This window comes from Arvicanthis niloticus, chromosome 12, assembly GCF_011762505.2.
Source record: "Arvicanthis niloticus isolate mArvNil1 chromosome 12, mArvNil1.pat.X, whole genome shotgun sequence".
NCBI lineage: Eukaryota > Metazoa > Chordata > Mammalia > Rodentia > Muridae > Arvicanthis > Arvicanthis niloticus.
Genome location: NC_047669.1, coordinates 4388181 through 4458727, shown reverse-complemented (window position 1 = coordinate 4458727; position 70547 = coordinate 4388181). Strand labels below are relative to the sequence as shown.

The following is a 70547-nucleotide window of genomic DNA, read 5'->3' as shown; positions in this document are numbered from 1 at the left end:
CACACGTTCATACACGCGCGTGCACACATATATGTATTTCTAAGAGTGACATTACATCCCCATATGCCCTGTTTCTGGAGTGAGAAATGTCAGAGAGGTCAGAGTAAGACTCATGGCAAGAAGCCACTCCCATGTGGAAGGAGTCATCAGAAACCACAGGGGAGTTACCCTACTCCAGTAAAAGTGGGGCCTCTCCTATGGGGTATAAATGGAGACTTTGTGGGAACCTGGGCTTTACTTTGAAGTTGCAGTACCAGAAACACACACACACCCAAGTACACACCCTCACACACATATGATATATACATACACACTCACACATGCGCACACATGAACACACACATACATGCACACACATGTATTCATGTACATACATACACACATACATGAATATATACACACATACTTACATTTTTTTTTTTATTGGAGTAAGAAGTATTTGGGGCTGGAGAGATGGCTCAGTGGTTAAGAGCACTGACTGTTCTTCCAGAGGTCCTGAGTTCAATTCCCAGCAACCACATGGTGGCTCACATCCATCTGTAATAAGATCCGATGTCCTCTTCTGGTGTGTCTGATGAGAGCAACAGTGTACTCACATAAATACAATAAATAAAATTTAAAAAAAAAAAAAAAAAAAAAAAAAAAAAAAAAAAAGGCCGGGCGGTGGTGGCGCACGCCTTTAATCCCAGCACTTGGGAGGCAGAGGCAGAGGCAGGCGGATTTCTGAGTTTGAGGCCAGCCTGGTCTACAGAGTGAGTTCCAGGACAGCCAGGACTACACAGAGAAACCTTGTCTCGAAAAACAAAAACAAACAAACAAAAACAAAACAAAATAAAGAAGTATTTGAAGTAGTAAATGTGGTTTGACCTTGACTATGGTAGCGGCTCATGGGTGTACACAGTCTGTCCTTAATATCCTTGGGCGGCTGGTGTAAGAAATGGTTCTTTTTTCTATCAAAGCTGGTTAGCCGAACAGGGTCTCCTATTTCCTGAACCTATGTTTCCTTCCTTTTGTGTCAAGTATCCAATCTTATTAAATTATGGAGTCAAGCTCCCATGAATGCGATGAGATGTGTCAGGGATAAAAAGGTCATTTTGGCAGGTATGTTTGCTAACCTGGGTTGGAAAATGAGGCATCCTTTCTGCAAAAAAAAGTAATTTGCCTTGCCAAATTACTTTGTGCTTGGTTTGTGTATTCCTTTGTGTGACAAGCTTTTTCTCAACAGTTGAGTCAGGACTTCTTGAGAATACCCAACCCCACAAGTGTTGCCCTTTCTTTGAAATGACAGTGTTCACAGAGAAACCTCCACATCCACCCTCTGGTGTCTTCGGACCCTCTTCCACCTATTTAGAACAACTGATACTGTGTGTCTTCAGTGGCTGGATTGCTGATAAAACAGAAGGAAAAAGTCCACAAGGACAAGAAGCAATCCTATAAAACCCGGATGCAGACCTGTGTGCATGAAGGCCAACTATACATACACATGTTGAAACTCATGCAAGTCTGACATGTGAGTTCGATACCCAGATCTGCAATGGAAGGAGAGAACTAACTCCTGAAAATTGTCCTCTGACGTCTCTGAGTGCACATGGAAAGTGCACACCTGTCTCTGTCTCTGTTGTCTCTCTCTCTCTCTCTCTCTCTCTCTCTCTCTCTCTCAATAATAAATAAACAAAAGGAAGTTGAGATAAGAACCAGAGTTTCAGAACATTAAATTTTCTTGAGTCTTGCCCAGTGACGTGGTACATGTCTGTAAACCCAGAATTTAGGCGACAGAGCCACTGGCCAATGAACCTCTGGGAGTTCTGGGCCAATTAGGACTACATAGTAAGACTATGTCTCAAACGTAAGTAAGAAAAATTCCTGGATCTCTGAGGAAATCATCACTAGTTAGTTCTTGGTGTGCTGAAATTGAAGTTTCTGTCGAGTGAAGCTAAGAAGAACAGGCCTGACACCAAGCCGGAGGTGAGGCATCAGAGGTGGTGGAATGCTCCACCACAATACAGATGTCATTAAAATACTGCAAGAAATGAAAAGGCAACACCACAAGGCAACAGCAAAGAGACAAGATGGAAGACTTCAAGGGGGAAAACCAAGAGGCGAAACAGAAATTCACTGGGTGGACTCAAACAGAAGGAAGAGGAGAGGAGACAGGAATCAGTGAACACCAGAGCAAGAGGAATTCGCCATCCAGGCAAGGCCAGGAACAGAGAAGAAGATAGAAGAGGAAGAACAGGGAGTGGCTCAGGGATGCCCTTAGTAACTTGGAAGAAAAGACAGCAGACCTGGCTTAGAAAGTCCAAACCGAGATGCTGGTTTCAAAACACTCCAATTTGTCAACAGTCATAAACCCACAGAGGAAATCCACAGACTGAAAGAACCTCAAGCAAAATAGAGAGGAATCTACTTCAAGGCACAGCACACTTAGGAAGACAGGGCCTGGAGAGATGACTCAGTGGGTACGAGCACTGGTGCTCCTGCAAAGGGCCACAGTTCCACTCCCAGTCAACACAGAGGTCCTCAACCATCCATAACTCCAGCTCCAGGGGATCCAATGCTCTCTCTGACCTCCGTGGACACCAGGCACACACGTGATGCACAGACATGCAGGCAAAATACTAATACTCATAAAAGAAAGTAAAACAAAACAAAATAAAATAACAAAAGGAATCCTTTAAAACACCCCGAGAAGACAAGACTTGTAGCACAGCAGTTTGCTGAGGAACAAAGGTCACAGTGGCTCTCAAGGAAAGACCCATCAAAAACCATGGACTCAGGGACTCAGGGACAATGTCCTCCAGGAGTAAGGGAACCAGGGCATTCTCAAAGGAAGGAGGGAAGATACTGTTACCAGAAGACCATTTCAGAAAGGAAAGGCTGAGGGAAGGAAACAAACAAGAAGATGACATCACACCCTCCTGTGGTGGACTGGATAGGTGTGGCCCAATAGACTCAAACATTTGAATGCTTAGCCATAGGGAGTGGAACTATTAGGAGGTGTGTCTTGATGGAGTAAGTGTGTCACTGTGGGGGGCCAGCTTTGAGGTCTGCTATTCTCAAGCTACACCCAGTGCGGCACACAGTCTCCTGCTACCTTTGGATCAAGATGTAGAACTCTCAGCTCCTCCAGCACCACATCTGCCTGCTTGCTGCCATGCTCCCACCATGATGATAATGGACGGAACTTCTGCAACTGTAAGCCAGCCCCAATTAAAGGTTTTCCTTCATAAGAGTTGCCTTGGTCATGGTGTCTCTTCACAGTATGAAATCAAATTAAAACACCTCCTCTTGCTGCAGTGTCTAATGACATCATACTCTGCTTAATGCCGCAGTGTCTAGCGACATCATACCCTCCTGGTGCTGCAGTGTCTAGTGACATCACACCTCTCCTAAGGCTGAAGGAAAGTCACTCTACTGTAATTTGTGTCTTTGTCCCCCATCGGTGCATTACTAAAGGACGGCCCTGTCCTATGCACCACTGGAAGCTGGCAAAAACTTTGAGAAGTAAGACTTACTCAGAGGCATTTAGTCCACTAGTGGTGGGTCCTTGAAGGGGAAATTGAGACCCCTTTCCCTTCCTGAGTCTTTTCAATTCCCAGATACCAATTATAAGGCAAGTAGTTTTGCAATAGCATACACTTTAACCATGATTCAAAGCAGTGGTACAACCAGCTACAGACTATAAACTCTGAATCCATGAGCCAAAATAAGCCTTTGCTTCTTAGAAGCTAATTATCTCATGTGTTGTCATAGTAACAGTAACAGAAAACTGTCTAATACAATTTATACAAATATAAGTTGTGGGGTTTTTTGTTTGTTTGTTTTTTGCTTTTATGAGACAGGGTTTCTCTGTGTAGCCCTGGCTGTCCTGGAACTCACTCTGTAGACCAGGCTGGCTTTGAACTCAGAAATCTGCCTGCCTCTGCCTCCCAAGTGCTGGGCTTAAAGGCGTGCGCCACCACTGCCTGGCTCAAATATAAGTTTTATGTAACTGATTACATATGTATCAGTTGTGATGTTAGTGAAATATGTCATGTTGTCAACAACCCACAGCCCATAAATCACGTGCAATACACAAAACTGATATGACAAGAATGACTGCTACTGCTCTGTGGAGTTACTATGCTACATGTTTTGTCACTTTAGAAAACATTTCTTTCACTCATTAGAAAAGGAAAACTTGCTGTACCAGGGCAAGCTGACACAAGCCCTTAATCTCAGAACCCAGAGGCAGAGGCAAGTGGTTATCTGTAGTAAGTTCCAGGATGGGTGTGTTCTATACCTACCAGGGCTACTCAGTGATCCCCTTTCTCAAAAAGCAAAATAAAACAAAACCATACTGTAAACTGGTCTGTCCTGACACAGAAGTACCAGACAAACCTTACGTTTCCCAAGTTGGCACAAGTGAAACAGGCAAGTAATCCCACACCGGGTAACAGAGGCATGTGGTCACATTTATAAGAATTCTGACATTTTGGTTTTGTAAAAAACCACAGAAGTAGTATAAGAATGTGCCTTCATTTTAATCCCATGTGTGGGGACATGGGGCTGCTACAGACTGACTACAACAGCTGACTGTGATTTGCCTCGTGTTCTAGCAGAGGTGTGATTTTGCCAGCTACAGATAATTTCTGCAATTGTGTGACGTTTGGAATTCTGGGAACACTTCAGAGGGCATATAAGTGCTAGAGCCCTGGGAGGCAGGGTGGGTGGTTGTTGGTCATTCAGGGAGGGTTGCTTTTGGTTTGTTAGTAGCCATGGTCAAAGAAAAAACAGAAGGGAACATTTAGATACAGGAATTTCTCTCTGTCTCTGCCTCTCTCTCTCTTCTCTCTATCCTTCCTTTTCTCCTATCTCGTGTTAGGGGTGAAACCTGATAAAGGGTGAGAAAAAGAAGAGCCCACAAAATAGCAGAAACACAGAGGCAAGATACAGGTGACACATGCCTATAATCCCCACACAAGAAACATGCCTGCAATCCCCACAGGAGGAAGCAGAGGCAGAAGGAAAGCAAGTTGAAAACCACCCTGGGCTATATAGTGAGACTCTCCTTTAAGAAGAAAAAAGCCACATCAAAGTGTTACATATGGACTATATAAGTTTGTGTCAGAGTAGTCTGTAATGTTAACACAATAACCAAATCTCTCAGCAAAACATTTTTCAGACTTGATTATGTTCTTAAGTGATCCACAAATGTACAGCTATATCATAGGAAAAGCAATGGAATGTACAAAAAACAAGATTTTACACATCATTCAAATTGGTAAAATAGCAACACTAATAGCTTGTGATAAGTTACATTTTTAAAAAGTAGTATAAGTACTTTAAAAGTAGCAGCAGTAAATCAAAAGAAAAGACTTTTTTTAAAAACTGTTGCTGGGCGGTGGTGGCGCACACCTTTAATCCCAGCACTTGGGAGGCAGAGGCAGGCAGATTTCTGAGTTCAAGGCCAGCCTGGTCTACAGAGTGAGTTCCAGGACAGCCATAGCTACACAGAGAAACCCTGTCTCAAAAAAAAAACAAAAAACAAAAAACAAACAAAAAAAAACTGTTTAAGACAGGGCAAAGAATGCATAATGAAAAAAGGAGAGAACAAACAGAAAACCAAACAATAAAGTTGCAGAGTCATATCATAATATATCAATACTTACAATAAATGTAAACTGTCCACATGCATTAATTTAAAAAACAGAGATTGTCAGAATGGATTTTAAAGATGACTCAACCATACAGTGTCTATAAGAAATTTATGTAAGATGTTTCATGCAAATATTACTCAGAAGGAAGCAGGGCATCTGTAGCATAGAGTGGAGAAGTCAAAGAAGGTCAACCTACTAAGACTACATAAGCACCCTAAACAGTACACACAAAACAATCAAGCTACAAAATACAGAAAGAAAAAAACTGATGGAGCTGCCGCTTAGAGTCTCACACACCTGGAACAGAAGCACTTAAGGGTCCGAGGCACCAAGGGCTCAGCCTAAGCCTTACACCGAGGCTCTGCCTCAGACAGAGACATCTGGGCTGTATCTCATCGGTAGAGTATCTGCTTCGGATGCATGAGAACATGCATTTGATCTTTAGCACTGCAAAAAAAGGTAGGGGCTGGGCAACAGCATCTAACTGGCATTTCTGGAGCCCTTCCCCCCAGTAACAGCCAAGCACACTGTCTTTCCAAGAGCCTACAACATAGGTCTACAATACAGACACATTCTAGCCATAAAACAAACCTCAACAGCTTTTTTTTTTTTTTAATTAAAAATTGAGACATAGTTTTTCCTCTAACCACAATGGATTCAAAAGTTTGAATCAGCAAGGGAGATAGTTGCTAAAACTAATGAGCCCCCCTACCAATAGTCTGTGGGTGAGCAGCCTCCTGGAGAACCTGAATGAATGAAAACAGCAAAGCTCAAGCAGAAAAAGCAGAAAGAGCAGAAAGAGCTAGGAGAGAACTACACAGCTCTAAACAACACACCAGGAAACTACACAGCTCTAAACAACACACCAGAAAACTACACAGCTTTAAACAATACACCAGGAAACTACACAGCTTTAAACAACACACCAGAAAACTACACAGCTCTAAACAACACACCAGGAAACTACACAGCTTTAAACAATACACCAGGAAACTACACAGCTTTAAACAACACACCAGAAAACTACACAGCTCTAAACAACACACCAGGAAACTACACAGCTCTAAACAACACACCAGGAAACTACACAGCTCTAAACAACACACCAGGAAACTACACAGCTCTAAACAACACACCAGGAAACTACACAGCTCTAAACAACACACCAGGAAACTACACAGCTCTAAACAACACACCAGGAAACTACACAGCTCTAAACAACACACCAGGAAACTACACAGCTCTAAACAACACACCAGAAAACTACACAGCTTTAAACAACACACCAGAAAACTACACAGCTTTAAACAATACACCAGAAAACTACACAGCTTTAAACAATACACCAGGAAACTACACAGCTCTAAACAACACACCAGAAAACTACACAGCTTTAAACAACACACCAGAAAACTACACAGCTTTAAACAACACACCAGGAAACTACACAGCTCTAAACAACACACCAGAAAACTACACAGCTTTAAACAACACACCAGAAAACTACACAGCTCTAAACAACACACCAGGAAACTACACAGCTCTAAACAACACACCAGAAAGCTACACAGCTCTAAACAACACACCAGGAAACTACACAGCTCTAAACAACACACCAGAAAACTACACAGCTTTAAACAACACACCAGAAAACTACACAGCTTTAAACAACACACCAGAAAACTACACAGCTTTAAACAACACACCAGGAAACTACACAGCTCTAAACAACACACCAGAAAACTACACAGCTTTAAACAACACACCAGGAAACTACACAGCTTTAAACAACACACCAGAAAACTATACAGCTTTAAACAATACACCAGAAAACTACACAGCTTTAAACAATACACCAGAAAACTACACAGCTTTAAACAATACACCACACAAGAGAAAAAGCCTTTCAAAAGGTGAGTATTGTGGTGTGTGCCTGCAAACCCAGAACTCAGGAGACAGAAGTAGAGGAATCAGGAATTCAAAGCCATCTTGGACTACATGAGACCCTCCCACCAAAGAAAGGAAGAAAGAGAGATGGAGTAAGAGAGGGAGGGAGAAAGAAAGGGAGGAGGGAGAGAGAAAGAGAGGGAAGAAGGAGAAATACATCTAAAATCTGTAAACTGGAGCCTCAGAGTGCTTGAAAAATTATGACAAACTTTATGGAAGGGAGAAAATAATTTTAAAAACATGAAATATCCGTGGAATTGAGACAAAAATCAATAAAAAGTAAAAGTTGGCTCTTTTAAAGGATAAACTGTACGGACAACCTTTAACATTGGTATAGGAAGAAGAGGAGGAAAGGAGACAGTTTACTGTTATCAAGAATGGAATGGGACATCACTATGACCCATGTGTGTGCGTGCACGTGTGTGTGAGCGTGCGTGCGTGTGCATGCATGTGTGTGTGTTTGCGCGCGCGCGTGTGTGAGAGTGCGTGCATGCGTGTGTGTGTGCGCGCGTGTGTGCATGCATGTGTGTGTGCATTTGCACATGCATGTGTGTGTATGTGGGGGGGTGTATGGGTGGGTGTGTATGTGTGTGTGTGCATGTGAGTGTGGGTGTGTATGTGTGGGCGTGTGTGCATGTGTGTATGTGGGAGTGGTGTATGGGTGCGGGTGTGCATGTGCATGGGTGTGTGTGTGCATGTGGATTGCATGCTCATGCACGTGCAGGCACTGTATCAGTTGTATGCTAATACATGCAAAAGCTAGATGCTAATTTTGCATGTCTTCCTTTTCCTTTATTGCTCTGTACCTTACTTTAAGTATAATTTTCCTTTTCTTCTATGTTGCTGAGAAGGTGTTTTTTTTTTTTCTGTTGTGACAAATCTGGCTCCTTCACAGACTTTGGTGGATGTCATGGGTGTTGGAAAAGAGCATTCTAGGTGCTGCACAAAGAAACACATAGACAAAGTGAAAGTAACTTGGAAAGGCAATTTTCTTTTCAAAGGGGTATCCATGACCCAAACTCAGCTAGCAAGCGCACTCTGGGCCAGGACTCTTAGTCTTTATCCTAGTGCAGGTGACCATGTTCACCCCATTGGCTGGAACTAGACCTCATAGTCTTTAACACTATTGGCTAATTCATAATCGGAGTGAAGGCACAGGAGTGATGGAGAGTCAGGTCTCAGGAATTTCCAGTATTGGGCAAACAGGCAGATACAGAAGAGTTTCAAGTTGGGAGATGTTTATGAAATATTAGCTATTGGTGAGCTAGCCATTTTAATAGAAAAAATATTTCTCCCAATCCCTGCCTCTTTATTATTATACCTTAAGTTTCAAACCCAGGACAAGATGCAGAAGCCACCTCTCTGCCTCTCTTTTGCTCCTTTTGTACCTTCAGCCTCCTGGCTGCTGTGCTTGCTTCCCCTCTTCCCCTTTCCTTTGTTCTGGCTTCTTCCCCTCACATGATTCAGGGTCCTGGACCCTCCCAGATGTGTCTGCCTCTGGCTATGCTCTCCCATGTATCTATAATAAACTTTCTCCTCCATCATACCTAGTCATGTCCTTTCTTTTTATTTTTTCATTCAATACATTATTATTATTATTATTATTATTATTATTATTATTATTATTATATTCCTCTTATTCTTTTATTCTTCAGACTCATTCAGCGTGTGCTAACTTCTGTCTCCGGCAACAGTAAATTTTTGCTATGATAAGTGACTGCGATCGTTTAATGAGAGAAGAATGGATTTTTCTATCGCTCTCTGTAGCATGGCTCAAGGTGGCCTCACTTCCCAGGGTGGTACAATGGCCAGGAGGTTGACTCGGCCCAGCAGTATGTCTTCATTCAGTCAGATACCCTTGAAGTGGAAACTTCTAGTTCTTCGAGAAGTTAGTTATGTCAAATGATGGTTTGCTGGGGCACACAGGTGAAAGGATGTCTTGCTAAAGCAGACACGTGAGAGACTGTTTCCCTGAAGCAGCTACAGGGGAAAGGATGTTTTGACATAGCAGACACATGAAAGGAGGTGTAAATAGGACCCCACAGACCCCTAGAGGACTGGTCTCCAGCTGCTGAGTTGTATTTGGTGTTTTCTACAGAACTGAACTGCTGCCCAAGAAGATCAAGCTCACCCCCAAAGAACTATTGCTGAACAGGTTTACTTCCCCCATATCCTAGTAAGTTGTCTCTTCACTACCCCTGGTGGGCTAGAGGAGACGTTGAAACCTTATTAAAGTGGGTTGGGGAAAGTGTATACCAACATACTCCTCCTTCACAGAAGTAACCCCCCACAGGAACCAGATCGGATATGAGAGTCCCCAGAACACTTTCGGCATCTCTGGCCTCTGGCAGGATGAGGCTCTCAGAGGCCCAAGTTACATTTCTTAGCCAAGAAGTAAACTGTTTGCTTTTCTTTGGGGTCTTTTTACCCTAGACTGCCTTGGCAGTTTTACTTCCTGTTCTCATCAGCTCTTCTTTCCTTGAAGAAATATCACTAAGTGCTATTACGGAATTGGAATTGTAGAAGTCAGCTCTGGCCCTACCTCCCAGGCCCATGTTTCTGGAAATAAGACTTAGACTCAAAATATATTTACAAATACCTTGGCTATATAGCTAGGCTCTTCTCTGACTAGATCATAACTTGAATTAACCCATTTATTTTAATCACACTCTGTCACGTGGCTGGTTATCTGTGCTCAGGTACCACGCGTCTGTCTCTTCACATCTTCCAGGGTGGATCTCCTGTGCTTGGCTGTATCCCAGAACTCTTTCTGCCTCCTGGATGTCTTACCTTCTATTTCCTGACTAAGCTGTAGGCCATAGGCTTTTTAATTGACAGGCGATGCATCCATACAATACAGAAGATATTCTCTCTACAACAGTGGCTCCTTACAGATAAATGTGGCTGATGTCCCTCAAGTGGGCCTATCTAAAATACATCAGTAATTCCATTTATTCAGCATCCAGGTGCAGGTGGGAAGGAAGAGATGTGCCTAGAAGTAAAAACAAGAGTCATTAGCATTACAAGTTCTGGGCAAAGAACCAGAAGAAGCCAGAACAAAGGACAGTTTTCAAATGTTCAAATCAAAGCCCAAATCTTCTGACGACCTCACAAGAGCAGCTACCTACAGCTCCTCCTCCTTTTCCTTTGATGTCTCTTAGTCAGGGTTACCATTGCTGTGCTGAAACACTATGACCAAAGGCAACCTGGGGAGGAAAGGGTGTATTTGGCTTCCATATCCTGAATCACAGTCCACTGAGAGAAACCAAGACAGGAACTCAAACGGCAGAACCTGGAGGCAGATGCTGTTACAGAGGCCATGGAGGAGTGCCGCTTAATGGCTCGCTCTCCGTGGCTGCTCGCCCAGTCTGCTTTCTTATACAACCCAGGACCACCAGTTCAGGAATATCCCCCCACAATAGGTCTCTCTCCCCCCTCCTCTCTCTGTCTCTCTTGGGATAGGATCTCACTGTTGTAGTCCTTGCTGTCTTGGAATGGTGTGTGGCTGGTCTTGAACTCACAGAGATCTGCCTGCCTCTGCATCCCAAGTGCTGGGATTAAAAGCATGCACCAGCATGCCTGGCAAGGTATTATCTCAATTCCTTCCTCTTGGATAACTCTAGCTTTGTCGAAGTGATGAAAAATTATCCAGCCAAGTCCACAAGACTGGATTCCAGAGTGATGAACCCAGAATCTGCTGTCAGGCCCTTCCAGATAAATGGCTTCTGGAGAGGGAGAGAGAAGAAACTTAGCCATTCATCAAATGTTTAGGTTCAACGATAGCGGGGCTGTCTCTTGGCTATAGGCAGATGCTGCAGTGAGCCTAGGTCTAAAGTCTTATATCTAAGCGTTTCCTTATCTAGAAGAAAACCCATAGTAAGAAATAGGTACTTTGAGTGGAGAGGCTCCCACAGGTACCTTTCAATTTTCGTTTTCTAGTTTGTAGAGCTGTTTAGGAGGTGTGACCTGGTTTAAAAAGGTGTATCCCTAGGGGTGGCCCTGAGGTTTCAAAAGCCCACATCAGGCCCAATTTTCTCTCTCTCTCTCCCTCTCCCCCCCCTCTCTGTGTGTGTGTGTGTGTGTGTGTGTGTGTGTGTGTGTGAGTGAGTGTCTCTCTCTCTCTCTCTGTGTCTGTCTCTCTCTGTGTGTCTTTCTCTGTGTGTGTGTGTGTCTTTCTTTGTGTGTGTGGTGTGTGTGTGTGTGTCGATCTGTATGTGAGTGTGTCTCCCTCTCTCTCTTCTCTCTCTCTCTCTCTCTCTCTCTCTCTCTCTCTCTCTCTCTCTCTGTGTGTGTGTGTCTGTCTGTCTGTCTGTCTGTCTGTCTGTCTCTGTCTCTGTCTCTGTCTCTCTCTTTCTGCCTGCTGCCTGCCAATCAGGATATAAACTCTGAGCTGCTTCTAGAGCACCATGCCTGCTTGCTTCCAAGGGGCAGAACTGGGAGAGAGGAAAGAGAGGAGAATCACCATGTCTTGTGGAAGACGATCAGATTTAGAGTTGAAGAAGAAGATTCATCTAAAATGTACGTAAGCAGCTATGGGAGGAGCTTCCCAGAAGATAACAGGGCAGCAGAGATAAAACACAGATTTAGAAGGTGTTGAGCCAGGAGTACTGGAGGGAAATGTATGCTAGCCAGGCAGAGGGTTAGAACTGCTCAGCCTTTGAGCTAGTCAGGGCATGTTCGAGTGCACGCGTGGGCGCCTGTGTGTGCGTGTGTGCCTGTGTGTGTGTGTGTGTGTGTGTGTGTGTGTGTATGTGTGTGTGTTTCACTATCAAATCCAGATAGCTCTTAGATGGATGCAGAGAGCACGTTTGACCCGACAGGAGCCAAAGCTACCTAGCTAACTCCTACAGGTTTCAGATTTCAGAGGGGAATAACAGCAACTGGCCTAGGGACCATTTTTGTGATATTTTGGCAAAGACTGTGGCTGCTTCTGTTCTCGTTCTAAGTATCTTCCTAAGGATAAACTGACAAGTTTTGGACTAACATCATTGTCAGAGGAGCTTAGTACTGACTGTGTCATGTGGTTATAACTGACCACTTATGCAGATCTACAGTGAAAAGACCAAGCAAAACAAAGAGGAATACAAAATTTTGAGGAGAAAAAGAGTCCCCAGAAACGTAATGTTGGAGCCAATTCCTGTACTCAAAGAGATGAGAAGTTTTAAAGAGGGCTATCCTACCAACGGCCAATACTGTAAAAATTTTTAATCCCAATCCCGGGTTTCTACCCTGTCTTGGGTATTCATTTCCTAGATAAAAGACACACACACCACACACACACAGTCTTTATATTTACAATAAGCCTTAAAACAGCACAAGAGCTGGGTAGATACCTACCTTCTGTCTTATTAGAATCTACTTTCCATTGTAAGTCCGAGGTATTGCTTATGTCTTACCATGTTTCATATGGGCTGCTCTTAACTCCAATTGGCCAGCCCTCAGGGCCACGTTTGTATGGCTCCTCTAACCTATGGTAGCTTCTCTTCCTCCATCTTTTTCTCTTTGTTCTCCTCTGACCCCAAAGCCAGAAAACCTAAACCCCACCTGTCTCTACTGTCCAACTATTAGCTGTCAATGTCTTTATTTGCCAATCAGAAATAACTTGGGGGCAGCGTCACTTGAGTCTATGTGCAGACTCCAGGTCTTAGGGACCTGCACTTAGCGTTACAATAGACAGCAACACCAACCTTCAGCACAATATTCCATCTTCCCCACCAGATAAGACTTCTATGCAAATCTCCCAGTCTTCTTCATGATAAACCTTCTGGTTATACTAAAACTCCACTGCATTCCCGGGTAGGCCAAGGGTAGCTACCCCTCCCCTCTTTCTTTTGTTTCCTTGTGCCAGTTCTTCTTTTTATTTTTCTTTTTATTTACATGAATATGTGTCTCTATGTGTATGCCATGTACATATAGGTGCCCATGAAAGCCAGAAAGGATGTTGGATCCCCTAGAGCTAGGGTAGTTGTGAGCCACAGCTGACATAGATGCTAGGAACTGAACTCAGGTCCTCTGGAAATAAAGAAAATACTCTTTATTACTAAGCCATGTCTCCAACCCCATCAATATTTTAAAAACTAGTCATTTCTAAACAAACAAACAAACAACAAACCCTGTGATATCAGACCCCAGGCAATAGGAAAAGACACAGTCACTGCTTGCATTGGAATAAAAAGTAACTGGACTTCCCACAAACGATCTCATGGCACACCCGTTCCACAGAAAGAAATTACCCTGCCAAGTTACTTTCATGTTGTTTATGTGTATCTCTGTGCAACACCAAGAATATTTCTCTCCAGTGCTCCCTCCCCAGTCATCAGCTACTGCGAATGGTTTCTCTGTCCTGTAAACCCCTCCCCTATCCTTACAGGAATGCTGACCAGCTTGATCTTGTACAGATCTCCTTCAAACAACCACAGCTGTACAGTTTGTGCCTGTGCCAGCCATGCCATTACCAGAGAATAGCAACACTTCATGGGACTTCTCCATCCTCCAGCTCTTCCCTCTGCCTCTTCCCTCATGATGCTCTCTGAGTCCTGGGGAAGGAGAGTTGATAAAGATGTTCCACTTAGGGCAAAGCACTCAGCGGTCACTTGTTCTCAGCATTTCAACCAATAAGTCTCCGGTTGACTGTGGCCCACTACGCGCAGAAGTTTCTCTGACCAAGGTTATGAGCAAACTAATCAATGTATAGGAACATAAAAGACATCCCTATGACATCCCTAGCCACCAGCTTTTGACAAAATTTACAGAACCAGACTTGATCTCCCTTGTATGAAGCAGGACTCAGATCCAAACAACATGGGTAGTTATCTCCATGAGCCATCTCCAGGAGTGGTGAGTTGTCTTCATAGTGCACTCCAGTGTGCACACCGTACTTAGCAGGCCCACATTGTTGTAGGTAAGGTCCACCACTGGGCAAACTCATTGATATTTTTCTCCTTCAGCAGCCTACATAACACTTTCTGGCATTATAAAAGCAGGCCAGCAGAGAGCTACATGACAATTTTTTTAATTGCATTTATTTATTTATTGTGTGTTGGCAGACAAGTGGGCTGCACCCACTCCACATGACACAAGTAGAAGTCAAAGGATTGCTCTGGGAATTAGCACAAAGGTCCTCGGGCTCATACATAAGCACAAGGGGGGCCAAGAATGTCAGTCACACAGGGCTGTTTTTCAAAGGGAGGCATGCATAACCTGTATCTCCCCAGAAGGATGGGAGTGGACACTGTTAATAACCCGGTGGCCTTTACACTATCTGTGTGGCTGAGACCACACTGGATCCTCTCCAGACCCTCACTGTAAGCTTGTGAGTCTATAGAGCACACCTTTATGAAAGATGTCACATGGTCTTTACAAAGAGTTTTGAAGAGATTATGTCTTAACCTTTATTGTGCACACAGGATTGAGTTAATTATCACCAGGAAGTTTTTCAATCAAATTGTGCTGTGCTTAAATACACCTAAATCAAACTGTTCGGGGCCAGACTCCCAAAATTTGAACCAACACTAGCTGAGTTGGGTGCAGCCAGACTACCTTCTTGGCTCCCACAGATCATTACCCTGATGGCCATGGTGGTTACAGAGACCCTCACATTCTTCTACCATGTAAGATTTGGGGGATTAAACTTAAGCTTGGCAGCAAGCACTTTAAACTTCTGAACCATCTTACTAGCCCAAATAAAGAATTTCTTAGTGGCCTTGTCCCAGGACTGGAATCGGGCACAGTTCATATAGTAAATTGGCTATGTGTGGTTATAGCCCTTGGTATAACTGATGAGTGCTATTCTTTTTGTGGGTTTGATTTGGTGAGGATATGTGTGCATGTGTGACTATGTATGTATGTGTGCTTGAGAGAATCTTTGCAGGCAAGCATGTGTGTGTGTGTGTGTGTGTGTGTGTGTGTGTGTGTGTGTGTGATTTTAAAGGACAGAACCTGAAAAAGACTCCACCGTATTTGTTTATTTCTTTTGTTGAATGAGTGTAGATATATTCATACCATAGCCCACACAAGAAGGTCAGGGACAACTCTCAGGTTTCTCCTGCCACTTTATGGGATTGTGAGAAAAAAAAATTAAATCAAACCCAGCAAGGACATGAATTTCTTGAACCTTCCCTTTTCCCTTTGTGCCTATGAGCCAATCACATCAAATTGTGAGATTCAGCTCCCACCACTGAGATGAGACACAGTTGCCACCTACGTCAGTGATAAAAGACAGACGCCATCTTGGCCCTAGTGCTTACCAGCCCAGTTTGGGTCCTGGTGCACTTTTTATTACAGAAAGAATTGCCTTGCTCAGCTACTCTCACCCTGTTCACATTTATGCGATACTGAGTTTATTCTTCATTTCTAATAAATTGTTAACCCCACTGGGATTTGTGCCCAGGGGGGCATGGGCTCATTTTATCATGGAGCTGAGTTCACCATAAGCAAAATATGAACACATTGTTTTGTTACCATCTTGGCTAGTGACCTCATCAAGATGGCAACAATAATGTGTCTTCACCCCCATCTTGGTTAATGCAACCTGTGGCATGAGAAGAAGGCTATAAGCCACACTGAGTGTAGACCTCAAAGCCTGCCCCCATAGTGAGACTTCCTCCAACAAGGCCACACCTCCTAATAGTGCCACTGCTTATGAACCAAGCATTCAAACACAGGAGCTATTCATACCACCACAGAGGCTATACTGATATGGTCAGAGAGATCAAAGGGAGAATTTTTCCTTTGCCCTCCAAGGTCATCTAGGGGACAGTTGGGCATCTCTCTATGTGTCCTATAATTGTGGGGAGTCACCTGATCTCTTGTTCAGGGAGGATATGGATACCTCATTTGGTGAACTCTAGCTACTGCCTGGCTACATGCCGTGTGGCTTGAGTCCTGGAAACCTGACTGGGTGTGAAAGGATGCAGAAAGGACAGACAGATGCGTGTACAGAAGAGCTGGCATCGGGTGAGTTGCATGAGCTTTGATGGAGCTGCATCAACTCCCCAACAACCGGGAGCTCTGCTCACTTATTAAGTGCAGCACAGAATGAGACATTGGCTAGTCTTGGAAGGAGTCTCCATAGGTGAGCAGTTTCAGGCTGTAAACTTTGCAGGAGAAAGGAGCTGAGGTTGTTAATTTTTGCACATACCAGTCAACCATTCATAAATACTCATATTTTATACTGTCAGCATTTGAAGCCAGACCAAAGAACGTCTTTGCTACCCTTCTGAGCCTCTTTTCTGAGTCTTGCCCACGTGAAGAACCAGTTTGCCTCCATCTTAGGCTTAAAAGCCATCTTGTGGTAAAAACAAACTAGGTTCATTCCTGTTTATGATTAAACAGATTGGGCTATGCCCCACCTGTAACCTTAACTACAAGGGGTTCTGTACTGCCTGTTCCAGTAATGGCAACCATGTTTTTGTTTCAGAAAGTTATTTATAACCACCTTGCAACCCCACCTTTGTTTCAGAAGGTTGTATGACCACCTATGATGACCTTGTTATGACTATGAACTACCTTTTTATGCCCACCTTGCAACCATATCTTTGTTTCAAAATGTCATTAGGAATAACTTTTTTTGTTTTGTTCCTATAACTCTGCTGATTTTGCCTGCCATGTCTCCCACTTGGAATCCCTACCCCCGAGCTAGAAATGCCTGGTCTTCCTCATATCCAATGCTAACCTTTCAAACCCTGCATTAAGGGGAGGCAGTCTGCATACACGAATAAAAAAATCTTGCTTTATAAATTTGGCCATAGTGATGTGGGCTGGTGGCCTTTCTCCTCCCATCTTTGGGGTTAACACATGCCCATATCAACAATACACACTCACTCAGAACTTCTTTGGCTCTCCACAGTTCAATCTACCCAGAGGATTGACACAGAGGGAAATTTTCCTCAGTGTTTCCAAGCAAAGCCATGGTCAAGCAAGACCTATGACTAATCCTCACACAGAACAATTGGTGAAAGAAATACCAGAGGACATAGGGAGAAGAACCAGGTCTATAATAAAGATAGCGAACCTGCAAGATGGCCAGCCTTTTCCTCATCCTGACCTGAGACAAACGCCAGCAGCTAAAAAAAAAAAAAAAAAAAAAAAAAAAAAAAAAAAAAAAAAAAAAAAAAGAAAAAGCTTTGTAGACTTTTTCCCCCTGCTGACAGACTGAGCCAGATCAGGACATGTCACCCAACAGTCCTAGGTCAATCATCCTAGCTTTCTTCAAACTGACCAACTCTAAATTAGAGGAGGAAAACTCTAACATTCAGAGATGTTAAAACCCCCAGCCCTGGATCTTCAGCTTCCTGAGTCCCCCTCTCCCGTCTGCTTTTCCGAGGGTCTTTTTCTCTGTGGGACTGATGCACGCTTGTGTTTTCTCACCTCCAATAAACACCTTTCTTCAACGGCTGGTTCTGTCTGATGTACTGGAGATTTCCCCAATGCTACCTGTCAGGCTTGAGATACTTTCCTTCCTTTTAATTCTTTAACTGGCAGAGAAAATTAACCCAACTAAGAACCCTGAACAGTCGCACAACCACATCAGATTGTAAACCTGAGCTCCTACAAATGGGATCAGAGTCACACCTATGTCACAGATAAAAACCACATCCCTGTGCACTTGAACGGCCTTACTGAGTTTCTCTTGCTTTGTGTGTTTGTAGAGTACCTACTGAGTCACCTCCCCAGACCTCCATCTTGTATTTTGAGACAGGATCTCTCACTGAATCTGGAATTTGCTGACTGACAAGACTGCTTGGCTAGTGAGTTGCAGGGATCTGCCTGTTTGTACCTCCCAAGCCCGAGAGCACAGACACAAGCCTTTGTGCCTATCTTCTTCCTGGTGCTGGGGATCTGATTGCTGCTTGGGCAATCCCTTTATCAACCAAATCATCACCCCAGCCCCATACCCTTAATCTCAACAACTCAGAAATGAAACAATTTCTTAGAAAATATAAAATTCCACAGAGTAACTGATAGCAGAAATATAATCTAACAAGATACAATGTTCCCCCTCTTTGGCTATGAAACTGTTGGAAGAATAGGCCCCAAGAAGTTATTAGTTTTTCCCTAGGAATCTCTTCTTGGGAGAGAAAAGGGCTAAAGCCCTTGGGGCATCAACCCAGGAGCTTATCTACTGGAGAGAGATTTACAACTAGTAAGAGGACCTTGCAGGAGAGACACTTGACTGGAAAGACTTGGTGCTGAGACAGCAGGAGGCAGAGACCATACCATGTACCTTGCTTTGTACTTGAACCCTACCCTCAAATCAGAACCAAAGATCCAAAGACAGGCTTGTAGGAGTCAGTAGATGAGTCTGTTTCTCTTTCCAATGCAGCCGCATTGGATGACTCCGTCTCTTCTGCTTTTCACTAACAATTCGGTTCCTGTACTTCACACATTGAAGACAAGTGTCCAAACCTGGCTTGTTGGGGGCACGGGTTGTGACCGCTGACTCTGGTAGCAGCTTATCCAACATCAAACATCTAAAGAGCTTCACTGGGTAAATTCTTCACTTTAAAACTCCCAGAAATCTCCAAGTTCCTAAGGTTTAAATGAAAAACTCTATCAGTTTTAAAATAATTCATCATTTCTCTCCTAGAAATAGAGGAGATATGTTGGTTGAGGTAGCTAAAATGACCCTGGTATAAAACCCAGAAATAGACAGTAAAAATAAAATAAAATATCCAATCTCTTTCATTAATATACATAGAAAAATCTTTAATAAGCAGTATTCAATACATAAAAACAATTCTTCCTCTGGTCAGGTAGTGTTCATTTCCAGAATGAAAGGCCGGTGAGACATTCTGAAAACCACCCGTGTGACCACCACATTGTTACAAATAAGCTCCAGGTCAGAAAGTTAGAGACTAGCACACTAACTGAAGTGTCTAGGCAAGACAAACCCTTATCCTTCCAAAGGGTGTGCTTGGAGAACTGACCACACGGGGACAGGAAGTGTCCTTGGCTTTTATTCTAACTAAAGCAGTGACCTGTGTCTTTTTGGCATTTGCTGCTTTCCAACCTCACAGTCTGATTTGATTGGGTAGTCTTAAAAGAATTGGTACACAGGGAGGGGCCCATCACATGCCAAAGTCTCACAAATGGAGGAGATAAAAAGGTGAATTCAGCAAGGTAGTGGTGGCATAGGCCTTTAATCCCAGCACTGGAAAGGCAGAGGCAGGAGGATCTCTGTGAGTTCCAGACCAACCTGGTTTACAGAGTGAATTCCAGGACAACTAGAGCTACATAGTGAGATCCTACCCCACCACCCAAAACAAACCAAACAAAACTATTTAAATTTCTTATTGTAAATGCAAGTTTTAGTATTTGGTGGGAAAGACTCACATTTAATGTTCCTTACAACTTAAAGAGGTGGAATAACATGAAAAAGAAAATTTGCATCACCAACTGAGGTGAAAATTTTTCCTATAAAATTCAACACTCATGATAAAAAAAGATTTGCCAACTTAATAAAAAGCATTTACAAAGCACCCTTATCCAAAACAACACTTCAAAAAAGCAATGAGATACTTTCTATCTCCGAGGCAAGGTGAAGAACTTGTGTTTACCATTCTTACTCACCATAGTCTAAATATCCTCGCCTAAGCAATAAGATAAGAAAAGGAAATAAAAGGCACATAGACAGAAAAGGGAAGGAAGTGAGTCTTGTAAGTAAAACATAATAGGGACCATTTAGACTCAGTCTCTCCACTGTACACACACGACACAGGCACTCTGAACTCCTAAGGCTTTCTTCCCAGGAGCACACACACCATCAGCTCAGCACCACACACTGGCTGAGTGTCCTCTAATCCAGTTCAAGTCTGATGCTATCTGCCTGAAGATAGCATCAGAACCCAACATTGCCTTCCCACACACATACTTCAGATGCCAGTCACAAGCCAGTTGACTTATCTCTGCCTGTGCTGATTGGCTGTGAGTAGGCTTCTGACAATCTGCACTTTGGGGTCAGTTTGTTTGCTTAAGCAACTATAGAACGGAGGGAAGTGTGTGATTTCACTTACTGTTTTTGTTGTCCTTTTTTGCAGTTGTTACTTTGGTTTGGTTTGGAGGGGTTTAACACAGGATCTCAAGTAACCCAAACCAGCCTCAAACTCCGTAGGTAACCGAGGAGGCCTCCTACACCCACCCCTTGTGTGCTGGGGTCACAGGCCTGTGCCTCCACATCTGGCTCACTTGTTGGCTCATTATGAAGAATATTACAAACAGCACAAAGGAAGATGTGTTGGGGGAGAGAGGACGAGTTTCCACACTCTTTCTACACACCACCTTCCAGATCCCACCAGAGTTAGCTATCTGGAAGCTTTCTCTGAACCTTGCCCTTTCAGATTTTTCTAGAACTGTAGTGTTAATAGACTGGGTGGGGAAACCCAGCAAGGCCTGTCTGTCCAGATTCTTCTTGCCTTCTTTGTGCAACATTTCCTCCTCCCAAGCAAGGGCTAGAGCTCCTGAGGTGGAGGTCTTACATACATCAGTTCTCTGTGTCTATGGAGGAAGCAGCTCAGAGGTGTAGGTTTCCAGGTCCTGATTTGATCTTTAAATCACCTCAACACCATTCTGTCACTTAAGAAATAAGAAGAGCTGTGTGAACCTTGAGCCTGATGGGAGGATGAAACCAAATTACCCATCACAGTACCACACCCTATTTGTCATTGACAGGATTGTCTGCATACAAATACCAATGCATCTACCAAAAACCAAACCAAACCAAACCAAAAAACCTCCAAAGACTAATTAAATTTGGCAAGGTTATAGGTCAACACTTATTAGACAGTTGTAAGTCAGACCTAGTGACCCAGTCTGGTAACCCCAGTCACTAAGGGGGAGTGGAGACAAAAGAATTTTGAGGTCAAGTTTGGTCTACACAATCTAATGAAACCCTAGAATTTTGTTTTCAAATGTAATACAAAAAAAAAAGCTGAGAATAAAGTCATGGATAGAGGGCTTGTCTAGCTTGAATGAAACCCTGAATTTAACCTCCAGCACTGAAAAAAAAAATTGGATTTCTGCCAGGCACAATGAGTCACACCTTAAATCCCAGCAGATGGATCTCTGTGAGTTCCAGGCTAGCCAAGGCTACACAGAGATACACCTATAAGAAAATAAAATGTATTTTTATATGCTACCAATATACATAAGAACAATGTACATTTTTCTAAAGGTTATTTATTTTTACTTTATGTGTATGAGTGTTTTACTGTTTTGCCTGCATATATCATATATATGCATACACACACACACATACACACACACACACACACACACACACATCCATCCCTTGGAGGCTTGCAGAGACCATTGGGTTCTCTGGAACTGCAGTTACAGGTAGTCGTGACCCATCAGTGGGTGCTGGGAATAGAACCCAGGTCCTCTGCAAGAGCAGCAAATCCAACAATTACCCTTAACACTGAGCCAGCTCTTCAGCCCCAGCACACTGACATTTAAAATATAATACCATTGAAAATTACTTGAAAATGAAATACTTAGGTATAAATCATTTCAAAGGATGTGTGTGCATGTGCATGTATGTGTGCACAGGTGAGTGCACCTGTGACAGAAAAGGGTACCAGGTGTGAGGACACATCTGTCACTATCCACTTGGTCCTTTCAGACAGGGTCTTTCCCTAAACCCAGGGCTTGTGGTTTCTTGGTCAGGATGGAAGCCAAGAAGTCTCAGTGAGTCTCTTGTCTCTCCTTGGAGCCAGCATTACAGACATGGGCAGGATCTGAACTCAGGTCCTCACAATTGTGCAACAAGCCAGCAATTGCTAGACTCATCTCCCCAGGTTCTCAGGCATAATAAAGCATGCAGACTCGGTATGTGTGTGTGTGTGTGTGTGTGTGTGTGTGTGTGTGTGTGTTTGATTGTTTCTTTTTAAGACAAGGTTCCCATGTTCACCAGGTCAGCTTTGAATTCTATTTTTTCCTAACCATATGTGTATATGTGTGCTTGTGTGTGTGGATGAGTGTGTGTGCTTGTCTGTGTGAATATGTATGCTTGTGTGTATATGAGTATATGAGTGTGTGTCTGCATGTGTGTGTGTCTGTGTGTGTGTGCGAGTAAGTGTATGTGTTTGTGTGTGTTTGAGGTGGGTACATCAGTGAAGCTCAGAGGGAAACTTCCAGGAGTCAGTTGTCTCCTTCCATCTGTGTGTCCAGAGGCTGGAACCCAAGTCATTAGGCTTGGGGGCAATCACCACTGAGCCATCTCGCCAGCCCTACATCTCTCTATGTAGCCAAGGACAAACATGAACTCCTGATTCTTCTGTTTCCATTTCCTGTGTGCTGGAATAACGAGTGCGTGCTGCACTTTATATGCATACAAATTTTAAGTCTTGAAAAGTATGACGAGCTGTAGAAGCCTGTCCGCGTGGTTTCCAAGTCTATTCATAGAACTGTTGAAATGACAAAATTACAGACATGGACATTAGCTGCTGGAGGCAACGGGCAGGAGGGTGTGGATATGACCATCAAAGTGGAACAGAAGGGGCTTGTGGTGATGAAGCCGTCCGGGGCCTTCATGGCACGGAGGTCAGTGTGAGGAAGGGCAGTTTTTCAGGACTTCAGCATTGGGAGGAACTGGGTACAGGATACAAGGAGCCTCTCTGTTACTGCCCACAACTGCATGTGAATCTACCATTATCCCAAAGTAAAAAGTTCAATTAAAAATCTCTCAAGTGCACAACAGGCAGTGATGTGTAATTTGGTCCTGCAGAACAAATCTGAATCATGCCTCCTGTGCCTTTGCTGGGAGTCTGTCTAGCAATAAATCAGCATCTGTTGTGTGTGTGTGTGTGTGTTTTTTTTTTTTTAATTACAAAGTGCAGGGCCACCCTCAGAAAGGCATTCAGGAGCGGAGCGCTCTGCTGTGTTTTTCAGAGCTTTCAAGCTTGGAAACCAATCTGAGGAACAAGTCTTGGTTGTAGTCCTTGGTGCTCAGTCCTGCTCGCCCTGCTCACCTCAGCTCATAGACACCACAGCTTCCTCTGGGCTCTTCACAAGGTCCTGCAGCCCCAACCCACTATCTAGCTAGGTGCAGTTCCTTTCCCACCCACTTTCTGGGACCAGCCTTAACCTCTGTGTGTGCCTGACAAACTCCCCCACAGAGGCTCCTTGTCCTCTACAAGGGGATACTGAGCAGGGCCACCTGCTATCATGGCCCCTCCCCGTGACAACTGTTTCCTACAGGAGGAAGTCATTCATCCTTTGCCCTCTGTCCTATCCACACTCTGTCTGGTTGTCGTTGTCAAAGAAATTACATGCAATATGCTTCTGAGTGTTGCCACACCTGGGGTGGCGGTTGGCCCTCAGCCAACCTCAGGAACCTGTTGGGAAAGCTTGGTGTCCTGCATATGAGGCTGAATGCACAGAGGAGAGCCATCACCTGTCTCCTGCATAGAGTCAGCATGGGCAGCTCCACCTGGAGCTGGGTGGATGGGATGGGGTGTGCATGGAAGAGGCCCCACAGCAGGGCAGGGGCAGTTTGCAATTGGAGCCTACGATTTGCTCTTCCATTTGTGGTCACAAGCAGTGAGTGTAGAAACAGCAGTTTAAATAAAGCCAGAGGCTAGAGTTGCTTCATGGCTGACTCTTCAGTTCTGCACTTGAGTGTTCTTGCCCTTCCTGCTTGCTGCTCTTCCTCTCTCAGTTCCTTCCTTCTTTTTGGGTTCACCGGCACCTCAAATATATCTTTGACCAGTCCCTAAGATCTAGACAATACATTTTCAGCCTCTTGGGTGACAGACGTGGTCCCCCTGTCTCCCTGGGGATCTGCTGTACCATAATCTTCTCCCTAAATTACAGAGTCTGTCACAGCCCTTCAAAACTGCCTGGGGCCTTTCTCCGCAAATGTGCATACATGGACCAGAATGGTGGCAAAAGCCTGTAATCTCAGAACTCAGGGTGATAAGAACATTATCAGAGGATAGAAGCTAGTCGGGGTTACATAGTGAGATCCTATCTCAAAGCCAACAAAGGAGCTGGAGAGATGGCTCAGCGGTTAATAGCAAGCACTGCTCTTGCAAAGGACCTGAATTCCATTCCTTAGCCCCAGCTACTTATAACTCTAGTTTCAGGGGTTCTGACATCTTCTGGCCTTCAAGAGCATCCATCCAGACCTGGTGCACATACAGACAAGTAGGCAGACTCATATACACACAAATGAAAATAAAATTTAAACTTACAGGATCTGTTAACCCATTCATCAAGACAAAACCAACGGAAGACATTGCTTACAGCATGGTATAGGGAAAGTGCTCTGGGAGGCTGAGCTAAGTCCTGGGGAATCCTGCATGATCTGTTTTCAGGTGCGGAGGTGAGGTCCAGGACCTCACACAGGCTAGGCACATGCCCTACCACTGAACGGTAACCCAACCCTCCTTCGGTGTCTTTTTCTGACCACGTCTGTATACAGAGGGCTGGGTGTCTGAAGGTGTTAGGTGTGTCTTGTCTGCTCCACACAGAGTCCACAGACTCCCTTCCTGGAAGCCATGGACCCACTGGGAAGACATCTTTGCACGGTGCTCTACTGTGATCCGTGACAGGCAGGAGCATGCATCAGCAGCCTTGACCCAATTAGGGCTCCTAAAACAGCTCTAGCTACTCAAGTATGAAATTTAGGATGCTTGCTGCTGACACAATATTGTTTTGATTTGTTTTGTTGATTTACTTATGTGTATGTGCGGGTGGGTGGGACAGAGGTCAGAAGAGGGAGTTGATCTCCTGAAGCTAGAGTGCCAAGTGGTTGTGAGCCACCTGGTGTGGATGCTGGAAACTGAACTGGGTCCTCTGGGAGAGCAGCAAGAACTCTGAACTGTTGAGCCATAGCTCCAGCCCCTTATCAAACTCATAGTGCAGATAACACTGCCTACTCCCCTCTAGGGAGCTCCAAGACACACCCCATTGGATGCTGAAATTTCCATCTCCCCATCTGTGTTTTTTCTATATAGACATTCCTGCAAGAATTTAATTTATAAGTTAAGCACAACCCGAGAGTAACAATAATGACCAAAATTTAGAAGTTATAAAAATATTTATTAAAATATACGAATGATTTATCTCTGAAATTTTCTATTTAGTATTTTCAGACCACAGTTGACTACCAGTATCAAGAAACCTTAGGAAACCAGAGGACTGGGGCTGGAGAGATGGCTCAGTGGTTAGAAGCATGGGCTGTCCTTCTAGAGGATCTGGGTTCAAGTCCCTGCACCCACATGGCAGCTTACAGCTGTCTATAACTCCAGTTCTAGGGAATCTGACACCCTTACTCAGATACACAAGGACTGTGCTACTCCCCTGTGCAAATGTCACCAACTGTGCCAGAATTTGTACTTCCACAGCCGAGGACCACAGCCGCATGCTGTCCCCATGTGTCTGGACACTGCCTGGAGCTCTTCCTGTCTCCTCTGATTCTGGCACCTGGACACAGAGGCCATCTGTTCTTCACATCTGCCTCACAGGCACACCTGGACATTTATCCCATGTGACACAACATGGCTGCATGTTAGGACGGACACTAAGTCCCTCTCAAGGCTCACAGCATTCCTGGGTTCACACAGTACCTGCCAGGTGTCTCCACCTAAGACTGAGTCAGCATCATGGCCACACCTGTCACCCAGAGACTTTCTGGCACTTGGTTCTTGTTGGATGGGTTACGACTATGGAGTTGCAGGCAAACGTTTCCCAGCTCCCTCCTCCCATGGTCCAACGCCGGCAGTCTCCTTGTCCTGCCTCTTTACTAAAGCATGGGCTTCTAGGTTTAGCTTGGAGCCACGGTCTGTCAGTATCATGGCTTCTCATGCAGCAGGCAGCTCTTGTGTCCTTTGCATGAGCCCTTGCTAGCATTGATCGTTTCCTTACTTCCTGGTGCTATCGGAATGCTCTAGGCTCAGCCTGTGTTTTTCAGTCCTGTGATTCTGAACTAGAGAAAAATGCTTTTATATTCTCTCTATATATTATTTTATAATGCTACATACAAATAAAATACATTTATTAATACATAATTATATATTAAATATCTAGTAGTATTAGCATGTTAATATAATATATAAATTATATATAACTATATAATTATTAATTATCTTTGCAATCCTATGGAACTGCTATATCATTAATGACATCACTGGTACAGCTTCTGCTCCCTCCTTAACGAGCCTGTCCATACTCATGCCTGCTTCCTCTACAGTGTCTGTATTTTTTTTTTTTTTTTTTGCCAGAGTATCCCAGGCTGGCTTCAAATTCACTATCCTTCTATCTCAGCTTCCCAAGTGAAGGAATTGGGGACATGTGCCACCTCACTGCCCACATAGGGTTATCTGTTCCAGATGTTTTCCTTGAGTCATTTACTTTTACATGGCCTTCTTTCTTCCCAGTGATCTGACCTAACAACTTTGCTGTATATCAAGTCTCCAGATAAGCTTGGACCCATTTCCAAATTATCTATGCTTCTGTGCGAGTGTGCCCTCAGATGACCATCAGTGGCTCTGTAAGAACACAGAAGGTCTGGAGAGATGGCTCTGCAGCTAAGAACACCGACTGCTCTTGCAAGGACTTGGGTTGCATTCCCAGCACCCACATGGCAGCTCACAGCTCAGACAAACTAATGCTCTCTCCTGGTCTGTGAACACTACGTGAGTCTGGTGCACATACATACAGGCAAAATGTCCTCACACATTAAAAAATAATCTTTAAAAAAGACGAAATGGTGGGAAGGGGTGGCACATGCTCTCAGGAAGCAGAGGCAGGCAGGTCTCTTTGAGTTCAAGGCCAGCCTGATCTACATACCCAGGGTATATAGTGAAGGAGGAGGAAGAAGAGGAGGGGGAGGAAGGGAGGAAGGAAGGAGGGAAGGAAGGAAGGGAAGGAGGAAGGAAGGAAGGAAGGAAGGAAGGAAGGAAGGAAGGAAGGAAGGTGAAGCAAGACTTACAATACCATGATGCTCTGCTTCACCACCAAATATGCTCTACCATGTTGGCATGCAGAAGAGACCCTTGTCTGGGCCAGCAATGCATTCTTGGAATCGTATAGTATGAGTTTTCCTGAGGAAACATTTAGTCACAGATGACACAGAAGACAGAACAAGAAATGATTCCACACAAGTCTAACTTTGTGGACTAGTGAGTTTCTTGGGGTTATTTGCAGGGGCATGGATAGGGGTGACTTACAGGAGCATGCGTGACTCAGGGGCAGCCAAGGCAAAGAAAACCCACCAGGCATGGGGACAACACAATACCTCATGCCTGTAGCTCCCTGTGGCTTCATTCAGGCAGCTCAGGGAAGAGTCTCCTCTACCCCCACCCCACACACAATATACTTGCTCATTGGACCATGGAGAGGGGCTGTGTGGATCTTGAAACTAATTTGAGCCCTCTAGGTCTCCTGAGGTTCCTGCATCTTGTATTCCTTATTTTCTTAAGTCTCGAGAGTCTCCATCTTTTCCTCTGGGAGAGAATACTTCAGTTCAGAGCAAATAGCCACATGTCTTCCCAGACACTAGAGCCACGAGGTAAATAAACCTTTCTTTAGTCATTTTGTTATAGCAGCAAAAGATAGACTAAAACACCCATGTCACTCCATAGAAGCAGAATGTGAAGTAAATGAATTTTTTTTTTTTAATATTTGAGAGACTATAAACCATCATCCTGTGAAATCCCTTTGTATCTTGAGCCTTCAAGGATAGAGATCTGAGACAGAGAAGTCTTTCCTCCTTGGGGCTGGCCTTGAATTTATCTGTGTGTGTGCTTTGTGTGTGTGTGTGTGTGTGTGTGTGTATGAGAGAGAGAGAGAGAGAGAGAGAGAGAGAGAGAGAGAGAGAGAGAGAGAGAGAGAGAATAATTATTTTGGTTCATAGTTTTAAGGATTCTCCAGGCCCTGGATATGAGCCTGAAACAAGGCCACACCACGAAGCAGAGTGAAGTAAAAAGTGCCCTTTTCATGACAAAGGAAGGGGAAGTAGGCTGTGGCTCCATTAGTAAGTAAAGTGTTTGCTGAGTATGCATGAAAGCCAGGTCCATCCCCAGCACCTCAGAACCACTCATGGTGGCACACGCCTGTAGCCCTAACACTTGGAAGGCAGAAGCAGGAAGATGGGAAATCCAAGGTTTCCTCGGCTAACAGTGAGTCCAATCTTGTCTTAGAGTTTTGTGGGGTAAAGTGGAGAGGAGGAAGGGCCAGCCCCCATCATTCCTTTGAAAGACACCACTCTTAACTTAAGATCTTTTCACAAGACCCCACAACTTAAAGATTTTCCTGTCTCTCACCTCACTGGGAGGGACCAAGCCTTTACCATATCAGCCTTTGAGGGTATTCAAGATCCAAATCATAGTACACATTAAAGAAGGTGTAAATAACTCTTATACTTAATAATCAAATTTAATGTATCAACAATATGATCATCTAAGCACACAGTCACTGTGTGCAGAGAGATGAGCAGCAAAGCAGGACACACACTCATCCCAAGATGAACATGTGTCATACACATGGGACAGTGACGTCCCAGGTACTTGGCAGCTTTATGTGATCTGCAGCCACCATGTCGGATCTAGGCTGAGCCTTCCATCATTTTGGCCCAGTGTTTGGGCTCCCTCACCTTGATGCCTGTAAAGAAAGAGCTTCCTGTGGAAGCCAGCACCTCCCTCCCCAGAGAAGTCTGTTCCGCAGAAGAAAGCCGCCATGGTGAGGCACTAGCAGAAGTTGGCACCCTAGCAAGAAAGCGGAGGACGTTTCCATGGCTTTGGCAATTTGATCTAGGAAAAATCGGTCTCTCCCATTTGGCTGACAGAGATCTGTTTATTCTTCAGACAGTAAAATGCCTTTTTCTTTTCAGTAGAGAACTTTCCTCTGCTTCTCAAACTTCCAACTTAGAAACGTTCCAAGGGGACACACATTGCATTTAATAAGGGCAACGGAAGCTTGTGGGACCTGCGTGTCAATCAAAGGCCCTGTTGTCTTGGATTCTCCCATAGGTTAGCATTCCAGGCTAAAGCAGACTTTAACTGCATCGACATGTGGACCACGCCTCTCTGTCCTCATCTCCCTTCCCTTTTTGTACAGAGGGGAGTCCTTAGCTTCCTGGCTGGGTGCAGTGTGTCCTGAGAAGCCCACCATCTGGCACAGAAGTCCTGAGTATAGCACGATGTCCCAGGCAGGGAGTGACACACTCATGGCTGCCTGCTGACCCAGTGCAGTGGTGCTCACAGAACAGGAGCTTCGAGTTTTCAGGGTGAGGCTCCTGAATCTACTGGCTGCTTGGGTTGCAGGGCTGGCTTCTCCTGCTGAGCCCCTGCCCCAGGGCAAGGTGGCCTCTTCCCCTGAGCTTCGGCTCCTTTTCCTGGCTTGGCCTACTGTGGTGTTTTTGGGTTTTTGGTTTTTTAACTTTCCCCTCTATGTAACAGAACTTCTGTTTTCAAAGTTCCAGAAGCATAGCTGGTACATGGAGACTCATCCTCACCCCACAAGCCCACCTGTGTCCACAGGGTCACCCTGCTCAAGTGCCCTTAGGGGCTTTATACGGTGTAAGTATATTTGTATTCGTGCACAGGAACGAAATACATTTGTTACCTTCTTAACACATATACCAGCATTCATCAGCTTGCAACCTTCTTAGGGGCTTTTAATGCCTTTAACATTATATTCAGACTTACATTTACAGTTCTAACCATATTTAACATCCTGGTCTATGGCTTTGAGTACATTCTGACTGTGGTGAAATTGTCACCACCATCCATCTTTGAGCCTCTTTCTGACTTTCCCCAAATAGAAAATCCAGCCCTATTCTGTCCCCAGCCATGGGCACTTGTCCCCAGCCATGGGCACTTTCTGTCCCCAGCCATGGGCACTTGCCCACCATTCATTCCCCTTTCTGTTCCCTAGGGTCTGACGACGCTCCGCAGTTCTGTTAAATAGAGTGTGGGGCTCAAGTCTCTGTGAACAAGTTCTGCGGGTAGGTAACCTGTGGAGTTTCAGACACAGAGACAATTATGAATGCTAAGGAAGCACTCTCCCTGAATCTAACCTCACACTTCTTGAGACAGTGTGTCATGAAGCCCAGGTTGGCCTTGAAATTTCTATGCCTCTGCTTCTGGAATACTGTCACACTCAGTGTACCACCACACCCAGCTGTAACTGGCTGATTTCACCTACGGTAATGATTCCAAGGCTTAATCCACATTACTGCATATGTCATAAACCTATGGCATATGAGTTACATTTCAATTTTATATATTCTGGAGTTAGTGCTGTGAATGTACTGAAACCTTCTGAGTGCCCTGTGAATATTCTCACTCAATGTCGCCTATGGGGGGAAAAAAAGGCTAGCTGGGAGTGTTGATGCATGCCTGCAATCTCAGCACTTGGAAAGTGGAGGCAGAAGGATTAGGAGTTTGATGTCATCCTCAGCTACATAGGCAGTTCCAGGCCAAGCTGAGTTATATAAGATCCTATCTCAAAAAAACAAGAACAAAAACAAAGAAAGAAACAAACAAAAACACTGGTCTTGGTTATGCGTGCCTGTAACCCCAGCCAGAGCCAGGGTGCTCTGAAGAAGTTGAAAGCTACCTTGGTTTGAGGGGACCTGGGCCTGGCATCGTACTTGCCTAACACATACAAAACTGTGGGCTTCATCCCTAGCATGAAAAACAAAACCAACAGCCAACCAGTAAATATCTGAGCTGTAAGAGGCTGGCGTACTGAAGGTGTGTGCATTTGAAGGAAGACAAAGTGGCCTGATGAACAGAGAAGCTTAGGCGGTGGCAGAGACTGGACCTCCTCACTTGAGCCTTGCACATAATTCTTGCTTAACACACCACAGGCAGACAGCTCAGCCCCAACAAGACGGGTCATCAAACAGGTAAGCTAAAATGAGGTTGCCTGCCCAAAGTGACCTGGGTCCTCCTGAGAAGAGAATGTCTGGGGCAGGCCCAGAGGGACAGGCCTGTGGAGACAGAGGACACTAGCTCCCAGCCAGGGAGAGAGCCTCTGGACATTGCCTGTAGCTTTTCATCATGGCAGTCCCAGGACACTAGTGCAGATGGTGATTCCCAGAACGGATGTGAGAAAATGCTGGTGATATTTGAAGGCTGCAATCAACAGACCCTACCATTGTATCAACATAGAGGGTGAAGCAAGTGACCAGCCAGCAGACCCCAGGTCATTCTATAAGCTGTTGGTGAGTAAGCTTCCCCTGAGGGACAGAAAAGCCTGAGGCAGACCCGTCCCAGAGGGCGCTGGGCTTTCTGGATGTTCACAAGTGGCTGTCAGACAGGCAGTTTACGATTTATGGAGTTGTCCACTGTTCAAGGACCTGCAGCTGCCTTTGCAGTCTTTTCTGGGAGTGTGAATGCCTGTGTGATCCTGCTGTACTGGGGATGGAACCCAGGGCCAGAGCCACTAAGCAAGTGTTCTCCACAGAGCCATGCCCCAGGCCTGGCTGCAGACTCCTCAGACCACAGCACTTCAAGATCAGTTGTGACATACCCCCTATACTCAAGCAAATGAAAAACAAAGATCAGGAGATGATCTTGCATCCATTCCTGTGTGGGAGAGGCTGCATCACTGTACCATGCCTGGTACACACACAGGATGCAGAGTGAAACAGACATCCGAGGGCCCTGCTCTCCAGGATGTGAGTCACTCCAGGGCAAGATGGCCACATAGGTGGGAATATGAGATGTGTAGAAGGGCCACAGTCATGAGGTGGGAGAGCACTGGCCAGGCTGAGCCAGCTGCAGGAAGATGCAGCATCTACAAGTCAAGGATGGGCTTAAACAAATACTATGGGGACAGAGCTTGGTCCTTCCAGACCAGACTATGTAAAGACTTGTAACTAAGAGGAAGGGAGTGGTCTCAGTAAGAGACCCAAGGCTGAGAGCTCGGGCTGTTCTTTCAGGATGGTCTTCCCTCCTCTAGTAGGACCCAGGCTACTGTGACATTAGTAGAAGTCAAAGCAGCACTGAGGCTGGGCCTTCAGCAGTTGGCCACCCATGCCCAGTGATGTCTTAGAGACTTTGTTAGATCTGTGTTGAGGAGAGGAGAGCCAGTCTGCACAGGAAAAGTGCTAAAGTCACTAAAAACTCTGGGAGGCTTCTGCAGTATTGATGCCTTGGAGACAACTGGTCAAACACAACACAGGAGTCCCATTTCCTGGCTGGGCAGAGAGACAGGACCAGACTCCACTGCCACCATGGGAGGTACCCTCTTATTCAGTGCCATTTCTGAAGCCTGAGAAGGCTCCATCCAGCTTGGAGTCTTGGAGTCTTGGAGCCCCAGCCAACTCAAACACCCTTGTTTGTGTGGGTGGGCCTTTCTCAGCAGAGCAGATCTGCAGCAAAGCAGTGGGGATTCAGAAGCCTCCTCTGTCGTACAGCTGTCCTGTGAGAACCTGTGCCATGGGCCCCAGACACCTAAATAGTGTCTCCCAGCCCTCTTTACCCACCAGGTGTCCTGCCACCTTCCCCAGAACAAACACCACACACCTCTGATGGTTACCACCCTGACCCTGGCCTGGATGAATACTCACCACAGTCTATAACATACTGCCGCAAGAAAGAGACTGACCAAGGTCAGCTTCTGGGCTGCAAAATAGAGGTTAAAGGTTAGCCCTCCTTCTCCCATGAAAGGGTGAGAATTTATAGTTTGTATTTTTTAAAGACAGCCATGACACTCTCTTCCAAAACACAGTTCTTCCTCTGGAAGAACTTCTGGGTTGTAGTAATAGACTCCCCGATAAATAACACACTGGAGAATCAATACTACAGCTGAGCTCCTGAGCCCAGGCTGGACTGAATCAGTCTAGAAGCCATTAGACTTTCAGGAGACCAGGCTAGCCCACCTCCAGATAGGAGGTGAGGAAGCCCTGAGACCCTGGAGAGATGGCCAGCAGTGGGGCTTGCACAGAGTCCCCTGAGTCAAGCCCAGTTTGATTTCTGACCCACACAATGATATTTTGACAAGTAGGGACCTGGAGAGATAGTTTATCATTTCAAAGCATGTGCTGCCCTTCCCTCAGAGGGCCAAATCTTGTTCCCAGTACTCATGTGCGGTGATTCATAGCCACCCCTAACTCCAGCTCAGAGGACTCCTCTGACCTCCAAGGGGACTCGAACACACATACACATATACACACAAAAAGAAACACATACATGTGCATAAACTAACAACTAAGAATGGGTATTTTAAAATACATAATGTATAATTCAATATGATTTTTTGTTTGTGTATTCTTTGTTTTAGATGAAAGATTACTATGTGGCCCAAGTTAGCATGGAATTCAAAATTTCCTGCCTCCTCTTTCAAGAGTTAGGATTATGGCAACACACCTCTATTCTCAGATTAACAAATAATATTTAAATAAGCACATCTGAATAAATAAATTGATAATTGAAGTCACTCCATCTGGGTCAGTGGGCAGCCAAAGGTAACTTTCACAACAGAACACATTGTCTGGAACACACAGCCACTGAAGATGTTACAGGACAGTAGAGAAGGCCAAACTTTCCCCATAGCACCAAAAGTGCTCTATAAACTGAAGTAGGAAGCTGACCCTGGCTCTCTACTGAGCGTCACACACAGTTGTTGATAGCTGGGCACAGTGGTACACGTGTCAACCCAACACTGCAGTCAGAGACAGGAGGCTAGCCTGGGCTGCATGGCCAGGTCACATAAATCATGGGAGCTGTGGCAGAGTGCCTATGTAGAGTTTGTAGGACCACAGTTCTGTGCTCAGCTTCATGCAGAGAAACATTACTAGTACTAAAAACAACACCAAAACTATAAAGCTTCCCAAAGAAACCGAGGATATATTTATGATCTTGGTACAAGCAGTCAAAGGACACAAAGAACATAAAAGATGAAAGTTAGGAACTGAAAATTTAGAGCTTATTTAAGCCAGGCAGTGGTGGCACATACCTTTAATCTCAGCACTCAGGGGACAGAGGCGGGCAGATATCTGAGTTTAAGGCTAGCCTGATCTACAGAGTAAGAGCCAGAACATGCAGGTATGCACAGATAGACTTTGCCTAAAGTCAAAAACAAAAAAAACAACAAAACAAAACAAAATTTTAAAATCGTTGGTCAAAATTATAAATATCTTTCTCAAAAGACATCATTTTAAATTGAAAACCAACATATTAGAAATAAATCTGACACTGAACTTTTTATTTTTGTTTTTTTTTTTTTTTAAGCTACTTCTTTTTATTTACGTGCATGTGTTGCCTGCATGTATGTCTGTATACCATGTGATCCTCGGGAACTCGAGCTACAGATGGTTGAGTCACAAAGCGCGTGCTGGGAATGGAACTCAAGTACTCGGCAAGAGCAGCCAGTGCTCTTAAACACGGAATCATCTCTCTTTAATCTTTAAATTACATTTACTTCTTCATTGCGCATGTGGACATCAACAACTTTCAAGAACGGGTTTCCTCTTTCCATTGTGTGACTCTCAGGGGTCAAACTCGGGTCATCTAGCTTCGTAGCTAGCAGCTTCACCCAATGAGCCATCCCATTATCCCTGAATGGGCAGAAGATTTGAACAGGCATTTCACAAAAGAAGATTCACAAATGAGAAAGTGTCCTTCGCAAGGAATGAAGAGATTAAGACTTGAGGGATTCAGCATCTTGGTAGTCAGCATCTACATACCATTAGAGTGGCTAAAATAAAAAGGCTGATGCTAACAAGTGTTGGTGAAAACACAGGAGGTGGGACTCTCATAGCTGTGGGTGTGAATGCCACACAGTAAAACCACTTTGGAAGCAATTTCACTGTTTCTTATAAAGTTATGTGTCTATACCAGAGATGGAGACCATTTCGCTCCCAAGTGTATGCCAGGGAAAAAGAACTATAGGTCCAAATAGAGATTCATTTATGCCCACATAGTCACGGCAGTTGTATTTGTCATAGTTAAACTGGGAAATGATTTACCAGTTAGGCCCTAGCTGCTAGGGCAATTGGATATCCATATCATGATCTTTGTTGAAAGAGTTCAGGTGAGACACAGAAAGAAGCATAAGAGATAGATAGAGTTTACTGCAGAGCAGACCAACATACACTTGAAAGGGCTACGAGTTGATTTAGCCAAAACTGCCTATGCGTACTCTACATTTTAAACAGAATTTAAACTTTCTAAGGGCTCTGGAACAAGCAGGTTTCCTGAGGGCTTTTTTTTTCCTCTCAAGGTGACTGATAGCCTGTTGGATATGACCCTTAGAGGAAGAAACAATGGCGTGGCTTTGTTCTTTATCAGAAAGCTTCCTCTAGACAGTAATATTTTATGAGGCGTAGGGATCCTGGAACCAGGTGTAGATAGTCATCCATTAATAACCTTCTAAGCAGTTCAGGATGTCACATCTCCTCCCAGAGCCAGAGATATGACTCAGATCCTTCCCTCTGAGAAGTAATTAGAGTCCTGCAGTCTTGGTTTCACAAGCTGTTGATTATAAGAGAGGGGTCCAGCCCCAGTGTCCTAATATCTCACTAATATCTAGCTAGCCACCTCACACACAGGCAAACCAAACCTCAGCTTTAATCTTGTTCCTTCTACAAAAGTTAAATCAAAGTAGAATTGTGGATAGTGTGTGTGTGTGTGTGTGTGTGTGTGTGTGTGTGTGTGTGTGTGTTTCATAGTGTGTCTATGAGTGTTCACACAGATGCTTTTTGGAAGGGACTCTTTTTGCTTGATTGTATTGTATTTTGTTTGTTTTGTTTTTGAGACAGGGTACTTGTATGCAGCCTTGACTATTCTGGAACTCTATGTGGAATGGAGAATTGACTGGCTTCACAAAGAATCATACAACCACGCAAGGAGACAAATGAGACCAGAAGTTCGAGCACAGAAGGCAGGATGTCTGAGTACTATGGGATGTTAAGATAATATGGGACACTAAAATGATTTGCCACCAAATGGCTTGCCCCTGGGAGTGCCCCAGTTCTTCCTGCCATCATCAGTCTGCAGCACAGCCTTGCACAGATGACTGACAGACAACACTGTAGACAGACAATAGGAAAGTCAATAGGCTAAAACCCCAACGAAGGCTGTGTTCTTCCTGTGTGGCACCAGGCTAGCAGCTATTATCTCTTTCTGACCTCACTGCTTCCAAAGAGGCAGATCAGCTGCTGTCTGGCATCACAACTGGAGAGCCTTCAGGGTATGTGATGCAAGAAGCCTGGACCCTTTCCTCACACCTCCATGAGCCTGGGCAGATGGGGTGATCTAGACACCATCAGACCTCGAGGTTATGGCCGGGGGTGGGGGGAGGACGGTGGAAGGGTTGTGAAGGGAGTTATTCAAGAGGTCCTGTGTCTGGTACACAGTCTGCATCCCTCCTCTTCTCTGAGGGAACATAACCACCTGAAGCACAGACTGGCGCTTTCCTTTGCTGCTAAGCACTTCTGGGAGCTTCTGAGGGGTGGGTTAAGGAACTGCATAGTTTTTTGGTTTTTTGTTTTTTTAATGTATATGAATACTTTACCTACACAGATGCCTGTGCATCACCTTCATGTCTAGAGCCCGAGAAGGGCAGAAGAAAAGAGGGTGCCAGAGCTCCTGGAACCAGCAGTGAGCTGCCATGGAGGCACTGGGAACGGAACCCAGATCCTCTGGAAGAGCAAGCAGCTAGTTCTCTTAACCACCGAGCATGCTCTGATCCTTTGCACTCTAGTCTGAATGTCTCCCAAAATGCTCCTGTTGGCAGGCAAACATAGTCCTTTAATCCTTTAATGCCAGTATGTGACAGGCACAGTCAAGCAGAGCTCAGTGAGTTCAAGGTCAAGCATGGTCTACAAAGGGAAAGGAAGGAAGGAAAAGAGAGAGAGAGAGAGAGAGAGAGAGAGAGAGAGAGAGAGAGAGAGAGAGAGCAGGCATATTTGGGGATTTTCCTCTTAAGGTGACACTGTTGTAGGGTGGGTCAGTGTTTCAGTCACTGTGTGTGACTTGCTGTCTGTGTCTTGGTTTTCCTCCAGGATTCTTTCTCCTCTTTCCCTCCCCATGGCTGGCCATAGGACCTGTCGTTTCCTCCAGGAAGTTCTTACCAACTCCCCTCACCTGGGAAGGTCCTGTCCCACACCTTGAGGAAGGAGTTACTACAGAATGCCCAGCAGACAGGCCCTGCTGAGTTTCTCCTCCCCACCCAGACAATTTTAGCATTAGACATTCAATGAACTCCGAACAAAACAACAAAAGGACAGGGTTTGGGGAGTGTCCAAATCACTGCACACTGGGGTGCCTGAGGGTGGTGCTGAGGGTGGTGCTGGGGGTGGTGCTGAGGGTGGTGCTGGGGGTGGTGCTGAGCAGAGCCCCTCCCCCACACCTCCTCACAGCCTGCGTCTGCAATCTTTGTCACCTACTTTAAAATAAATGGTAAATACAAGTGTTTCCTGGGTTCTGTGTTCCCCGCACACAAATTCAGTCCTCCCTCAGACAAATTACCAATCCTAAGGAGTGGGCTGTAGAATTCTCAGTTCTGGCCAGTAAGTCAGAAGTCTGCCGAGCACTCGGATCCTGTAGAATCTGAGACTCTTTCCCAAGTTGAAACGGACCGTGAGGACACTCAGCCATGGGTCACTGCAGAGCTGACTGCCTGCTTGTGGATAAAGAAAACACTTATTAGGGCCACAGGTATGGACTGTGGTGTGGGGCAAAGGGAAGGCAGGCACTTGTCTGTCAGTGAGCTTGCATTCCTATAACAAAGTACCTGGGGCAGGATGAAATAAAGTGGCTGGGCTGTGGAGATGGTATCAGGGAAGTGCATCTGTCACACAAGCCTGAAGGCCTAAGTTCAATTCCCAGACCCACCCAAGTGTGGAAGGAGAGAAATGACTCCACAAAGCTATGCTCTGACCACTACACAGTCCCCTCCACACACATGTCCCCTCCACTAATAATAATAGATTTTAAAAATAAATTTTAAAAGAGGTTTGTTTAGTTTAGGGTGTCCAAGGCTTAGGGCATGTTGCCCACAACCTTGTAGACTTGTTGAGAGCTCTGTTATGACATGTCACATGACAAAAATGCATCTGTGCGCGCGCACGTGTGTGTGTGTGTGTGTGTGTGTGTGTGTGTGCAGAACTGAGTGACCACATCTTGAATAGGAAGGACAGAAAAAGACCTCAGTGTAATCAGACGCTGGTTCCATAAAAGTCCTCAGCTGAGAAATACCCACTCAATGGTACATGGCTCTGTCAGACACACAGCACATACTCAACAAAAATAAATAGGCACTGAGCAGAGACCATATTATACCCTTAAAGTATGAGCAGGAGGTCTCCACTCGGGCCAGCCCCACTGCTGGTGGCATCTGCACAATGTCCCCTTGTCTGCCTATGACTGACTTCCACAGGCCAAGGTGTCCCTGAGCAGTGTCAGCCAAAAGCAAGACAGAGGCAATGGTTGACTGACAGTGCCAGACACTCAGCCAGTGCCTGTGCCTACTCCGGGACCCATGGTGTGGAGGCCACAGCCCTGTTTTTTGTCCTGTTTATTCCAGAAAGATTTTCAGGTCTGCTAGTGGCCTAACACTTGCAAGTCAAGTCTAGAAGGCAGGATGCAGGGAGGAGCTGGAGAGCCCCAGGAGCCCCAGGAGCCCCCGGAGCCCCAGTGCCAGGAGGAGGGCAGTGACAGAGATAGACTCTTACTGAGCATGTTGGCTGGCTCAGGGCCAGGGTCTCTGCTGCTCTGGCCTCTGTACCATCTCACCTTTCCAAAACACATATTAGTGTGAAGTCTGCTTAGAACGACTTAGGTTTACTTTGGTTTATGTGTATATTGTGTGCCTAGATGTATGGATGTATACCATATTCCTGAAGGTGTCTGCAGTGGTCAGAAGAGGGCATTGATGCACTGAAACTGGAGTTATAGGCAATTGTAAGCTGCCCAGTGTGGGTGCTGGGAACTTGGATTCTCTGAACAGCTGAGCTATCTTTACAGATAATAAGAGACTCTTTTAAAAATGCCTCTGTGCTTCTGGGAAAACCTTGATGCTGGCACCATCTTCTAAGTCACTCTTCTTTTTCTTCTATCTTGAGGTGCGATGAGGTCAGACAACCTCAGAAGTGTGGGGTACCCTAGCAGGGAGGTGCCCAGCCCTGTACATGCACCTGGTATAGGCTCCGTCTCCTAGAGAGCAGTGACAAGCAGCCGTGCCTGATACAATCCTCACTTCCAAGGATCCCAGCCTGGGCTGCACCCTATCTCTCTCCCAAGATACTGCCCCAGAGTACCACAGGGGACTCTCCAGCTTGTCAAATGTCTTGGAGACTCCCTCCACCTCCTCAAAGCCCCAGGCTGCTCTGGGTCTTCAGGCTGGCTCCCTCTCTCAAAGCATAGACACCCTTTGTAGCACTACTCCAGCTGCCCAGTGTGGACCAGGGTTCAACCTCCCTGGAGCCTTGTGATACACACAAGCAGCTTTAAGCAGAGTCAGCCAGCACCCTCTTGGCAGGGGCAGCTGCTGAAATTCTATGCCCTTCTAACATCTGTCTTTGGTAATGAGGACTGGTGTGTGGTCCCCTCATTCTTCTAGCAAGAAAATCAAGGAAAGCGTTGTCTAGTACACTTTAATGTTCTCACATTTGCCCTGTGTTTTGAGACAACCACTGCCTTTGGGAGCAGGGAGGACAGCCCTGAGCCTCAAATCCCCATAGATCCCCCTTGCAAGCTGACACACCCACTGCAGAGGTGGGAAGTGGACTTCAGAGCCTGCAGTCTGCAGCCTCCTTTGTGCTGACCCTCTTGGCTGGCTTTTCCCACCCCCACTCCACTTGCCATGATGTTGGGTTTAGCGTGAGACAAAGCTTTCCTGGGTGCTGGGCCAGGCTGATCCCTGTGAGCCTATTGTGTGATTCTGCAGAAGTGGGTATCACAGCTTCTGACTGGACAGAAGGGGCTGGGAACAGACTTGTGGCCCTGTGGGGACGGCACCACACTCCGGGGCAGTGCAGACCCCAGGGCACACTGGCAGGAAGCTGAAGGGAGCACTTCCTGGTACAAAGCCCTCAAGTGCAAGAGGATGAGTGAGGACAGCAACGGCAGCAAGGACAGTGTGAGGACATACCCACAGAAAGACAAGGAAGGGTCAGGAAAGAAACTGATCCCCACTGGGAGATGAAGGGAGAAGGGACAGAAGGAGCATGAGTTCAGGTTGTAGTGGGCTGTGTGAGTAGGCCAAGCCCCTGGCTGGGCTGGAGCCAGGCCGTATCCCTCTCAGAACTGGGGCTGGACTTAACAGGCAGATCCCCAGCACATTCTGAGCTCCATTTGCTGTCCTGTGCTTAGGTCACAAACCAGGGATTGCAGCTTGAACTAGGTCTGTTCTGAGGTAGTTATGGGGTGGGGCTGTAGAAGGTTTTCTGAGGGAAGTCTCACCTGCTGCACACAGTTTGATCTTAGCCCTTAGCCCTCAACCTCAGAAATGAACAGCAGTAACAGTAAACATTCTAGAATTTTCTTACCATTGGTCCCAGTTCCTCCCATCTCTGTGTCACCCAGAACAAACTTCCCCACCTGTAAACTCCAGCGTCTCCATTACCTGCCTCACTGGGTCTGGTCTCTATGGTTTGTACCAATGCTTCTTGGTTTCCCCAAGAGTGCTTTGCTTACCCCAACTGGCCTTATGGTGCCGGGAGAAAGCCAGCTCCCTCTGCAGTCTGTGCTGAGGGGGAGACGCAGCATGATTTAACAAAAAGAGAAGGCTTTTTTTTTTTTTTCTTTTCTGAAAAGTGAGCTATTTGTAGCCCAAGTTGCTTGAACAGATTTTTTTTTTGACGTAGCTTTTTTCACTCATTAACTTCTTTTCCTTATGAATTAAAAAAAAAAAAGTAGCATTTCCCCACGCAGAAGTCTTTTGTTTACTTCTCTTTGTACTACAGCTAGCACTATGACAGCAAGGCAAAGCAAGTGCCCACTGGGAAGCCACACTGTCTTCAACAGGTAAATGCAGGTGTGCAGGTCCTCCCGCTGCCACTGCTACTGCCTCTCTGACACTTGACAGAGTCCCCCCCACCCCCCCAGGCTGCTGCCTATGCTTTCCAGCGAGCAAGAGCCATACAGGAGTTTGTTTATACCTCAGCCCCTGGCTATTCCGGCCAGAGTCTGTGACCTTTGTAACACTGTCCACATGGCAGACTGGGGATAGGTTCTACAAATCTCATGGTTGATAATGTCTTCATGGCCTATTTTCCTGACCTCAGAAATGTCCCCTGTGCATACAGTGTCTGTTGAGTCACAAATATTATTCCTTCTCGGCACAACATGGCAACCTCCTTCCTCTGTGAATGACTTGAAGCTGCCCCAGGGCTTACAGTCATAGGTGACCAGAGTCCCAGGACAAGGAAGCAGAGCCCAGCTCAGGACTGAGCATCTCACTGCCCACAGATGTATTTACATGTGGTACCAAGCTAGGTTGCCCCTAACTACATCCTTCAAAGTACGGCTTTTAGGCCTCAGTGACACCAGCCCATTCACTTCCCATTGAGCGCTGGTCTCTAGGCCAACTGTATGTCTTTTTTGAACCTTAATATTTATAGAAATACACTTACCCTTTAAAAACCGTGCTTACATGGTATAGCTCACTTTCCACCTCCCATCTCCACAATGGTTTTACTATTTTTTTGTCAAACCCCTGTGTCAAGGGCTCGTCAGAATTGTTTCATAATGTATTCCCCTTCTACACACAAGCTTCTTTTCCTTCTCCTGTGCTTCTCTTGGGGACAAGTGCAACCCCCTAGCTAGAGGACATCAGAGTGGCCCTCCCATCAGAGTCCCAAGGAAGATTCTTCCTTTCTCCCACTTTGTTTCTCCCATCAGAGTGACAGTAACAGTCAGCACATGCTAAATGACCTAACTCTCCTTCGTGGGTTTCTCCAGAGTCAGAACTGGTGAGCTCAGGAGTCCTGGCAAAGTGTTTCTGACCCTGCCTCAGACTGCGCATGTTCCTTTAGTAGAGTCCCAAACTCCAGAACTCCATGAAAAAGTCACTGGTGAAGCCAAACCTAAAAGATGTGTAGACACTTTTGCTAGAGTCATAAACCAGTGTTTCATGATCGCATGTCTGTGCCCTCTCTAGATTGCAAAGAGGCACCACAGCGTGTCACATGCCCCACCTGATCCTTAGGCTGTAGATGAAAGATTGGGACAATGGGACATCCCTACCCTGGTCGCAGACTCTCTGGTGAGGTTTAGGCCAAAGACACCTGGGATGTGACAACAATACAGAAGGTATTCACACTGTGGGTCAACTTATTGAAGATACAGAACCACTCCATCTTCATGTATAAATGTGGCTCTGAGCATGAATCTGTCTTTATGGTGCCCCTCAGCCCCCTTCAACCCCTCTCCAGGGAGGTAGCTGGGGAGAGCACATATCAAGGAAAACTGGGACCAGAGCTGGAGCAAGGAGGGCTAAGGTGGCCTTCAGATTGTGCCATTCTGGTCATACACCTCAATGCTGCATATCCAGGAAAAGAAGCTACCCAACCACACCCTGCCATGTGCTTTACATCTTGCCCAGGTGTGTGTGTGCCCAGTGTAGAGTGCCCAGCACCCAGCAGACTGCAGGAGAGCTCTGGTTCTGGACTTCTGCCCAACAAGCACCAAGAGCAGGGCTCCAGGCCTGCCCCTTCCAAATGCATCTTGATGGGGTGAAGAGGGGTCTTTCTATCCCCTGAACTCATGCTTTGGATGCATGAAGCACAGTCCTGGGACATGCTTTCTAGAATGGCCACAGTGATGGAAGGTCAGAGGCCCAGGAACCAACCGGCTTCCAGCGACAGCTAAGGAAGAATGGAGTCTAGGCCTGGGCTAGATGACAGGAAGGGGAGGGGGCGTTCCAGACAAGGCCGTGGGAATAGCCCTGCTGCACTCGCGCTGCCAGGAGAACCAAAGGCCTGGGGGGGACCACAGCGGGATGCCTCAGTCCCCGCCCCCACCGGCCTCTCCGGGTCGCGCGTGGGCGCGGCGGGCGCCTATTGGCTGGCGGGCGCGCGGGCGGGGCGGGTGGTGGCGGCGCGGAGGGGCGGGTCACCCCGCAGCCAGCCTCGGCCTCCACCGCTGGTCGCCGAGCCCCGCCCGCGCGCCCGCCGCCACACGTCCCCCGCTGGCGGCCACCATGAGCACAGGACTGCGGTACAAGAGCAAGCTGGCGACCCCAGGTGAGCCCAGCGCCTGTCCGCGTGCCCGCGCGCGCCTTTGTCCCCGCCGCCCGCCCGCCTCTCACCGTCTGTCTCCGTCTCTCCCCTGCCCGCCGGCCCGGACCCTCCCGGACCCGCCCGGACCCGGACCACGACCTGGACCATGCAGAGGACAAACAGGTACGGGCGCTGCGCCGCTCGGCCGGTGGTGAGACCCGACCGGCTGTCACCCATTGTGGCACCGATGCTGGTGGCGCCCAGGCGTGACCCCGCCCCCGCCGGCCGTCACCCAGCCCTTTGGTGTTAATCGATTGTCTGTAGGGGCAGCGCCGCCGCTCCTGGGATTACGGAGGGGAAGAGTAGGCACGGCGCTTGGTTCACTGACCTGTGTAGCAGGGGCCTAGGCATCTCCCCAGAAAGAGAGGCGAGGATGGAGGCCTCTCTCCTCTAGTCCAGGGCCAGCATCCCCTTCTTAACCTGATCGGAAGGCCTCGTGTTTGGGAGTCCTGGGTGAGGCTGTACTTATGACAGGCCAGGGATGGGGTGGGGGGAGGGGTCCGCCAGTCTCCTGAGCAATACCATGGGGGCCTCTGCTTACTCTGCTTCACGCCCATGCACCTTTGTGTCTCCGGCAGCTAAATGTATGCTCACTAGTCTTTGGCAGAGCCTCTTCCAAGACCTGCAACTTTCAAGGCCCCCCATCTGAGTCATCCTAGTGCCCAGCACCATCCCTCCAAGCCTTGGGTACAGCCAGGCTGTGGCCTTTCAGAGGGCTAGCCTGATCCTCACCCCAGTGAGAGTGCCAGATGACTGTGAAGCTGGTGTGGGTAATCTGTGAAGATCCAAAGGAGCTGAGGGTTGTGAAACCAGAGTGCTGTGGAAGCGGGCATCCTCTGTGGCTCGAGCTAGGCCCTGTTAGAAGATGGGGGAAAGGCCCAATTCTGACACCGGAAGGCTTTGGCAAGCCTCCCTGGGGATGGATGTTCACACCTAGCATCCTAGCATTGGACCCCAGAGTACTAGACCAGAGTACATCAGGCAGAGCAAAAGCAGCTGGCAGATGGGGTGAGCTGGAGAGTCACTCTCCTGGCAGGGACATGCCCCGCCCAAGACTGATGAGGCTCCTTGGGAGGGGCTCCCCCAGGAGCCTTCCTAGAGAACTGCCTCCCCGGTAAGCCAGACAAAGCCTGATGGGACACATGCCGCCTGGCTATTGTGTAAGGGAGAGGGGGGCCAGAGGCTAGGAAGGCGGGGACCTAGGCTTCTCCTAGGCCTCTGGAAGGTCTCCCAAGTCACCTGACTTGGGTACTTGCTGCTGTTCTCCTGTCTGTTGCTGCTAGGATGGAGACCCCTTCCCTTCCTGATGAAGTATGAGCCCTTCAGGCTTGCATCTGCCCACCCTCGGGTCAGTTAGGAGCCAGCCTTACACCACCCTTATCGCCAGGCCTGAAGGAAGAGAACACTGGGTCAAGGCAGATAGAGGGAGCCCCAGAACAGTACCAGAGTTCTGGTGCCTGGGGTCCCATGGGCCTAGGGGAGCAGCACATAATACCTTGGTCCCCATGTGGCTGCACAGAGCCAGGCTTAACCAGGCCTCTTTCTGACTCTAAATGGGGGGGGGGGGGGGGAGTAGAGCAGTCTGTGAAGCCGGAGCTGTCTGCCTGCCCTTTGCACCCACACCTCTTCTTGGACAGTGATGAGGACTTTGTTGTTTGCGCCTGCTGCTTCGGAGCCTGGCCATAATTCTAAGGATGGAAAGCCTTAGCAGTCTCACTCCTGTGAAGAGGTGGGTGTCACTGTGTATGGCTTCACATCCCTCAGGAATATTTGTTGAGGCTCCAGGACTAGAAAAGGGGGAGTGCAAGGCCCCTCCCTTGGGGTTTCTTCAGGGAATACACAGGCAATGGTGGCCTGCTTGGGTGAGTCTCAGACAGGCTGTTTGACTAGGACTTCCCCTAAGCATGTACATGCCCGATGAACAAGTTGAAAGGCAGCCTAAGACCAACTAGGTCTGTTCAGCATCAGGGTATGGCCCAGCCAAGGCCATCTGTGTGGCCTTCCAGAGATGCTGGAGATACCAACCTGTCCAGGTGGATGCTGGGCTGACAGCTGTGTTTGCAGCGGTTGGAGCAGGGGGGTTGGGGGGGCTCAGTCTAAAGGCTTCCTGTAGGTCAGGCAGGAACCAGTAGCCACTTTCTGGGAGCCAGAACTGGGAGGCTTCTTCTCAGCCTTGGGATGAATGCTCTCCTGTTTCAACTGTGGGCTCAGGCTCTTCCCCAGGTGCTAGTCGCCTTGAGGGGGCCCCATAGCAAGGCCCAGGGTAGAGGACCCTACAAGAAGCCAAGAAGATGAGGCTTCATGTAAGAGGGGTGGTACCTGCATGGGGGAGGGAGGTCTCCTGGTTCTTTGCCTACTCTGGACAGTGGCTTGTCTAGTTTCTTGCACCCTGGGGCTGGAGCGCTGATTCTGTTGGGGTTGGAAATGAGGAGTAAGGAAAAGTTTGGTGGCTCACAGCCAATGGCTTCCCAATTCATCAGAACCCTGTGGTTCCTGGAACATCTGGTACCTAAAGTGATGGCATGTTGTGGGCAGAAGTTTTGCCTAACTGTGGGCTGGCCAGAGCTTCCAAGCTCAGAAGAAAGCCGGCCATCCGAACTCTGGCCACTGCATCCCTCGCACCCTTTAGATTGTTTGTTTTTTAAGATAGAGTCTCACTATGTAGCCTAGCTGTCCTGGACCTTCCTACATAGACCAGGCTGGCGTAAAACTCACAGACATCTGCCTGCCTCTGCCTCTCAAGTGCTGGGACTAAAGGCCTGCGCCGCTCTGCCAGTTCCCCTCGCCCACGGCAGGGCTTAGTAAGGTAGATGCACTCTGCCCTCGGAGCATATGAAGATGCCACGCGGGGAAAGAATTCCCCCAATCACTGGCTCGTGCACAAGCGCGGGGGTGGGGGTGGGGTTAGGAAAGAGTGAAGTCCAAGGAGCGGGGAGGGGTCTGTCTGGGGGCAGTTTGGTCACCGAGGCAGGTTCGGGGTTTTCGGGTGAAGTGTGAGGAGAGCAAGGTCTTGGCTGGGGCCGCTTCCCTCCCGGTTGCGCGTGAATCCGGAGCGTTCCGCAGCGCCCTCTGGTGGGCGGCGGCGGCGCGGCGCCCCGGAGACAGTTCCGCGACCGCAGACACCTCGCCGCCCGCCTACGGACGGTCGGGACCCGGCCTCGGGTGCCACGGCTGCGCTCCGGCTCCACGCGGCGTCTCCGCCCGTGCGCCTCGGCCCGGCCCTGCCCATCGCAGCCGTTTGCTCGAGGCTCCGCCTGCGGCCCAATTTCCAGGCGACCGTTTCCCGGCGACGGCGGGCGGGGCGGTCCCCTCCGCCGCTGCCGTGGGCCCGCGAAGCCCCGCCTCGGGCTCGCACTGGAGCCGCTGCTGAGCCTCGACGCAGCCACAGCTCGCGGCCCCGCAGAGGCAAGGGAATGGCCCGCACGACTTCTGAGGTCAGCGGCCTACCAGGTGGGCGACGCTCCCTCTCCCGGCCTCAGTTCTCGCGACTTCAAAACCCGAGGCAGAAGAGGGCTTAAGAGCAAATTTACCCAGCGCGGGTCGCTCGAGATCGCTGGCCCCGCCTGGCCTGACCCTGGTGTAGGGTCGGAACGAGGCCGTCGGGGCCCGCGGGGTGGCCGCGATGGACTCACTGGCAGCACCCCAGGACCGCCTGGTGGAGCAGCTGCTGTCGCCGCGCACCCAGGCCCAGAGGCGGCTCAAGGTGTGTGTGTGTCTGTGTGTCTGTAGAAAGAGGGTGGAATCTGGGTCATGTGTGCAGTCTTGCTTTTCTAAGACCCTCCGGCTACCACAGAAGGTGGCAAGGGCTCCCAGGACAGATGTCCAGTAGAGATAGGTGCAGGCAACAACGCAGACCCTTTGGCGGGGGAGGCTCGGTACCGCAGTCTATAAATAGCCCTCGCTCCTCGCTCGGATGCTGCTACAGGAACCACCACCCCCAAGCCTGGATCTGGGCCAGACAAGCCACCCACCCCTAGATACTCCGGGGATGAGTTTGTGCTGAGGTCTGGCTATTTCCACCTATAGAGGTCCTTGAATGTGTCTGAGGGGTCTCGGTGGGTCTCACATCCACCTCTGGGGATGCCCCTGTGGCCTGACATTCCTCGTTCCCCACCCCAGTCTTGGGTTTCTGCTGAGGTTGGGGTGGGGTGCCTTTTCCTGCCACCCCCTCACCTACCTTCCTCCTTCCAGCCTCTGCCCTCCAGCCTTCACCCCCTTGCTAGGGACTATGCTTTCTGCTCCTCTGAGCAGCGTAAGAGACAGGGCCTTGGGCTTCCGATGGAGATCTAGGATATCCCACTGACGTGCCCCAACCACCCCTGCCCTCAGGACATCGACAAGCAGTACGTTGGCTTTGCCACACTGCCCAACCAGGTGCACCGCAAGTCAGTCAAGAAGGGTTTCGACTTCACGCTCATGGTGGCTGGTGAGTGGCCAAACTTCTAGGTGGAGCCCATGAGGCTGTGGGTCAGACCATCTCAGTCCCAATCTAATTCAGCTCTTCCTATGGCCAGGTGAGTCCGGTCTGGGGAAGTCCACCCTTGTCCATAGCCTCTTTCTGACCGACCTGTATAAGGACCGGAAACTGCTGAGTGCTGAGGGTGAGTAGCCTTCATGAAGTCCTCACTAGTTCACTCACGCCTGCCCTGAGAAACTCCAGAGGGCACCCTTACACTCTGCGTGAGGTAAGGGTCCCTGATTGGGGATGAGGAGGAGTGGCCCAGAATATATAGTCAGAGACTGAGGCCAAGGCACCAGGGTGGGTAAGGACAGGGCTCCTTGCTGCCCAGAGAAAAGGTGGAGATCGCCTGCAAATTCTGCCTCTTCTTCCTCTGCAGAACGCATCAACCAGACAGTAGAGATCCTGAAACACACCGTTGACATTGAGGAGAAGGGGGTCAAGTTGAAGCTCACCATTGTGGACACGCCTGGCTTTGGCGACGCAGTGAACAACTCTGAATGGTGAGGAACGGGTCTCCTGCCCCCCAGCTACCACGACCTAGCAGGCAGCTCTTAGAGCTAGCTTCCTTCTCCCTCCGCTTCTAGTTGGAAGCCCATCACTGACTACGTGGACCAGCAGTTTGAGCAGTATTTCCGTGATGAAAGTGGCCTCAACCGCAAGAATATCCAGGACAACCGGGTGCACTGCTGCCTGTACTTCATCTCCCCCTTCGGACATGGGTGCGTGGCCCGTCCTGGTGCCTGGGCTCAGGGTGGGTGTTCCGATCCCTGCATCACTGCCCCTCTCTCTGCAGACTGAGGCCAGTGGACGTAGGCTTCATGAAGGCGCTGCATGAGAAGGTGAACATCGTTCCCCTCATCGCCAAAGCTGACTGCCTGGTCCCCAGTGAGATCCGGAAGCTGAAGGACAGGGTGAGTGTTTATAGCCAGGGGGCCTGGCCAAAATCTCCATGGGAGTCTATGGTGCCAAGTCAAGCTCTCACCTGCCGCAGATACGGGAGGAGATCGACAAGTTTGGGATCCACGTGTACCAGTTTCCAGAATGTGACTCAGATGAAGATGAAGACTTCAAGCAACAGGACCGGGAACTGAAGGTAAGCATGTAACCAGGAGGGGTGGGGGCAAGGAGGTAGCTGGGGCAGAGCATAGGTAGGCCATACAACCCCTGGGGGAGGGCTGAGCACCTAGGTGCAAGATGATGAGGGCAGGAATCATTTGTTTAGGAGAGGGACTGTGCCCCAATCTCAAGGGCTACCAGATAAGGAAGTCACATGTATCCCTGTCTAGTCTGTGGCAGGTCATTTGAACCCCCCACCCCCAGAATTTATTGGCACCATTCTGACCTGCTTTTCAAGAATCAGCCCAGTGGCCCAGAGATGTGTCATGCCTTAGTACCTGGGATTTGGGGCTCCAGAGGGTAGTGGCTCTGAATACCCCAGAGGCCAGAGAGGTTACAACAGAGAGCTAAGCCAGGAACTAGGGCTATTGGCCAGAAGCAGATGGGCAGGGCCATCTACCAGTAAGCATGGCCTTGGCTCTGACTTAAACCGTGGAGGAAGCTCCGGGAAGCATCCAGTGCCAGAGAAGTGCTCGACCTGGCAGAAGCCCCAAGGCTTTGAGCTATGCAGGTTTTGTGGCTTTAGTGGGTAGCAAAGGCACCAGAAGAGGGGCCATGCCATGGGAGGAGGATGATGACAGTGCTGGAACGGCCTCAGCCTCTGAGCCAGCTGCTCTTACAGACTAGGCTGGGCTGGGTCCTTGCTCCCCTTCCCCAGGAAAGTGCACCCTTCGCTGTTATCGGCAGCAACACTGTGGTGGAAGCCAAGGGGCAGCGGGTCCGGGGGCGACTGTACCCCTGGGGGATCGTCGAAGGTGAGATGAGGCAGGAGGCACTGGGTGAGGGGTGGGAGGCTCCCCTAGGCTGACCCCACTCACTGCGGCTCCTGCCCACAGTGGAGAACCAGGCGCACTGCGATTTTGTGAAGCTGCGCAACATGCTCATCCGCACTCACATGCACGACCTCAAAGACGTGACGTGCGACGTGCACTATGAGAACTACCGCGCCCACTGCATCCAGCAGATGACCAGGTAGGCCGCCTCCACCGGGCCCACTCTCTCACCCTGGCCCTGGCGCCACGGAAGGCCTCCCGGTCCTGAACTTTATCCCAGTTCCTAAATCAGCCCAGGGGTCTTGACATCGGCTGGAGTAGGCCAGGCATCTGCCACCCTCCTAACCCGAACCTCCCAACAAACACCCAACAAACACCACCCTCTCACTCCACAGCAAACTCACACAGGACAGCCGCATGGAGAGCCCCATCCCTATACTCCCACTCCCCACACCGGATGCGGAGACGGAGAAGCTCATCAGAATGAAGGATGAAGAGGTGGGTGGATATCAGAAGTCGGGCCAAGATTGTGAAAGGGCAGGGAGGAGAAGCAGAGGGCAGGGCCAGGCCTCTCCTGTCTTTTCTCACGTTGACTTGGGTCGCCCCCCCCCCCCGCCCCCAGCTGAGGCGCATGCAGGAGATGTTGCAGAAGATGAAGCAGCAAATGCAAGACCAGTGACGCTGGCCCCAGCCTACAGCGCCAAGGAGAGACGGCCAACGGGTTCCGGGCTGGCCCTTCCTATCCCTGGATCCCAGACTGTCCTGGATTCCACCCTGGGTTCATCTGGATCTCAGAAGGCCTGGACCTGACCCTAATCCAAAGTGGCTTTGACCAGACTGTTCAGACCTGGAGCCACAGAGCCACAGCCCCGAGATGACCCTAATTTATTCTCAGCATCCACCCTTCCCGGTCATTTGTATCTGCTTCCCGAGTGGTCTGAACCACAGCCCCTCCCCAACCTCCTGCCTCCACCCCACCCCGCACTTCCACGCCTATCTTAAGGGAACAAGTTGTGCACAGCCTCCAAGATCTCCCTTCCTAGAAGATCACTGCCCCCAGCGGGCCAATAAACCAGGGTAGAGGAGGGACGTGGATACAGGATCTCGGGCCTATTACCCAAGCTAATGCCGCCGAGTGGAGTTGGGAGGCCCCTCTCTGCGGTTCCAGTGGGCTACGAAGCATAGGCTAACGTCCTACTGAGCGCAGAAGTAGGCCGGTTCCTCCCTCCCTCACTAATCATGCTCTGTTCAGGATCAGAGCCGGTGGGGTTTTGGAGGCTGAGGCCTTTAGGAAGACTCCAGACCTAGAGGCTTCTGGGAGGAAGGCGAGGCTGCGATGCGCTAGACCGCTCGCGCCCCTTCCTGGGTCTTCCTGAAGGACTACAGTGACGTCAGGAACGGGGTGTCCCCTACACCTAGACTACTTTCGTCCACCCATAGGTCAAGGTCTTTTCTTCCCAGCAGCTCTGTTCCGCAGGGATTCCAGCCCTTGACATCCTCCATCTCTCCGCCCGCATGATTCCTCCCCACACACCCCATACTCCGTTTTGTTCAGTTGTGAATGCCACGTCCTGTCCTGGTGACAGGAGAACAAAGTTGGTGAACGTCGCACCGAGTGTCTGAGTGTTCCATGAGCCCCTGGGAACGGGCGGGGGGCGGAAGCCCGGGCTGCCTGCGGTCCCAGGCGATAGTACCCTATCTGCCTCCGCAACGCCCTTGCGCGTCGGCTCGGAGTTATTTCTGGCCAGGCGGCAGAACTGTGGTCTGTTGCTGTAGACTCAGGCAGGCTCTCGGGCCAGCGCCACTCCAGAACGAAGTAGGCCGCCATCCTCTCGCCATGGGCTCCCGTGAGTTCTGGGGTCGGGTTTGCAGCTTTCTAGGAAGAGCCACGTCAGGAGGCGTTCTAGTTTGGGCGGCAATAGGCAAAAGCTTGGATCAGAGGTGGAGGGAAACTCCAGCCAGCATACGGGGTGGCCGGGGTGGAGGGACCTGCGGACTCGTGGGACACTGGCCCTAGGAGCTGGAGGGAGCAGCGCTGCCATTCCCAAGGATGCTCCCGGCTCATCCCAGCGCTTCTCTTCCAGGGCCGCGCGGGGCGTTGAGCCTGCTGCTGCTGCTGCTAGCGCCGCCCAGCCGCCCAGCCTCTGGCTGTCCCGCGCCATGCAGCTGCGCAGGGACGCGCGTGGACTGCGGGCGCCGCGGGTTGACCTGGGCCTCGCTGCCGGCTGCCTTCCCTCCCGACACCACCGAATTGGTGCTGACCGGTAACAACCTGACGGCGCTGCCGCCCGGGCTTCTGGACGCGCTGCCTGCGCTGCGCACAGCGCACCTGGGCGCCAACCCCTGGCGCTGCGACTGCCACTTATTGCCGCTGCGCGCCTGGCTGGCCGGCCGCCCGGAGCGCGCGCTCTACCGCGACCTGCGCTGTGTCGCGCCCCCGGCGCTGCGCGGCCGCTTGGTGCCCTACGTGGCGGAGGATGAGCTGCGGGCCGCGTGCGCGCCAGGCCCACTCTGCTGGGGAGCTCTGGTGGCGCAGCTAGCGCTGCTGGTCCTCGGGCTACTACACGCGCTGCTGCTGGCACTCCTACTGGGTCGCCTGCGGAAGCTGCGCGCTCGCGCGCGTGCACACTTCATCCGGGAGCTCTCTCTCACAGCTCCTCTGGTGGCCGAGTCAGCCGGAGGTGGTGCGTCCTAAGAAAGAACAGGCGCTGAGCAACAACGACCTGCAAACTTTACGGTCCCTGCTGGAGGACCCTCGCCTTCACCTGGATCGGTCTTGGTCTCTACCCTTGCCCAACCTCCCAGACCCAAGCTCTGCAAGCCTGAATCCACATGGGGCCAAACTGCTGCCAGTACTACCAGAGTGAAGCAACCTTGAGTCTCCAGAGCCTAGAGTGGTGGAGCGGCCCAGTCCCTGCCAGACTCCGCACTGAATAAACCTTTCTCCTCCTCATCTGGCGGTTTCTGTACCACCCGACTTTGCCAAAATCTAGAAAGGGCCTGAGGGGATGTTGTTAAAAGGGACATAATCACTTCTTCACACACTGCCAAACTGGTCTAGGGCAAACAAGAGTCAATGGATAAAACTCCCTGTACGCAGCTGTCTCCGAGGTCATGCGCAGTACGGATGCTGTGAATAGAGAGGTCCCTCTGCCACTGAGGAAGCTTGAAACAGCACAGGCAGGCAGCTTGGTCCTCAGAGGGGTGGCTTGTATGGACAACCAGGGCCATGAGAACCTTTCAAGGACAGCTCAGGAGTTGAGGCGACCCTGCTGTGTAGACAGCTATTAGAGCACCCAGAGACAGATAGAGGTTGGGGTGACTCAAAAACAAGTGACCGCTGTCTGTGGTCCAGTGGGACTCCATGGGCCAGTTCAGTGAGGAGGTGAACTGGGAAGAGTAGGCAAGGCCAAGTGACAGAAACATGATCTAAAGGCCTGCAGGTATGAGTTAGCCAGAGTCTCTGAAATGTGCTGTGGACTGAGTCAGGCCTTCTCCCACAACCCTGGACCCTCCGAGAGTTCTCAGATCTTCCTGTCCCACCTCACCAACTGACAGCCCAGCAGTCTCAGCCCCCCTGACAGTTCTCCCTGACAGAACACTATACATTATCACCTCAGACTCTGCCCAGACCTTTACATATGCTATTCTAACCTGGTCCATGGCGCTCCAGCAAGTGCCTCCCTCACAGCTCAGGACGCGGAGCTCCTCCCTGCTCCTTATTATCTGACCCCTACTCTGGAACTGAAAAACTAGGTACTGTTTCCTCCCTGGGTACCCAAAGGAGCAGAATGGCACCTTCCCCAGTATTGGAGCCAGCCTGGGTACCAGGCTCAGAGGTCCCCCTCCTGTTTGCCTCTATAAATACTGGAAGCTTTTTTGTTCCTGGCAATCTGATGATCCTGATGAAGAACCTTGGGTCTGAGCACAGGAAAGCACTAGGCCTCCTCTGACCACCACTGACCAGGTCGAGGAAGCTGTAGCTGACACGGCCTTTGTCTTGGCCTTTGTGGGACAAGACAGATGACTCTCCAGTAGGTTGATGCTATCTAGACGCTGCCAGTCAGACCTGAGGCATAAGCCACCCCCTCTTTTGTGGGCAGGTGCAGGGCATCCGGCCCATTGTGGACTGTGTACTTGTTCATCCGGCTTTATCAATGCATCAGGGACAGTGGTCCTCTTTGTTCACCCTCCCCAGGGGTGGCTTGTTACCCCCAGAGCCCCTGGTTGAGGTACACAGATAACACCTTAAAGACAGTTGAACACGGTGAGGGGAGGGCCATCCCTTCTGCTTTTCATAGGAGCAAACCAGGTGTCAAGAAGCACGCCATGCTCCTACCCTTTTCCCTGGCTAGAATGGAGCAGAGCTGAGACACCCCTCCAACTCTCCAGTTCTAACTCCTGACCCTAAGCTGACCCTCCACGTGCTTAGCCTGGGGTCTCAGCCTCCAACAAATGTGGGGAAGTGGATGGTCCCAGCTCAGTGCTCCTGAATGCACACTCCTCCTCAGCCCAGCCTCCACCATTGTCATCCACTTCAGAGACAACACACCTGTCCTGGAGTCTCCTCCCCAGCCACCAACTGGTCCCCTCTGTGGTCTGGAACTCCTCCCAGATGAGCATAAGTCACAGGGACCCTCTCAAAGACCTATTTAATATAGCTACACAGACACATTCCCAGGCTGGCTGATTCTGAGTCCCTTCCTCTGGAGCTCAGAAGTCAGAGGTGACTACACCACACTGCCCACCCAACCCTTGGCTTTGTGTACCTGTTCCACTCTCTGCACCCACCACACCTGTGCCCACCACAGTGGGTCTGCCCTCACTCCTGTGACCTCAGTCAAACTAAGAGATTTCCTGCCTCCGCTAGTCTAACACGGGGCATAGTGGTAGATTTAGAGAAGTCAAGCCATGCGTGCAACCTGTATTGCCATCCAGCCAAAGACTGCCAAGGAGCTGAATAGATGGAGTTCCAGTAAGGTTACACGAGGCTACCGCCAGCCTCGGCATAGATAGAGTGGTGACCTCCCACACAGAGCCTCTACCTCATTGTGAAATAGATACGTGCTGCAGGAGGGCTCTGTCCCTCTTGTTTTTTTTTCAACTGCCTGTTGATGAGCCCAGCCTTTTCCCTCAAGCACCATGACCCCCGACTGGCACCAGAGAGCGCTAGCGATCCGTAAAAGACGCAGAGCTCTGCGCGCATAGGAAGTTAGGGATGCCCCAGCAGTCCACCAAGGGAGCGGGACGGTCCAGACTGTCCAGACTGCACTGAGAGGGATTGGCAGGTCATTCCCTCCGGGGATGGAGAGGAGGGCACTGCGAGGTCGCTGACAGACGGGAAGAAGATGAGTGCAGTCCCCCTTCCTCCTATCCTTTGGCACACTGACAACCAGTCAACCGCAAAGATAAGGGACCTCTTCCGCCTGGTGGGAAGGACTTGGGCCAATTCAGGTTTAGCCCCTACCCGATATTTGCTCCGTAAACATTCATTCACCCCCGCTGTGTGCATTGTGAGGGGGTGGGGCTGACGATAATTGGCGCTGGACTCCCTCCATTTCTATGAGGGGAAAACCCAAAGACACAAAAAGAGAGGCTCCGACAGCTCCAGGCCACCCTGGTGACCAGGGTAGCATTGGAGTTCTCCATGTGTCTTCTATAGCCTGGAGAAGCTTCAAAACTGGGATGACCTGCTTGAAGCCACCACGAAGAGGATGCCCTGGGAAAGGTGTGGGGGCCCACCAGACTAGCCACATAGGAGGGGGAGGCCTGTACCCGCTGCCCAGACAGAGCAACAACATTGGGGTGGGTGGCCCATAGCTCACGGCAGCGTCTGCGCCCACCCCCAGCGTTTCCGATGGAAGACAGGCGGCAAGTGATAAATCACCAGCTCCCACTCCCACCCACCCAGGGCTAAACTGGTGGGCAAGGGCCGTGTGTCACAGAGACAAGGCCTGTGACAGAGACAGGAGACAGGCTAAAGCCAGAGGCCTTCTGACACCAGCCAGTTCCTTGCTGGGGTGTCTGAGTTCCCCAGGTACCCTTTCCATAAAGCCCATCTGGAAACCAGCTGAGAACCATCCCCACCACACTGACCCCAACTTGAGGTGTGTGCATTGACTCCGCAGCAAACTTCAGTTCCCCCGGGAAGACCATAAATCAGCAGGGAGCACTTGGAGTAGTGCCCCCAGTAGAGTGAGGGTCTTCGGGGGTCACTGATCCTAGTGACTAGGCCTGGCCTTGGCTGTGTCTCTCCCTTCTTAAACAGCTCTTGTGGGACCTCCCAGCCCCCAACCCTTCCTGGATTCTCGCCTGGAGCTCTCTATACTGTGTACTCTCTATAATGGCTGCACACGCTTTCTTACTTCTTTCTTGACTTTTCTTGTGACAAGAAAAGTCACAAAGCGTAATGTGTCCTCCTTAGGAGAACCCCTAGGGGCTGGCCTGTCCCTGGTCCCACAGAAGCTGTGAGGATCAGCAGGTCCTCCCGGTGAAGCTGTCTCTAGGGGTCTGCCATAGAAAACGCTGCCCGTGCCTCCTTCCATTCTGTCTTCCTGTCACCTCCTCTACCCAGAGTGCTGGCTGGACAAAGAGTGCTGAGAGATGAGCCAAGTAGGGCCCCCAGGTGTCACACACACACACACACACACACACACACACACACACTAAGGCAGGTGTGAAGTCAGTTGCAGTAGGAGAAGCTGATGAGAGCCCAAGGCCAGGCTCTGAGCTCTGCAGGACACAGGCCACTGCCCATTTCCCCAGGCTCCACAGAGCTCCCCTCAGGGTCCATGAGTGGAGTCAAGGTCACTTGTGCACTAAAAGCAAAACAGATTTCTCTTATAACTTGTCTCTGAATTGGGGTTGGGGGTATCCAAGGGGCTCCTTCCTGGAAAGACCTTGGGAACCCTTAAGATTGTACCTGAGAGACACACACTGTATGGCTGTGGCTGTCCTGGGTGTTGACCCTTAGAACAAACTCTCAAGTCAATCACTAGAGACATCTCAGAAGAGAGACAGTGGGGGTTGAGGCTGGAAGTTAGGGCTGGGGCTCAGGTCTTTTGGCCTCAGACTCAGTGAAGGTCCGTGCTCCATCCCCCATGGCCAGCTCCTCCTCCTGCGGGGATAACTCTCACAGCAGTGATCCTGGGTGGCTCAGCTAGCTGTTTGTCTAAGTATACCAAATGCATCAAGAGCTCTGGACCCGGCTGATCCATGTATGGCAGAAGGGTGCAAGGGCATCTTCCACAGAAGCCAGCCTGTCCCCTCTCCACTCAGGGTGTGGCTTTGTCTCCTGTATCACACAAGACCCTGGGGCTAGTTCCATGAGGTCACTGAGTCCCCAAGTGGGTAACAGAACACTTAAGGGATAAAAGGGATGGCTCTCAGGCTCTGTGAGCATAGCCCCAGAGGAATAACTCAGCACAACCACTGATTTGTGTAGGTAAACCTCAGGAACCCAATCCTAAGGAAAACTACTCGGGAGCTGAGGAGATTTGGTGAGATAAAGGCAGGACCCCGGGCAGCACTGGCCAGTGGAGCTGTCCAAGGCCTCTGCTGTCTGGAGGGACATTGGTGAGGGGTTTGGAACTTCTACTTTGAGAAGGTGCCTGCAGGCAGGCCAAAGGCAAACTCTGCGTTGGAATCTATTGTGATGCACTGGAGTTTGCTTTGCTCTGTGCTTTGTTTGTTTAAAGATGCTCTAGAAGAATTCCTGCCGGTCTTCACAGACACAGGGAAGAGGCTTCTGTCTGAGCAGGACTGGGGGAGGAGCGCTGACAGCACCTGTCTCAGCTCGCCTGCCTGCTGTTGACTGTGTTAAGAGTTACACTCGCTGGGGTACTTGCACAAGTAGACTGTCACCTTCCTTCAAGAGTGCAGTTCCCTGTGGCGGGCTGGGAGAACACAGAAAACATGGATTTCACCTGTGGGAGAAGTGAGGCAAGATCTTTGAGGTAGCTTTGAGTTCTCTGTTTAAGGGTCACTATTTTGTGGGTCTTTGCTCTGAAGATCCCCTGTTAGGGACCCCTAGTCTGTGTCTGTGTCTGTGTCTGTGTCTGTGTCTGTGTCTGTGTCTGTGTCTGTCTCTGTGTCTGTCTCTGTCTCTGTCTGTGTCTGTCTGTGTCTGTGTCTGTGTCTGTGTCTGTGTCTGTGTCTGTGTCTGTGTCTGTGTCTGTGTCTGTGTCTGTGTCTGTGTCTGTGTCTGGTCTCAGAAATTCCTACTGAGAAAATCTATCTTTGGCAGGTACCTGTTTCAGAGTCTCCAGTCTGGTGGTCAAAAACCCTTGTCTCCTTATTTGGGGGGTGCCATGATTATTCTGTACCTATCCCTGGACATTAGCCAACCCTTCCACCAGAATGTCTCCAAAAGATCCCACTCCCAAGCCTCTTGGGGGCAAAATCAGGAGACTGGCCAAAGTATATGAGAAACATGAGCCCCCAGTTCCTAGAGAATGCAGACTAACACTTGAAGAGAAAGCCTTGACCTACACTCAGCCACTTCCCAGGTTCACTCCAGGACCCTTCCCCAGTCCTCCTGGGGTCCTCCTACAGGATCCATGAAGTTCTCCTCAAATCCTCAGGACTGGGCATCCTCAGTAGCAGCAGATAACAAGGAACAGTGGCATCCACTGGTGGCAGCAGAACTACAAGCTAGGAGCTATTCCATGTCCTGGTGTGCAGCAGTCCTGGAGACTACCTACAAAGGGACCGGGCTGAATGACAGCCCTGGCCTCTTGTTGTTATTGTCTATTCAGTGGCCAGCTGATAGGGCTGGCTTGCCTGCCTGCCTCCATCACCTCCAGTGCTAGTCAGTGCCCAAGGATGAAGATCCCCAAACGGGACTGAGGCATCACCTGCCCTTGTCTTGCCTGTCATAGTCTTGACACAACCATGTTCTTTTTACCTCTGCCTTTGTCTCTATGCACTATGTCCTCTCACCTCCTACCACCTTCCTTGGGGCCTGTCTTGGTAGGGAGGGATCCTAAGCACACATACGTGCACACACAGCCTCTAGCGAGTCCCTTGTTCTGTTTTTTCTTCTCTGGGAAAGAACACATCTCCAAGGGTGGGTCAAGGCCATGCAGTTAGCAGAACATGTTCTGAATGGCAAGCTTCTGTGTCCCCAAACATGCTTGTCTAGGATACTATTTTAAAATGTGTAGGCACAGCGTTCACTATGTGTCAGGATATGGGTGAATGCATCCGGACTATACCACACTATGGTATGTGTCCCTGCACACACACACCCCAAGCCTCATCCCATGATCTGTATTTATCTCCACTACACCCAGAGGCCCTACCTTGCCACAGTGCACTCCTCGGGCAGCAGCTTGTCTCCACCCAACACACCATGTGTATGTATACTCTTGTTTTCTCTGCCTTGTGGGCCAGGGATGTGATCGTAAATCCTGCAGTTGATGACACGTTTATCCCTTGAGCGGCTGGTGGTGGGAATTTATGGCTGTACCTCCAGGTCATACTATTGGGCTTTCTTGGGTGTTATTAAGAGTGGGCCTGGAGGCCCTGGAACTCACACAAGGTCAGGTCTGGCTCAGAAGCAGAAATCTTGGGGTGTTCAGAGTCAGTGAGAGGCCTGGGTACAGCTAAAGGCTGAAGCTCCCTACCACCCAGGAGCCTTGTCTGCCGGGGACGTCCTATCCACCCCTCCCATGTCTCCTCAGTCTTTCATGAAGGAGATGGAAAGCAGTGTCAGAGCCCCAGGTATGGCACATGTGGTAGACTGTCCACCCACTGCACACTGCAGGGCCTGTTGGAAACAGGGGCACTTAGATGAGAACTGGGGACGAGGTTGGGGGCATTGACGGAGACTGAGATTGCACAGCGAGAAGAAGTCCTGGTGTGGACAGCACAGAGAGAGCTTTTTGCATGTCTGTCTCTGCCTTGGAAATATGGGTAGAAGAAGGCCTAGCAGCAGCAAGTTCAAGGCTGTGCTGGCATGGGTTACAGGGCCTAGAGACGGGGACTCCTGCTCTGCAGAATGTAATGTGAGGTTCATGAGTTTGAACACCCTCTTTGTCTTGCCAGATCTGGGGTAGGGTGGCTGCTGGGTTTAAGGAGGAGACAGGGAGATGATGGAGCTAGCCAGGTCCTGAGGGGCCACAGCTGGGGGGCAGGAGCCTGGCTGCTTCCCCTCTGACTGTCTGTCTGCCTGTGTGTCCATCCATCTGTGAGTAGGGTCGGGTCTCTAAGGGATCTTTTGTCAGCTCTCAGGCTCCCCATCTCTGGTCCTAGCTCAACCCTCCCACCCCCCCTGCACCTCCTGCTGTCAGGATGAGCGATGGCCAGGGCCCCTCCCCGGGCCCTCAGCCCCAGGCCTGGTTCCCGCTCATTAGCTGCTGACACTGTTTGCTTTCCTGGGGACGCCCACCCCGTCACAGGCCATTTCTCCTGGTACCCCTTGCCCCAGGGGCCTGCCCAGGGATTTAGGGTGCTGAGCTGCACAGAATGTCAGCACAGGGCAGGACTGGCCCTCTGAGGTGACAGACAGATGGAAAGAGAACATTATCGTTACCTACTTACTTGCGAGCATGAGAAGAGTCCTATGGCCCTGCACATGCTACATAACCAGGTCCAGCAGAGACCAGACTAACTGAGGCAGCTTAGGGTCCTGTTGGCGTGGTAGGACACACAGCATGTCTGTGGGAGGGCCACAGTCGGGGCGGGGTTGTCTAGAGACACGTGATAGTCTCCATCTCCACTGCCTCTAATTCTGTCTTTGTCGCTGGGTCTCTCCCCCATGAGATGATCACTGGGCCACCAGCCTCCTGAGGAGGTACCCCACTTCCTACCTAGGGTCCCTCTGTCCTTCCTTCTAAGTACAGAGCACAGTTTGGGGATGCAGGTCCCAGGACTGGGCACTCCTCCCTTGGGCTCCCGGCCCAGAGTGGCCACAGCTGGGCGGCATCAGGGCCAGCAGGCCAGTGGCAGCCGGTCCTTCACTAAAAAATGTGTTTGTGATTTTGGCGGCGGGGCAGATAACGGTGACGAATGGCCGGCCTGCCCCACGGGGCCCCTGGCCCATCTGGTTTGACTTTGGTCTGTCGGTGAGTATCCTTGGGCCCCGCTCATCCCCTCAAGCAGTACCCATGAGCAAGGCCAGGGACTGGTGTGGGCATACGCAGACAGCCTCAATATCCTTCTGATCATTGCCCTCTCTGTCCCTCAGTCATGTCTGTCCCCTCATTATGGGTCTCCCTCAGAGGTGCCCACCTACTGACACTGGGCACTGGCTCACACATGATGATCACAGGATGATGAGATGGCAAAGGCCTAGCAGAGGCCAACGGTTTGTCTGCTGTGGTAAGTGCTCACCCAGACCAAGGGAAGCTGGGTAAGACAGAGGATCAAATAGATCCGAACAGAGGGAGGCAAGCAGCTGGACTGGCCCCGGCCCACACAACACTCATGTGCTCGTTGTCATCGGGAATTTCTGACAGGGCTCCAGACCCGCCCTTAGTCCATGGCCTCCAGATCATTTATTTCCATGTTTCAGGAGAAGCTTCCTGGTCAGGCCTGTGCTCAGCCAAGGTCAGTGAGGTTGAGTGAGAGGCACACTCCCTTCATACATAACTTCTCCCTTCCTCTGCTCTTTGGGGTCTCCAGGGTGGCTAGACAGGTCTGGAGAGGCCATTTCTGCACAAGAGGTGTCACCATGCCACACACACCCTGAATCCTGACCACAATGCTTCAGCAAATTCCTCCCAGGCTGGCCACTGCATCCCATGAAGTAGGAAGACACAAGGGTAGCCCATGTGTGTGTGGCCAGGGGTCTTCCAGGGCTGAACATGTGCATTCAGTGCTCAGAAGGCCCTCTTGAGCTCAGCCTGCCCAGGACACAGAGGGGAGCTTGGCCAGCCTTTGTCATGGCTCCGTGGGCCCTCTAGAGCACTGGTGAGTCCCCTCAACTGCTCCAGCTCTGGCTGGAGACAGCTGTGGGGGAAGGAGCAGGAGAGGCAGTGCCCCGTTGGATCCCTGTCTCCCTCAGCAGGTTAATCCTCCTGCCTCTGTGTCACATTGTTGAGAATTAACTTTGTTGAAATAAAAATTGGTCTTGGTATTAACTTGGCCTCCAGGATTTTCTCTGGGATCCAGAAGGCCATAGAGAGTCAGAAGCCCATTCCCAGAACTGGCGGCAGCTCAGGTTGCAGGAGCAGCAATGACCTCCTAATCCCCTGCAAGGCTCTGACCAGCCCCTCCCACCCCCCAAGATACTGAGCCTGGTTCCTTGGGACTGAGAACGCTGCTTCAGCCTCTGCTTCCTCAGGCCTTAACCAGGAAAGCCCAGTATGGTTGTGGCATGGATCTCCAGGGCCAATCTCTGGTCCCTATCCTATCCTCATCACTTCGCCATGTCTCTGGGTCACTGGGCTGCCACAAGGGGCAAGCACAGGATACCTATCACTCCCACCCCTCCAGGTTTGGCCACAACCTCATCTCTACAACTTCTCTGGCCTCAGTTTCCCTTCATGTGAAATAGGAGGCTTGTCTGAACTGGGGAGGTGTTGAAAGAGATTGAGAAGACAGAGCAGTTAAAGATGTCCAGCCAATGTCAGAGAGATGGCAACTGAGAGAAAACCCCTAGGCCTGAGGAAGGCAGACTACCAAGCATGCCGCTGTGGGTTGGATCTTCCAAGGGATGGACCATCAGGAACATACAGCCCCTTGGTGTCTCTGTGCAATCTGCTGGCTATGCAGGTTAAGATCCCCAACTGCCAGACAGTCAGGTTAGGACAGGATCATGCCATCTAAAGCTCCCAGAGTAGTTCCTAGTGAGACCTGTCGGTGCTCCTGAGATAACAGCAGCTATCAAATTTAGTCGCAGATGTCCCTCAGAATCCAGCATTCAAGTCATTTTGGATCCCAACTACCCAAGGATGCCAAGCCCCGAAGGTACTCACCCCTTACTTATCATCTCTGCACACCTGAAACCAGGCCCTGGTCACTTGCAGCAGCTGACACCATGTCATTTCTGTATAGATAGTTGTTTGTAGATTAATGAGTGCAAACCCCTGTGTTCAGCACAGATGCTGGCTTACTATTTCCTTTTGGGGTACTGGGGCTCAAACCTGGGGCTCCATGTTTATCCCCTATCACAAATTATGCCTCCAGCATTTGTTTTTGTTACACAGGGCCTCAGTACATGTCCAGGCTGGCTTGGAATGTGTGATCCTCCTGTCTCAGCCAATGCTGATGCTGGGATTACAGTGCTGTAGCATCATGCTTTACCTTTTAAAATATTTTTATTCTGTGGTTGGTGGAACCCATCAGTTGAAACCAGGACTGGCTGTTTCAGTACATGTATGAATCTGTGGGCAGCTGCTTCCAGAATGAACTGCTGAAGGTGTTGTATACCTTGAATGATACGTTCTCTCTTTTTTTCCCTCTCCCTCCCTCTCCTTTCCCCTCAGTCTCCCTCCTGCCATCTCTGGGGGAGCTGTTGAGCCCCCTAGGGGACCTCTGTTCTTTATAGCCCACAATACAGAACACAAGCCTGAGAACTTGGGGGTGAAGCCCTGCCAACCTAAGACCCTGCATCCTGGTAGCCAATGGAAAACAACACCCCCAACTGGTGGTCTTCTGGAAGCCTGGTCGGACCACATCCCAAGCAGTGTGTTTGGGGGCAGATACAGCCTGGGAATGGCTTGGGCTGGGGGCCTGGGAATGGAAGTGGTAGCCCGGGGGGTGCAGGAGTGGACCCAGCTGTTGCAGCCTGGCTCCAATTCCCGCTCTGCATGGAAGAGAGTCCCTAGGGCCAAGGCTGGTGGTCTGTCTGAGAGGGAGGGGAGATTGTGGGGGCTGTGCCTTCCTCCTGGCAGTGGTCCCTGGGGCATCAGGAGTAGGAGGAAGTTGCTTTCATGCTGAGGGACAGAACAAGCTGTTGGGGAGACTCTCTTACCCCCAGATTGTGTGCAATGGGTCTCCCTGCTTTTAGTACCTGAATCTCTAATACCTCTCAATCACATTCTCAGCTGACACCTGTGCCAAGTTCCTACATGTTCTAAGAAGTGAAGCAATCATCCCTCTGTCCCTTGTTTGCACCCCCAGAGCCTCCCTTCTGTATTATGAACCAGGCACTAGCTAGTACCACCCAGATCTCTGAGCCAATGAGCCTCTCCACCCGAACCATCTGAACACTCCTACTCACCCTTCAAGACCCTGCACAATTGTACTTGTTGCTTGAAAGCCACTCAGAATACTAAGCCCCGTATTAGCCCAGTGTCATTTCTTCCTAGTGCCTCTTTCTTGTGTGATAGAAGGCTACACACAGGCTTAGGTTACACGGTGTTTCATCTAAATTATCTTCAGTTGAAGATGTTATTGGGTCCTGTAGACTCAAGCTTGAACTATGAGGCTTGGTATCAAGGCTGTCAGGGCCTGCCCACCACCAGGGCAAACACTGTGAGGAGGATGGAGGGCATCAGAGAAGCTGAGATGAGCTGGTGAGTGGGAGGTTCCCTCCAGCAGGGGAATGGAGCCCAGTCGGCTTACCCACAACACTTGCCTGGCTTCAGTGGAGGCCAATGGGGCGGGCCAGAGGGGAATCTTACTCTCAAAATCCCTCCTGCCTGCTGCCAGCCTCCAGGGAAGTCCCGCCATGTGGGAACCTGATATTTTAAGACTTAAAGCAAATGTTTCTGGGGCCCTGAGCTGCACCAAGGCTCCCATTCAGCCTCATGGGGGCAGGGCCAACACAGAAGAGCAGACCCCCACCTGCACACTGTTCCCTGGGTGGCAGTTTCTGATAGCAGGGAGCATGGCATGCAAGAAACCCCTTAAGCACAGGGGAGGAAGACCTGAGGGGCTTGCAGCCTGATGGTCCCTCTCCCAGGCCATCAGAAGTCTTGAATTCACTCTGGGCCAGGACCAAGTACACAATTAGCTGCCCAACCTAGGCACCATCAGGGTGAGCACTTCCATGTCCAGGGTGTGGTTTTGAGCTGAGAAATGTGAGCTGAACCTTTCCATCCGGTAAGGGACGAGATTTGAGATCCACTGGTGATGTCTATCCGGGTTACAGACATGAAAGTGATGATCTGTGTGCTGCTTCCTGATCTATCGTGACAAAAACACAGGACAGGATTCTTCCCCTCATGAGCAGACAGATGAGCAGACCTCATGGCCTGGGTAAGAGAGGGGCATGAAGCTTTGTCTTGACTCCGGGCTTCTATCCCAATCTCCCCCCATCCCACCCCCCTGCCCCAAGTTCACCTTCCTTCTAGTCAGCCTTGAAGATTAGAACACAACACTGGGAGGAGAACAATGCTGGCACAGCAGCTGGAGTTGTTCTGGGGCAGTCAAAACCTAAGAGTCTAACCTTTGTCTGTCTGTCTGTCTGTTTGTTTGTTTGTCTGTCTGTTTGTTTGTCTGTTTGTTTGAGAAAGGGTCTCACTACATAGACCAGGCTGGCCTGGAACTCACAGAGCTCCACCTGCCTTTGCCTCTGGAGCCCTGGGATTAAAAGGCTCGAACCACCAAGGCCAGCAAGGATATAATCTTAAAGTATGTTCCAGGACTGGTCCGGCGGGGAACACAGGGGCACACCAAGAGAGGAAGGCTACTCTGGATGCTCTTTTAGGGTAGACTATATAAGCAGGCTCAGCTATCCCAGACCACAGTCCTCAGAGCTGGGTTTCTTGATTGACAGAGCTTGCTCACCTTTACTCTTACGTCATGTGCCTGTCACAACTCTTCTTGAGCAATTTTCACCATTTTACAGATGGAGAAACTGAGGTCCAGAAAGAGAGGACAGTCTTTCTAGGATCCTAAGCCAACCTAGCTGTGTTCTCACCTTAACTCTCTGCTCTGGCCCACGGCCTGCAGACAGGGCAGAGCTCTGCATGGCTGGGGTAGAGTAGAGCACTTCCTGAAGAGAATCCTAGTATTCGAACCTGCCTGTGGGGCTCCTGGCCGGTCTGAGCTCAGCTTCCCCACAAGCCTGGTGGGCATCACCACTGACCTGGGGCTATCACTTCCTGGCCCTACTGCCCTCCTTTTTCCGTTTTTACAACCTGCCAAGCTTGACCATCGCCACAAGTTCTTCTGTGCTGAGGGGATAGCTCACCTCTGTGTTCCCAAGAGCGTCCCCACCTTAGACAGGACAGGCCTGCCACCATCATTGCCTTGCTGTGAGGATGCATACTGTGTGGTCCCCTGGGCCTCGGGGCTCCCAGTTCTGAAATTGGTGGAAGGGTCACTGGCAGGAAGGTAGGGGAAGCACCCCCCATTGGCCTCTGCTGCCCTGCTCCCTACCCTGGGCACACATGCTGTTCACTCTGGTCCAGCCAATTGCACTTGGCCTTGAACTGTCCACAGGCCAGAGCTGTGTGATGTCTGTGATCACACCTCTGATGATCTGGAGCCAGGAAGGTGCCCACAGAAACTTATGCTTACAGAGCCCCAACTGGAGGCCAGGAGTCCCCAGCCAGAGTGCCTCCAGCAGCCACCACTGCCCCCACACCTCCTTCCTCCCCATCCTCTATTCTTTGGGCCTTTGTTTCTTCACATATACTTAGGAAAAGGCAGGATGCTGTTGGAAGGGAGAGAGGTGTTTAGGAAGTTGTAGTGGAGGTGGGAAGAAAACATAGAAAGTAGGACTTCGGGGTCCAGGAGGAGGAAGTGAGACGCTCTTGGTCCCACAGACATCAAGAGCAGAGACTGAATTAATTAGAACTCCTAAGGCCACTGGGTCAGAGAGGTCCCAGACCTGGGGCCTCCCAGAGACCCTACATCCAGGGCACCACTGGGAGAGAGATAGCTCAGAGTGGTAGGTCAGGGTAGCAGGCAGTGGCAGCACCCGGCTCCGCCCCTTCCCCCAACCACACACCCTGTCAGAGCCCCTTCCCTTGTGTCTAGGCCCCTGGACCCGCTTGCACACCCAGACTCCAAACTGGAAAGACGGGCCGAAGAGCAAACAAGCTTCATACCACAGCCCCTACCCAGGCCTGTATGGGCAGGGCCAGGAGCTGGGCTTCCTCCTTTTGGGGTCCCAGGAGCCTAGTGAGAGGGACAGACAACCTGTCAGCCCCTGTCTAGCCATGCCAAGCCTCCTGCTCACTCTTCTTCAGGATAGCACTCTGGAAAACAGGCACAGGTGGGCCTTTTGTTCTCCGTGTGCATCTCTTAGGAAGGAGCTGCCCATCACCGGGCTGTCCAAGAGATGTCAGAAGGTCACTGAATCTAGACAAACAGGACCAACTCTTCGAGATTCTTCTCAGACCACAGTCCCTGTGGCTCCTTCCTAAGGCTCAATCCTGGCATTCAGACACATGGTGAGTATAGGGACTGGACAAACACCAGCTGCTCAGTAAGGAGACCCTTCAGAGCAGTCTAGGGCACACTGAATGACTCTTGCCTCAGCCTGCTCTTGCCATCCTGAAGACTCAAGTGAGATCTCGAGATCCCTGCTGTGCCTCAGGCTGCCTCTGCCTCTGCCTCCTCAGTGGCTGTCATCATTGCGCCAGGGTCTTGGCACACTTAGAAATCAGGAGGGTTCCGTTTCTTCCAGATCTGAGTGGTGATTTTCACTGTATTTGACAATCCAAGCTACAGAAAAGAGGAGAGAAGGTCTGTGCTGCGGAGACATGGAGCTGAAGAGAGGCATGGGTGGGTATGCGCTGGGCTTGAGAGACAGGCCCTGACAAGACCGAGAGTGGACATGGGTGGGCCAAGCTGCACTGCGTTAGAGCCTTAATCTAATCCAGCGACACGGAGCTCAGAAGACCTTACCTCCAGTCTGGAGGCTGGAGCACAAGTCCAGTTACACTGGCCGAGTAGTGGAGGTGGTCAAGGGGTCAGAGTGGAGGGGAGAAGCAGGGGCTGTGGGGAGCTGCCATGGAAGAGGGTAAGGAAAAAAATCACAGGGTAACAGGGGGCTTGAGGGTAGTGGGGTCAGAAAGCTCCAGAGTAAAGGACAGAGGAACGCTGGGAAGTAATAGAGACAGGACTTCAAATATGTTCAGTGGCAGCATTTAACTGGTTGGCCAGGTCTGTCCCCATGAGACCAGAATGTGGCCAGCCACAGTGGCCAGGTTAGGCCAGATTGGTGTGCTGGGTGTCCATCCTTCCTAAGAACCTGTCAGCAGCCTAGACATGGGGCATGGGTGAGCAGGAGAGCCGGGCACCAGGCTGTCCTGTGAGGACACAAAGCTCCACCCTCAGTCTTGCCACCGGACACTCACATGACCTGTGACTGGCTGCCTGCCCGCCCACCCACCCTGCTGCCAATCACAGTGACTATCCTCCTGCCACACCTGCTCATGGCTGACAGAGGTCTCTATTCCCAGCCAGCCGCCTGCTTGGGTTATATTTAGGCCACAGGGGTGGTGCTGAGCTCATGACCCCCTCTTGGGGCCTAGAGCAGGGGCAGCTGGACTGGGCCGATTGCCCAAGCTTGGCCTGGCGGCTCAAGAAGAGTGCTGAGGCCTGGTTACTGCCTGCACGGCTGGTCCCCCAGTGCCTCATACCCTGTTCCATAGCTGGTAGACGAAGAGAGGCCTGGGCTCTGGCTGTAGTGCATGTGAGAAAGTAAGGCTGGAACAGGGACTGGGCTCTAATTCACTCATGGAGCCTGGGCATGATGGCTGTGGAAAATTCAGGGGGTCCAGCAAGACTGGGGAGCTAGGAGGTCCAGGCCAGGGAACAGGAGGACAGCCAGGGGCTGGGCAGACAGTACAACTGTTCTCTCCTGGAGCTCCCTGCACCTTTCCAGGGGGACCCTGAAGCCCAGGCCCTTCTCCAGGCTGTCTCACAGGATGCTGCTAGGCAGGAAGTGATCCTCACAAGCCGCACCGCCTCTGCTGGTACATAGGGACACTCCGCGATATTTGGGCCTTAAATCTGACTCTGTCAGTCTGAGCCAGACCCCAGGTTTCCTGTCCCAATGCCAGCATGGAGGAGCAGTGTGTCCCATCACCCCCACACTGGTAGATAAAACTCTGAAGACTCCAGACCCAAGGACTTCTGTGATACCTCTTTGTCTTGCTATACAACCCAGGCAGAGGGGATATGACTGGGTTCCTCGCCATCTGTGGTGCTCCTGCACGCATGCCCAGCTCTGGAATCATCTGCCACTGTATTAGTCATGGCTCTGTAGAGGAATAGAACTGATAGAACGAATACATGTTTGTGCATATATATTTAATAAATAAATATACTGTTTATTAAATCAGCTTACTTCAAAATAGTAACAACAGCTGTTTCACACCTGAGAGGCTAGGTGCCCCAGTAGAGGGAGCAGTGATTGTCACACACTGGAGAGGGTCCGCCCTTGGTTCAGGCCAGGCACCTCAGCAGTCTTAGTCTGAGGCTGCTAACCTGGAAATTTCCAGAAGAGCTGCTGGTCCATAGTCCTGAAAACACTGCTTCTGCAATCAGGAGAGGAAGCAGCAGCAGCAACAGGTTAAATCCACTCTGGGAGAGATGGATACACTGAGTAGAAGGTGGGGAAGCTTCCCTGGTCAGACAGCTACCAGAAGGCACCACCCACACCGGGGAGGTGGGTCTTCCCACATCAACTAAAGCCAATCAGGACAGTTCTTCAGGTGGGGCTTCCTACTCAAATGATTCTTTTTTTTTTTTTTTTTTTTTTTTTTTTTTTTTTTTTTAAGGGTTACTCTGTGTAGCCCTGGCTGGCCTGGAACTCACAGAGATCTGCCTGCCTCTGCCTCTGAAGTACTTTAACTAAAGGCCTGTGCTACTACACCCTGCTCAAATAATTCTAATTTGTGACAAGTTGTCATTAAAGCAGTCTGTCTCTTAGGGAGCCACCACTCTGCTCTCCTGAGTCTGGCCACCTAAGAAAGCAAAATCTATCTGTACAGACTGTTCCTTCTCGGCCTTGAGCTCACAGGTCTGGTCAGGGACCACCATCCTGCTCAACTGTCAGTTCCAGCTTGGGATGGGGAGGGGCTGCTCAAAGCTCAAGTCCTCCCCCCTCTCCCCAGCTTCCTGCCCTGTTGACCCAGGATCTGAATGAATGTCTGGGTCCCAGCCTTAACTCTCCCCCTCATCACAGGAAACACATCACTGGGGACTGTGGGACCACAGACCAGGCAGAAGGCATTGAGGCAGGGCCAAGGGCTCTTGCCGGAAGTGGCTGCCCTACCCTCTGAGGTTCAGGAAGTAGGGGTCTCAGAAGCTTCCTCTGGGCCAGACTGCCTCGGTGGAGCTGGGCAGTGGAGGGTCAGAGGCCTGGCTGCAGCTGCCCCTTCCTCTCCAGCTAGTCGCCAGCTGGGTGGCCTGGATGTATGGGCTGGGAAGTGGGGATGGGGGTGGGTCCCTTGGGCTCCCACAGGTGACCAGCTGTCAGAACCGGAAGACTGATCCCAGTGTGATCAGAAGATGGGGGAAGGGCTGCCAGAGACGGGCTCCGGAGCATGTGCCCACCTCAGCCTGGGCCTGTGTGCTTCCTG

The 70547-nt window shown here is 49.7% G+C and overlaps 2 protein-coding genes and 1 long non-coding RNA gene across 7 annotated transcripts; 2 read left to right on the top strand and 1 right to left on the bottom strand.

Moving 5' to 3' along the window:
* Positions 1 to 26792: 26792 nt before the first annotated feature.
* On the bottom strand, positions 26793 to 44538 carry LOC143443999 (uncharacterized). Its single transcript, XR_013113454.1, has 3 exons — positions 43864 to 44538; positions 33109 to 38162; positions 26793 to 30543 (listed from the first exon to the last, which is right to left on the bottom strand). It is a non-coding gene; the product is annotated as an uncharacterized LOC143443999 (long non-coding RNA).
* Septin5 (septin 5) lies at positions 43605 to 51723 on the top strand. Of its 5 annotated transcripts, none has more exons than XM_034514979.2 (12): positions 43605 to 43728; positions 43877 to 43887; positions 48094 to 48190; positions 48279 to 48365; positions 48603 to 48726; positions 48811 to 48945; positions 49020 to 49137; positions 49218 to 49319; positions 49965 to 50097; positions 50179 to 50314; positions 50511 to 50613; positions 50738 to 51723. In XM_034514979.2, the coding sequence occupies exons 1-12, from the start codon at positions 43686 to 43688 to the stop codon at positions 50792 to 50794; spliced, it is 1146 nt and encodes a 381-aa protein (XP_034370870.1). In that variant the 5' UTR covers positions 43605 to 43685; the 3' UTR covers positions 50795 to 51723. The 5 variants fall into 5 exon arrangements, with proteins under 5 accessions (XP_034370870.1, XP_034370873.1, XP_076798743.1 ...); XM_034514982.2 differs by having other exon boundaries at positions 43607 to 43728; positions 50001 to 50097; XM_076942628.1 differs by lacking the exons at positions 43605 to 43728; positions 43877 to 43887 and adding an exon at positions 45360 to 45493.
* Positions 51724 to 51745: 22 nt separating this feature from the next.
* On the top strand, positions 51746 to 53068 carry Gp1bb (glycoprotein Ib platelet subunit beta). The gene is made up of 2 exons (XM_076942629.1): positions 51746 to 51962; positions 52200 to 53068. The coding sequence occupies exons 1-2, from the start codon at positions 51746 to 51748 to the stop codon at positions 52808 to 52810; spliced, it is 828 nt and encodes a 275-aa protein (XP_076798744.1). The 3' UTR covers positions 52811 to 53068.
* The last annotated feature ends 17479 nt before the right edge of the window (positions 53069 to 70547 follow it).

Coding starts and splice junctions, on each gene's coding strand:
- Septin5 (XM_034514978.2), top strand. CDS start 47,387: ATGGACTCACTGGCAGCACCCCAGGACCGCCTGGTGGAGCAGCTGCTG. Junction 47,468..48,093: donor AGGCCCAGAGGCGGCTCAAG/GTGTGTGTGTGT, acceptor CCCTGCCCTCAG/GACATCGACAAGCAGTACGT. Junction 49,320..49,964: donor AACAGGACCGGGAACTGAAG/GTAAGCATGTAA, acceptor CTGCTCTTACAG/ACTAGGCTGGGCTGGGTCCT.
- Gp1bb (XM_076942629.1), top strand. CDS start 51,746: ATGAGCCCCTGGGAACGGGCGGGGGGCGGAAGCCCGGGCTGCCTGCGG. Junction 51,963..52,199: donor TCCTCTCGCCATGGGCTCCC/GTGAGTTCTGGG, acceptor CTTCTCTTCCAG/GGCCGCGCGGGGCGTTGAGC.